The sequence below is a fragment of the Rhipicephalus sanguineus genome, chromosome 11 (genome assembly GCF_013339695.2).
Source record: "Rhipicephalus sanguineus isolate Rsan-2018 chromosome 11, BIME_Rsan_1.4, whole genome shotgun sequence".
Taxonomy (NCBI): Eukaryota; Metazoa; Arthropoda; class Arachnida; order Ixodida; family Ixodidae; genus Rhipicephalus; species Rhipicephalus sanguineus.
Genome location: NC_051186.1, coordinates 127,901,648 through 127,966,823, shown reverse-complemented (window position 1 = coordinate 127,966,823; position 65,176 = coordinate 127,901,648). Strand labels below are relative to the sequence as shown.

General features: G+C 47.6%; 2 protein-coding genes across 2 annotated transcripts; one reads left to right on the top strand and one right to left on the bottom strand.

The window, feature by feature from the left end:
* Positions 1-24,546: 24,546 nt before the first annotated feature.
* LOC119373529 (serpin B3) lies at positions 24,547-36,940 on the bottom strand. The gene is made up of 2 exons (XM_049411255.1): positions 36,917-36,940; positions 24,547-26,013 (listed from the first exon to the last, which is right to left on the bottom strand). Exons 1-2 carry the CDS (start codon positions 36,938-36,940, stop codon positions 24,868-24,870), a joined length of 1,170 nt encoding a protein of 389 aa, XP_049267212.1. The 3' UTR covers positions 24,547-24,867.
* A 16,199-nt stretch (positions 36,941-53,139) lies between these two features.
* LOC119375395 (leukocyte elastase inhibitor) lies at positions 53,140-54,317 on the top strand. Its single transcript, XM_037645575.1, has one exon. It carries the CDS (start codon positions 53,140-53,142, stop codon positions 54,286-54,288), a length of 1,149 nt encoding a protein of 382 aa, XP_037501503.1. The 3' UTR covers positions 54,289-54,317.
* The last annotated feature ends 10,859 nt before the right edge of the window (positions 54,318-65,176 follow it).

The window sequence follows — 65,176 nt, the reverse complement described above, 5'->3', positions numbered from 1 at the left end:
ATACTTTGAAATTGTATCGCGATACAATACAAGATACTCAGGCAAGAAGTATTGGAGATACAGATACAAGATACTGCCGCAATAATTGTATCCGATACGATGCTTGGCAATTGTATCTTAAGATACTTCGATACATTCTCAAATTTGTTATTATAGATCCATATAATGTAGCAGCAAACGCCTATACACGAAGATGTCTCCTTGAAAATTTCTGAACTGCGAACTACTTAGTTTCACTTGCATGAAATGTCTGTTAGCATCTCAAAAGTTGTCGCCTTCTTGCTCAAAGTACATTAGTTTCCTTCCAAAACAAGTTATTGGGGCTTGCTTTAGCTTCTTCACAGGACAACTCTTTATACACTTCGCTGACAGCGGTTCTTGCTTGTCATTTTTGTAATTGATGGGAGTCGCTGCTCAGCTTGCCGACCAGCTAGCGGGGTGCCATATATTCACAATAACGTCAATAGGAAGCCTTCGCACGACGGCGCAAATACCGGTGTGGAATTTTACCTTGTCCGTAAAAGACAGTTTGCGCAATACCGTATATTCGGACAGGTGTACAGCAGCAACAACGCTAATAGCGACTTTTTTTCTTCCTGGGAGGAGGGGTGGGGGAGTGGCACGGGGAACGCATGGTGTATACGGGGCTTGCGACCGTTCGCTAGCGGCCCGGCCGGCACGCAGGACCATCTGCGTTCCATTTGTTTTTATTTTCTAAATAAGTATGTTGGTGAGCTACACAGACATGACTGGTCTCAAACATTTCTTTCGTGAGGAACATGTGGTCACCATGTGCTGTAACATAACCGTGGAACAAAAACTCTATATTTTATTCCGCGTCCAGATTTCACTCGTTATGTACATCCTTATCGTTGTTTCTCGAATCCAGACTCCAAATCCCCTTCAGAAATGACCTATATATGAGGTATATGAAAGGCTTCCTTTGAAATGGCTACGTCATTTTGTTCAAACTCTCTCCGACCCCACCATGTTCACTGTCCCGGCCCTTGGAGCTAAATTTCGCGCCTGCGGCCCGCCGGCTATAAGCTGAGTTTGAGACCCCTGTTGTATACGTAGATGACGTAAAACTGCAAAGAATTTCCATGTTCTACTTAGCTGCTGGCGTAAGGGATTCTTTGTTGATATACTCAATAACGTGCAATCTTTTAGCAATTTTTCTTGAACAAGAGAACATGTGCAACACAAATGTCTCAGACGTATCGTATAGCTGCACAAATCATGGCAGAACACCGCCGCTATTCGCGCTATTGCCGCTTATAGCTCCCGTTACGTAGCAACTAGTAATAAGAAAAATATTTAAAAAGGCCTAAAACAGGAAAACAAATATAAGTAAAAAAGAGAGGTGGTTGTGTATCAAACATTCACATTGAATGAGTACAGAAACACGATACAGACGGCGCCCTTAACAGCTATGATCATGAAGTATCGTCAACTTACCTGTTCAGACCAGGCCCGTAGCCAGGAATCTTTTTTCGGGAAGGGGGGGGGGTACTTGCTGAAAACCTTGACTATTTGAGAAAAACACCTATTTTCATTATTTATTTTCGGTAAAACCACCGACTTCACCAAAATTTTGGGGAGGAGAGGTAGAGTACCGGGCCCCTAGCAACACCCCCCCCCCCCCCCCCCCCCCCGGCTAAGGGCCTGGTTGTGACAATAGAAAATTCAGTGCCTATGGAAAATTGCCTGAAACGGCTCGTTGGGCGCTCATGCGCAAAACGGAGCATTCAGTAAAACAACGTTTCTTGAATTCCCTTCCTAACATCTTTAAGATGGCTCCTAATGATTTTCATTATTATAATGCAAACTTAATTTCACTATTTTCTTAAGCGGTAAGCAGACTATTTTGTACTGCATACTCAAGGCACGCCCACATAATAATATATTTGTTTTCAAAATTGCCTTGGCAACGTGTAAATGTGTGAACAGTAGTAGAAATAAAGCAGACAGTCAGAAGAATAACGCAGCAATCCTTTTTTGGGAACGCGTTACAAAACAGATACTGCAGTGACCACACCGGAAAAACAGCGCAGAGACCTAGGTAATGTATGTGATGCAAAATGACAGCTAAGAAAGCACTTGCGCTAATAATCAAATTATGATTTCATAAATTGTTTGAATAAATGTAGATGGAAGTGAAAATACGGTACGCCAAGATATTTGCGGTTAGGTAAACGCTTGCTCTATTAGATCTAGCATCAGTACCTGTGGTGCTAGAGTTGTTATAATCTTATTTGCATATACGTTAATTCATTGCATACAAGTCAAACTTACATCCACGAGATCCTTCAAATCGCTGATATGTAAAATCCACGCGACGAAAAGCAACCCCATTGTTGCACGCATCACATTTCGTTACGGAGCAAGACGAAAGAGAATCTACAATAACGACACTGTAACAACATCAGAATTTGCGCGATAGACGCCGCACGCAGTGGAGTACGCGGCGCAGGACAGTGGTTATGAGAAACTGTAGCGGCATTGGCGCAACTAAAAAGAGAAAGAAATCGAGAAAATAAAAGGTACGTGGGCTGGGCGTAGACGTCCGCGTGCTTGTCTTCCTGATCTTCTACCCTCGCTGGACGACTCTGGCGTAAAAATAAAATAACGTCACTGCCCTTAGACTTATTCAGATCGCTTAGTGGCACCAGTACCAGCTTGAGAAGCGGAGTTTGGCCAGCGATTATTGTTTCGCACGGCTGTGTCGCGATAGAAGTATCTTGTATCTTAAGATGCACGATACATTATCGAATGTATCGGAAATACAGATACAGATACTCGTCTTTCGAGACGTATCGCGATACAGACACAAGATACCCATAGAGTATCTAAGATAGTATCTAAGATACATGTATCTTCGATACTGCCCAGCACTGGCGAATACCCAGCAAAACTATGCTTATGTTCCAACGGGATTTGCCCGTATGGAGAGATGGCCATATTTGTTCCGAAGCAGCTCTACGTAGCGGATGTCGGGCAGTGAAAGCACGTGATACTATTATTATTATTATTATTATTATTATTATTATTATTATTATTATTATTATTATTATTATTATTATTATTATTATTATTATTATTATTATTATTATTATTTTGAGATACAACTGGTGTGATGATTTCAAAGTTCCGTATGTTGCACGTCGACCACTGAGAGAAAAAAAAGCGTTTTATTGTACCGAGGTCTTCTACCAGATATGGAGAAGCGTGCAGAAATGTATATATCCCTAAAATCTTCAATGAACTACCGTAAGAGTGTTTTTCAGCTATATCAAAAAAGCAGTTGAAGAAATTATTCTCAGAGCTGTGAAATTACATTAGGAATGGTCTACCTCTATGTTATATATGCTCTTGTCCCCTCTATGTTCCATTTTTTTTTTTTACTGTCAGTAAACAAGCACTGGAGTCTATTATCCGTCTGTTCGTTGGCAAAAAAACAAAAAAGAAAGTTATTTTGTGGCCATGTAATCACATCGCCGTAACCGACTCTGGCGGGCCTAGTCACACAAGTCTTCGGAGACTTCGACAGGCCCGTTTCTTTGTTCTTTATATGGATGTGTACAATAAAGTATTATTATCACGGACGCATACCCACAACTTGAGTATGCGTCCGTGATATGGAATGGCATTGCTCAATCCAGCGGTAAACCCATTGAACGAGTCCAGAAAAAAATCACAGTTTCGCCGCAAGGGCGAAGCAATGAATGCGATAACAAGAAACTAATGCTATACGAAGTGAGGCTCGCCAATGGATACTCTCAGTTTGAACAGTGCTCCTGTTGCAAAGGCGGCCGAAGCAACGAAGGAAACTAGCGTGCTTCAAGTGTCGAGCTGTGACACTTGATAGTTCGCGCTCATCTTCTGTTTGTTCGTTTAGGGGCGTCGTTTAGCGGCGCTCCGTAACATGAGCGCGGACATCACGGTGAAAGCTTGAAACATCCCTCTTGCCCTCACCACGAGAAAACCGCGCGAGCAGACAGCGGAAGGCCAAGGTTCTCCTTGCGCAAATATAAGAAGAACCGAGCGAGCTCGCCGACGACTTTTAAATGCGCCCGCACCTAAAGTCACTGTTCCCTTTCCAGTGACTTTACGCCCGCCGCGTTCCTAGCGCCATCTCGCTGGTAATGAAGAAACGCTTCTAAGCGCCGGCCATCTCTGAGTCCGTCCAGCGGCAAAGGGTGTGTATATAACGCTCGCCGTTAGCTACGTGGAGGACCTGCGTTCCATGGCGTAGTGGTTAGCGCCGCTCGCTGCGGAGCAAGAGGTCCCTGGTTCGATTCCGCGCTTCGGAAGCATTTTTCTGAATTATTTTTCTTTGGCGCTTTTATATATATATATATATATATATATATATATATATATTATGTATATATATATATATATATATATATATATATATATATACTTATACATAAACGGTGCATGACGGCGACGGCAAAATCCAGCCGCGACTGTCCATATAATTGCTATCGCAATAAAATTCCTCAGCATATATAACCATCGCTTTGCTAAAAATGACTCTGGATCTCGTTCAAATACTGCTGAATCATTATCACTGCCATCACTTCACTGCCGACGAAATCGTTCTGATCTCTTATTTCTTTACAAGCTAGTCCACGGTATCATATCCTGCCCTGTACTTCTCAAAAAGCCGTAACCGGCATCCATCCATTCAAAGCGTCGTGGAACGCGAAGAGGAAGCTAGGGGCGTCGTATCTTCCCTCTAGCCTGGCCGCTAATTCTCACAGGGCGAGCGGGGAACGCGGTCGACAGCCAGGCGAGCATCGGACAGCTATTTTTAGGGCCACTTTGTCATGCGCGCGTATCGACGGCAGTTTTCAAATTGAAAGAACATTAGGAGCGTTGCGTCTGCAAGCGTCGACAACGGAGAATCAGACGCTCTTACATATTTCTTGCATATATACCTCATCAATGTGTATATGATTGTAAACCCAGGTGAAAATATGGCAACTGGAAACAACTGGCCCCAACTGGGACCAGTTCAACTGGTTTATGGTCAAATTCCCAGTTGGGACCCACTGGGGTCGATTTCCCAACTGGGACCCACTGGCAACTGGTCCCAACTGGGAATCTGACCATAAACCACTTGACCTGGTCCCAGTTGGCACCCACTGACAACTGGTCCCCACTGGGAATCCCGCCATAAACCACTTGATCTGGTCCCAGTTATTTCCAGTTGTCACTGGGTCGCAGCGGGGGCCAGTGGCTCTTACTGAGATCTCAATAAGAGCCAGTTGCCCGTTGCAAATGATGTCCCATTAGGAACTACTGTCTGAAGCTGCTCCCATTGAAAATTAAACCTGATGTGGCTATTTAATTTCTGGGGCTCCAGTGCAAGATGAAAAAAAAAACAACCTTGGATACTCCATCAAATATTTATTTTACAAACATTACACAGCACTCAATTTTTTTAGTGTTTGGCGGCAATCCTGAATTTTTTCCGTGAGATTCACGTACCCGTGACCAATGGGAGAGCGTTGCTGCAAAATAAGAGGTAACATATGTTACATGCATGTCTCAGAATAGCCATATCAATTTATTATACACAGCAGACCAGACTTCTAAAAATTCACACTACGAACACTATTCCAGAGATCATGCCGGATTTAATCCGTTTCTTTTTTTAAGTCGCTTACCTCAGCGCCAAAAACATAAGAACTACGGGCAGTAAGGGGATCGAAAGCACCTTTGTTTCCACTCGAATGTATGTATCTACAGATGCAACAGGTTCGGGAATATCCATTTGCAGTGCAAAATACGGGCCCCTTTGCGCTTTCTTTAAAAGTCGCGGACGGAGCTACAAATTTGCACGAGTATACTTTATAGTTATTTAGCATGCCGTTCAAAATACTATTGCACGACACTCGTTTTCTGTGATGCTCCAAAACAAATGGCAGAAAATTAGCAAGCACTCCGCACAAACCCCTAAGCAAACATATTACAGAGCAGTGCCGAAAGAACTTGTTTACAATGCGGTGTTCCATCGTCTGAAGACTCAAAACACTTTGCATTGCATTATATCAAGATGTTCTCTAGGATATTGAATAACTAGCACTCGAAGCATAAGTGATATATAGTTACCTTCAAACGGCTGCATCGCCGACAAGGCGCAGGCTTGCACAGCATTCCGCACACAATAGATCCACATATCCGTGTTGTCACAGGAAAAAACACTTGTCCGGCGTTCACCCATAAAGACTTCTAGAGATGAAACTGTCGGACACTAATAGGACAAAATCTAAATTACGCACGCCATGACTGCACGTTCCTTTTGAAAAACAGCACAACTAAGCACCGCTTCCACGGACCACCACCACAGAACACTTCCACCACTCGGGTCGGCAGCTAGCCCTCGTACACAGGTACACATGTGGTGTACGAAACTAGTATGGCTGTGTTTCTAAATTTTCTGCCTTTATTATCGAGCTTCTTTCTTCCAATAAATAGTGCGGAATTGGCATGAAATAATTCTTTTCAGTTTATTTTATGTGTAATCTTTATGTTTCATTACTTTACTGCTTCATTTGTTTGAGAGTATGAGATACGAAACTGATGTGACGGCTGTCGAGGCATTTGGGGAGAGAGCAGAGAGAGTGTGGCGTTCGTTTGTGTCGGCAGCATCGTAGACTCGTAGAAGCATGTCGGCGGCAGTCTCGCAAGTGGTAGCTCTCGGCTCTCTTCGCTTTTTTTTTTTTGTCGTACGTACGGAAGTAATCGCTGTGCTGCACACAAGCCAATCGAGCAGGCATGCTCTCAGTGAGACAACGGCAGCATAAACACCCCGACGTCAATCGGGCCCGCTTCGCCTGCGGGTATCCGCGATGGACGTAATAAGATTGACAACAGCTGATGACAGCAGTACTGATGCTAAAGAAAGTGTACGTTTGAGTGCACTGTGTTGCGCATTTGCTCAACGGAATAATCGACGATAATACACGATTTTAAAAAATACATATCAGGTCAGGTAAGACTGTTTATATTATTGTAATGGGGTACAAAGCGAAGAGGAGGATGACGTCTAAACAAGAAAAGATAATTCATTCGCAAACCATGAGACGCTATTTTCTTATTCTCTCATCGTCCTATCATCTGTGTTCATAACGGCCTCTTACATTACTTGGCCAGTGATCAGGTACCCTTCTGTGTGTATGACACAAAAAACTCTTAGATAAAACCCATTCGCTCAAGTCCAGCAATGCTACGTCGTATACATTCGAGTTCAATTTTTTTTTTCGTTGACTGTGAAGAATCGTACAACCAGAGTAACTGCCCAGGTGAAAATGTGTAACTGGGAATCCAACTGGTTTCAGCTGGTGTTAACTGGGATCAAATGGTCCCAGTTGCGGGCCAACTGGCCCCAGTTGGAAACCAACTGGTCCCAGTTGCTTCCAGTTGCAACTGGTTCCAGTTAGCAGCTGGTCCCAGTTACAACTCAACTGGTTCCAGTTGATTCCAACTGCAACTGGTTCCAGTTAGCAGCTGGTCCCAGTTACAACTCAACTGGCCACCAACGGGAACCATGACCAGTTGAACTGGAGGCAGCTGGTCCCAGTTGGAAGCCATATCCAGTTATATTGGAAGCAAATGGTCCCAATTGGGCGTTAACTCGAAGTGCAACCAGTTATTCTGATTGTACGATTCTTCACAGTGAACGAAAAAAAAATTGAACTCGAATGTATACGACGTAGCATTGCTGGACTTGAGCGAATGGGTTTTATCCAAGAGTTTTTTGTGTCATACTCACAGAAGGGTACCTGATCACTGGCCTAGTATTGTAAGAGGCCGTTATGAACACAGATTATAGGACGATGAGAGAATAAGAAAATAGCGTCTCATGGTTTGCGAATGAATTATCTTTTCTTGTTTAGACGTCATCCTCCTTTTCGCGTTGTTTTAACCCCATTACAACAATATAAACAGTCTTACCTGACCTGATATGTATTTTTTAAAATCGTGTATTATCGTCGATTATTCGTTGTGCAAATGCGCAACACAGTGCACTCAAACGTACGCAATCTTTTTACGTCCATCGCGGATACCCGCAGGCGAAGCGGGCCCGATTGACGTCGGGGTATTAATAGTGCCGTTGTCTCACTGAGAGCATGCCTGCTCGATTGGCTTGTGTGCAGCACAGCGATTACTTCCGTACGTACGACAAAGAAAAATCGAGCAGAGCCGAGAGCTACCACTTGCGAGACTGCCGCCGACATGCTGCTACGATGCTGCCGCCACAAACGCACGCCACTCTCTCTCTGCTCTCTCCCCAACAGCCTCGACAGCCGTCACATCAGTTTCGTATCTCATACGCTCAAACAAATGAAGCAGTAAAGTAATGAAACAAAGATTACACATAAAATAAACTGAAAAGAATTATTTCATGCCAATTCCGCACTATTTAATGGAAGAAACAAGCTCGATAATAAAGGCAGAAAATTTAGCAACACAGCCATGCTAGTTTCGTACACCACATGTGTACGAGGGCTAGCTGCCGAGTGGTGAAAGTGTTCTGTGGTGGTGGTTCGTGGAAGCGGTGCTTAGTTGTGCTGTTTTTCAAAAGGAACGTGCAGTCATGGCGTGCGTAATTTAGATTTTGTCGAATTAGTGTCCGACAGTTTCATCTCTGGAAGTCTTTATGGGTGAACGCCGGACAAGTGTTGTTTTTCCTGTGACAACACGGATATGTGGATCCATTGTGTGCGGAATGCTGTGCAAGCCTGCGCCTTGTCGGCGATGCAGCCGTTTGAAGGTAACTATATATCACTTATGCCTCGAGTGCTAGTTGTTCAATATCCTAGAGAACATCTAGATATAATGCAATGCAAAGTATTTTGAGTGTTCAGACGATGGAACGCCGCATTGTAAACAAGTTCTTTCGGCACTGCTCTGTAATATGTTTGCTTAGGGGTTTGTGCGGAGTGCTTGCTAATTTTCAGCCATTTGTTTTGGAGCATCACAGAAAACGTGTGCCGTGCAATAGTATTTTGAACGGCATGCTAAATAACTATGAAGTATACTTGTGCAAATTTGTAGCTCCGTCCGCGACTTTTAAAGAAAGCGCAAAGCGTATTTTGCACTGCAAATGGATATTCCCGAACCTGTTGCATCTGATAGGTACATACATTCGAGTGGAAACAAAGATGCTTTCGATCGCCTTACTGCCCGTAGTTCTTGTGTTTTTGCCGCTGAGGTAAGCGACTTAAAAAATATCGAATTACATCCGGCATGATCTCTGGAATAGTGTTCGTACTGTGAATTTTTAGAAGGCTGGTCTGCTGTGTATATTAAATTGATATGGCTATTCTGAGACATGCATCTAACATATGTTACCTCTTATTTTGCAGCAACGCTCTCCCATTGGTCACGGGTACGTGAATCTCACGGAAAAAATTAAGGATTGCCGCCAAACACTAAAAAATTTGAGTGCTGTGTCATGTTTGTAAAATAAACATTTGATGGAGTATCCAAGGTTGTTTTTTTTTTTATCTTGCACTGTAGCCCCAGGAATTAAATAGCCACTTCAGGTTTAATTTTTAATGGGACTAGCTTCAGACAGTAGTTCCTAATGGGACACCATTTGCAACGGGCAACTGGCTCTTATTGAGATCTCAGTAAGAGCCACTGGCCCCCACTGGGACCCACTGCCAACTGGTCCCAATTGCAACTGGAAATAACTGGGACCAGATCAAGTGGTTTATGGCAGGATTCCCAGTGGGGACCAGTTGTCAGTGGGTGCCAACTGGGACCAGGTCAAGTGGTTTATGGTCAAATTCCCAGTTGGGACCAGTTGCCAGTGGGTCCCAGTTGGGAATTCGGTCCCAATGGGTCCCAACTGGGAATTTGACCATAAACCAGTTGAACTGGTCCCAGTTGGGGCCAGTTGTTTCCAGTTGCAATATTTTCACCTGGGTGGTCGCACTTCGAGTTAGCGTACAATTGGGACCATTTGCTTCCAATATAACTGGATATAGTTTCCAACTGGGACCAGCTGCCTCCAGTTCAACTGGTCATGGTTCCCGTTGGTGGCCAGTTGAGTTGTAACTGGGACCAGCTGCTAACTGGAACCAGTTGCAATTGGAATCAACTGGAACCAGTTGAGTTGTAACTGGGACCAGCTGCTAAATGGAACCAGTTGCAACTGGAATCAACTGGGACCAGTTGGTTTCCAACTGGGGCCAGTTGGCCCGCAACTGGGACCATTTGATCCCAGTTAACACCAGTTGAAACCAGTTGGATTCCCACTTACGCATTTTCACCTGGGAATTGTGTATAGTTAGTCAAAATTGTAAATTAATAAAACACTGTGTATATATGTACATATAACAACCTGTGCCACGTGTTCATATGATGGTAGAGGACTTGTACGGGAGATTCACGGGTTTTCCCAATCTTCTTCGAGCCAGCTCCTCAATCATCATTCACTTCGTGGATGTGGCGTGATCTTTTTCTGCTTCATGGCTCTCTCCGCTGAAGTACGGCAGCAATGAGCTGAAAAGGTTACGTGGATACAGGTGGCTCGTCATTGCAAGTAGTCGAAGCACGGCAAGACAACGGCTTACGCACGCTCTTTGCTTCGAGCTGCGAATCCGTCGAGTGACCCTTGTGCCAGCCAAAGGGGAAACTATTCGTTATGCAATATTGGTATGGCGTGCCTAGTACAAATCATGCACAAACAGGTGGAAATTCTGTTATCAATCGGGCCAGCTGCACAGACAACGCTACACAAACGCGCGGCTTCGCGCCGCAGCGACCGCATAGACGTTCTAGCTGTTCTCTGGCGTGGTGGCGTCCGGACGTTGTTGGATACATTGTGCGTTGCGTACGGCTGTATAAATCGAGCGAAAAGGTACTCTGGGATGAAGTTTCAGTTGTAAGCAGAACATTTCGAGCTCGATGAAAACTTCTCTATATGCCGGAACATATGCTGACAGCCCGCAATCTGTCTCTAATTTCACATCTGACGGTCATTCTTTTTTTCTAACCGGTTTCGTAAGGGCTCAAATGTTCGAAGCACGTCGGGGCAGGCTGTTTGACGGGAAGTCTGGAAGCCAAAAGACGGCGATCGCATATGTTAGAGGCACTTTTCGCCAAATTGTTTTGACCGGACTAGGCTGCGACCTGGGAGTTCTTCGACTAGCTGTGCTTGACGCATTTGCAAAACACTTGCAAAACCCAGTGATACACATTCTTGTGCTTGTTGATACCACTGGTGCGGAGCGCGAATAGGAAAATAACGCACCGCTTGCTATTCATTGAAATTATATAAATAGGCGAGATTTCGTTATCGGTTGCCCTGTTCGTGCTATAAAAGGGTAGCTCGCAACTACGAGGTTAAGTAATGTCATTTGGGCAATATACAAGGACCTGTTTTTTCTTACACTCGTGCATTTTTTCGTTATATTTGTATTTGCTTTATGCAGTGCAGCGAGTAAAACCAGCAGGTCTGAACTGTGCAGTGTTCTTTCCAGCTGCAAATAAAGCGACCTAACCGATCGCCCAGGGGTACTCCGGCCGTTAGATGCGTTCAAATTGAAAAAAGTTGTGGAAGATGTGACAGTTGCATCACCTATACGGCAGCATTACGAAGAAATGCTTCACCTTTTCCAAAAAGAGATAAAACAGCTCAAGATGAAATTCTGCAGCAGAAAAATTGCACGCTAACCAAAAAGAGCGAGGCTCGATCCTCAAGCGATAATAAAAGAGATCAAGGATCAAAAGCTCATGATCATGTCTGAGTAGGGCAGGGCGATGTTCACTGCAGCCTTCCCCCATACATACAGCAACCCCTGGGCACGAAAAGACCAGAAAGGCACGTATTCCATCTGAACTGCGGGCGTTTGCGTTAACGCTGCACTTCTATTCTCCGTCAGTTTACGAGTATGTACGCACGAAGTTTAATCGCGCACTGTCAGCAGAGCGCTCTATACGAGAACGGTGTACAGAATTCCATCAAAGGAAATGCTGGCTTCACAAATGAGTCACTGTCTCGAAAGAGCTAGCCCAATGCCGCACAAAAACTCTACTGTACTTTGATTGTTGATGACAAATGAGAAAACATATGTTGAGATTGTGGGCGACTAAACGGTTAGATATGCGGACTTTGGGACTGGAATACATGATGACAGACTATGCTCGTTGGCTTAAGCTTATGACTTATGCCACTTGGGCGTTTTTAATTGATTCATTGACAGGGTAAGAGAGAGCGGCCGCGAGCCTACGAAATAGTATCGAAAAAGCTGTATCTATTGAAATAGTCTGCAAGCTGAATGCCCTTGAAGCACGTCCATGCAAAGCCAAAACTATTCTTTTTTGAGATTTTGAGCTTGTCTTGAGAAAAGAGATGGCTTTCAAGCCTTGACGAATATATATCCTTCTCGATGAGCATATCGAATGTGGTGCTTTGGACCCACATTTATATTCCGCTCAAAGAAAGTGGCCGAACTCTATATATGCATAAGACTCCGTCACATGACGAACGAAATAAACAGGAAAATGAATGCCGAGAAGTGAGGTCTGCTCTTACGAGAATAACAACAGTGATACAGGCCCTTTGGCCTTTGGTGTGCATGCTTGCAAGAAAAACGCCAAAAGAAACAGAATAAAACTGACCGCATTCTTATCTGCGACTTCGCTTCTTATTCTTGACAACTTCTCCCTTAATGTTCGCCATTATAACCATTAAAAACCACGGCGGAAAGACGAGGTCAGCGCGGCGGGCGCGCTTTGGCTCCTGTTTCTTGCCTATGGCAAGATGGCCGCCACGCGCGCGGCGCGGCTTCACTGCGGCCCATTGGTAAGTATAGGCGGCCTCCACTCCAGCAAGTTCTATTTAAACCTCCTTGCTTACTACCGTCAAATATAGCGAGCGTATCAGGATCTGGCAACGTTCGGTTTGTTCCATCAAGGCGGAACCCATGCGGTTATACGTTTCAATGCATGGGCTCTATAGACCAGAACACAGCGAATTCCATGCGCATCGCCATATTTGCATCGCGCGTCGCGCCATCTATCGCACACGCGACGAAACAACACGCGCGGGCTGCCACGCCAGCAGACGCTACACAGAGCAAACGTGAAACTTCCGAAACTCAGCCCGTCGGAGAGCGTGTTTCGCGTCTTTTCTAGCCTAGAGATTTTCGCTGATTTTATTGGAACATCAAGAACATCTTCCTCATGCAAGTCCACAATGTATACAGTACGTGCTGAGTGGGCTGCAGAAGCAACCTCGTCAGATACGTACGCTGTTGCATTTGTAAAAAAAACGTCCTCGCTGTAATACCTGTAGTACGCGTGAATCTCAATTGCAGTGCAGCTCGCGAAGGAGTGAAACGATGTTTTGTTGCCCCATATTACAAGTTGTGCACAACGTTTTGTGAAAGCTCATCATTTCAGCATGCATCGCGTAATAATTAGAGTACGCTTTACGGGTAGTTTCGCGGAACGTAATTTTTGTTTCACGGGCGCTCTTACAATAATGCGTCTTGCGCACAAAAGCGTGCTATCATAGAGTATAACCTGAAGTATCGTTCAGCGATCCCTTTTGGAACCTACCTGCGCTATTTTATTCGTGTAACGATGGCGCTTTACAAGCGAAACTGGGCTACCCTTAGTTAAGCCTGCGACGTAAAGGACACTGGCGCGAGTACAGTTTACTTACGTGCCAATATATGCATTATGTGCAGCTGGATGCCTCGTGTCCAAATAAATTTGGGGCACGAAATTCTGGCGAGCTGTTGAGGAGGACCGTGCCATTTATTACCCTTTGAAGACGAAATGTCGAAGGCGTGGATGCCATCAAGAGCACTAAAGCTTAATACTACGTTGAAAGTGGCAAAGCATGCTGATTGCTTGTGCTTGAAAGCACTACCTCGCACTAGATTTTCATCAAAGGAAACGCTCAAAGTTATGAAGTACACCCCCACACAAAGCTCACGCCTGCCTTCAACCCAGCTGCGTGTCACGCAAATTACGTTCGCAAAATGAAATAGGTGGACATCACACTGCAGAATACACGCTGTTGGTGTACTTACTCGCGCATTTTCACTCGGCTCCTAGTTTTTTTGCTTGAATCACAGTTATCCACTCGCAGCGAAGCTGAAAACACCGCACCGGCACTATTTCCGTGGCACGTCCCAGGTGAAAATGTGTAACTGGGAATCCAACTGGTTTCCACTGGTGTTAACTGGGATCAAATGGTCCCAGTTGCGGGCCAACTGGCCCCAGTTGGAAACCAACTGGTACCAGTTGATTCCAATTGCAACTGGTTCCAGTTAGCAGCTGGTCCCAGTTACAACTCAACTGGCCACCAACGGGAACCATGACCAGTTGAACTGGAGGCAGCTGGTCCCAGTTGGAAACCATATCCAGTTATATTGGAAGCAAATGGTCCCAATTGTACGCTAGCTCGAAGTGCGATCAGTTACTCTGGTTGTACGATCCTTCACAGTGAACGAAAACAAAATTGAACTCGAATGTATACGACGTAGCATTGCTGAACTTGAGGGAATGGGTTTTATCCAAGAGTTTTTTGCGTCATACTCACAGAAGGGTACCTGATCACTGGCCTAGTATTGTAGGGGGCCGTTATGAACACAGATGATAGGACGATGAGAGAATAAGAAAATAGCGTCTTATATGGTTTGCGAATGAATTATCTTATCTTGTTTAGACGTCATCCTCCTCTTTGCGTTGTTTTAACCCCATTACAATAATATAAACAGTCTTACCTGACCTGATATGTATTCTTTAAAATCGTGTATTATCGTCGATTATTCCGTTGCGCAAATGCGCAACACGGTGCACTCAAACGTACGCTTGCTTTAGTATCAGTACTGCTGTCATCAGCTGTTGTCAATCTTTTTACGTCCATCGCGGATACCCGCCGGCGAAGCGGGCTCGATTGACGTCGGGGTGTTAATACTGCCGTTGTCTCACTGAGAGCATGCCTGCTCGATTGGCTTGTGTGCAGCACAGCGATTACTTTTGTTTGTACGACAAAGAAAAATCGAGCAGAGCCGAGAGCTACCACTTGCGAGACTGCCGCCGACATGCTGCTACGATGCTGCCGCCACAAACGCACGCCACTCTCTCTCTGCTCTCTCCCCAACAGCCTCGACAGCCGTCACATCAGTTTCGTATCTCATACGCTCAAACAAATGAAGCAGTAAAGTAATGAAACAAAGATTACACATAAAATAAACTGAAAAGAATTATTTCATGCCAATTCCGCACTATTTATTGGAAGAAAGAAGCTCGATAATAAAGGCAGAAAATTTAGAAACACAGCCATACTAGTTTCGTACACCACATGTGTACGAGGGCTAGCTGCCGAGTGGTGGAAGTGTTTTGTGGTGGTGGTCCGTGGAAGCGGTGCTTAGTTGTGCTGTTTTTCAAAAGGAACGTGCAGTCATGGCGTGCGTAATTTAGATTTTGTCGAATTAGTGTCCGACAGTTTCATCTCTGGAAGTCTTTATGGGTGAACGCCGGACAAGTGTTGTTTTTCCTGTGACAACACGGATATGTGGATCCATTGTGTGCGGAATGCTGTGCAAGCCTGCGCCTTGTCGGCGATGCAGCCGTTTGAAGGTAACTATATATCACTTATGCCTCGAGTGCTAGTTGTTCAATATCCTAAAGAACATCTTGATATAATGCAATGCAAAGTGTTTTGTGTGTTCAGACGATGGAACGCCGCATTGTAAACAAGTTCTTTCGGCACTGCTCTGTAATATGTTTGCTTAGGGGTTTGTGCGGAGTGCTTGCTAATTTTCTGCCATTTGTTTTGGAGCATCACAGAAAACGAGTGCCGTGCAATAGTATTTTGAACGGCATGCTACATAACTATAAAGTATACTCGTGCAAATTTGCAGCTCCGTCCGCGACTTTTAAAGAAAGCGCAAAGAGGCCCGTATTTTTCACTGCAAATGGATATTCCTGAACCTGTTGCATCTGTAGGTACATACATACATTCGAGTGGAAACAAAGATGCTTTCGATTGCCTTACTGCCCGTAGTTCTTATGTTTTTGGCGCTGAGGTACGCGACTTAAAAAAAATCGGATTACATCCGGCATGATCTCTGGAATAGTGTCCGTAGTGTGAATTTTTAGAAGGCTGGTGTGCTGTGTATATTAAATTGATATGGCTATTCTGAGACATGCATGTAACATATGTCACCTCTTATTTTGCAGCAACGCTCTCCCATTGGTCACGGGTACGTGAATCTCACGGAAAAAATTCAGGATTGCCGCCAAACACTAAAAAATTTGAGTGCTGTGTAATGTTTGTAAAATAAACATTTGATGATTATCCAAGGTTGTTTTTTTTATCTTGCACTGGAGCCCCAGGAATTAAATAGCCACATCAGGTTTAATTTTGAATGGGACCAGCTTCAGACAGTAGTTCCTAATGGGACACCATTTGCAACGGGCAACTGGCTCTTACTGAGATCTCAGTAAGAGCCACTGGGCCCCGCTGGGACCCACTGCCAACTGGAAATAACTGGGACCAGATCAAGTGGTTTATGGCAGGATTCCCAGTGGGGACCATTTGTCAGTGGGTGCCAACTGGGACCACGTCAAGTGGTTTATGGTCAAATTCCCAGTTGGGACCAGTTGCCAGTGGGTCCCAGTTGGGAATTCGGTCCCAGTGGGTCCCAACTGGGAATTTGACCATAAACCAGTTGAACTGGTCCCAGTTGGGGCCAGTTGTTTCCAGTTGCAATATTTTCACCTGGGGTCGTAATTGTCGCAGACAACGCTATTATCCTCTTGTTGCGCAGCTTGTTTTGCATCCAAAGACGACGCAGTAGTGCCCAGACGAGCTCTTATACGCTGAAGCGGCGTGAACGGGTACTTTTTCGCACTTTAAAGCCTCAGAAATGCAGCTTGCCCTGTTTACTTGGTGCAGCCCGCGCACGCCTTGGCAGCCCCGGTCAGCCCGGCGCCTGGGTGCGAGACTATCCGCTCGGCTCGCCAGCAGCCTGGGTGCGAGACAGGCATGCTCTGGTGTATAGACCAGAACACAGCGAATTCCATACGCATCGCCATATTTGCATCGCGCGTCGCGCCATCTATCGCACACGAGACGAAACAACACGCGCGGGCTGCCACGCCAGCAGACGCTACACTGAGCAAACGTGAAACTCCTGAAACTCAGCCCGTCGGAGAACGTGTTTCGCGTCTTTTCTAGCCTGGACATTTGCGCTGATTTTATTGGAACATCAAGAACACCTTCCTCATGCAAGTCCACAATGTATACAGTACGTGCTGAGTGGGCTGCGGAAGCAACCTCGTCAGATACGTACGCTGTTACATTTGTAAAAAAACGTTGTCGCTGTAGTACGCGTGAATCGTAATTGCAATGCAGCTCGCGAAAGAGTGAAACGATGTTTTGTTGCCCCATATGACAAGTTGTACACAAAGTTTTGTGAAAGCTCATCATTTCAGCATGCATCGCGTAATAATTAGAGGACGCTCTACGGGTAGTTTCGCGGAACGTAATTTTTGTTTCACGGGCGCTCTTACAATAATGCGTCTTGCTCACAAAAGCGTGCTATCAGAGAGTATAACCTGAAGTATCGTTCAGCGATCCCTTTTGGAAGCTACCTGCGCTATTTTATTCTTGTAACGATGGTGCTTTACAAGCGAAACTGTGCTACTCTTAGTTAAGCCGGTTAGCTACGCCTGCGATGTAAAGGACACTGGCGCGAGTACTGTTTACTTACGTGCCAATATATGTATTATGTGCAGCTGGATGCCTCGTGTCCAAATAAATTTGGGGACATCAAACACTGAAATGGAAGCACGAAATTCTGGCCAGCTGTTGAGGAGCACCGTGCCATTTATTACCTTTTGAAGACGAAATGTCGAAGGCGTGGATGCCATCAAGAGCACTAAAGCTTAATACTACGTTGAAAGTGGCAAAGCATGCTGATTGCTTGTGCTTGAAAGCACTACCTAGCACTAGATTTTCGTCAAAGGAAACGTTCAAAGGTATGAAGTGCACCCCCACACAAAGCTGACGCCTGCCTTCAACCCAGCTGCGTGTCACGCAAATTAGGTTCGCAAAATGAAATAGGTGGGTATCACACTGCAGAATACACGCAGTTAGTGTACTTACTCGCGCATTTTCACTCGGCTCCTAGTTTTTTTGCTTGAATCAGCTATCCACTCGCGGCGAAGCTGAACACACCGCACCGGCACTATTTCCGTGGCGCGTCGTAATCGTCGCAGACAACGCTAATATCCCCTTGTTGCACAGCTTGTTTTGGCATCCAAAGACGACACAGTAGTGCCCAGACGAGCTCTTATACGCTGAAGCGGCGTGAACGGGCACTTTTTCGCACTTTAAAGCCTCAGAACTGCAGCTTGGCCTGCTTACTTGGTGTAGCCCGCGCGCGCCTTGGCAGCCCCGGTCAGCCCGGCGTCTGGGTGCAAGAGTATCCGCTCGGCTCGCCAGCAGCCTGGGTGCGAGACAGGCGTGCTCTGGTGTATATAAGGGAACCAGCGCTGGAGTTTCCGCGTAGAGTCACTGGAAAATTTCAGAGTACCGCAAAGGTAGGCTACGCGGGCAACATTGAGCGACGGCGGCCATTTCCCTTCCGGACCGTCCGGCGCGTTGGTAGTATTGGTAGCGTGTGTTAAGAAGTGACCGATCTTTTCGCCTCGATGCCGTGTTACGCTCGGCGTAACTGCAGTATGAGTGTGTGTGTTTCTTCAAAAGGATATCAGAAGTGATTTCGAGTCATCGACAGCCATGAATCGACTGCGCCGTAAGCGGTGTAGCTAATGAAACGTGCGGCGAATGTTGCCATGTGCTCGCGAACTCTCTTCGTGGCTTCATCGGTCTCTTTTCGTTTCACGGCCGGGTGTGTTCGCAAGGTCCGGAGCTGTAGACATAGTTGCATTAGCGTAATGACCGTGCGAGATGCCATTTACTTCGACACTTGGATATTGACTGTTTGCGCTAGCTTTGCAGTCGGTAATGCAGAACATTATCGAACATCGAGAACATTCAGCATTGCGTCCTTCGACTGATCGCTGACGCATACCTTACTTGCGCACCATGCTTGCTGTTCAGCTGGGTGTTATCTGTAATTGAAGTGGTATGTGTACGGTAACTGGAAGTTGTGCGTGAAGTATTTGTCTCGGTTCGGAACGCCAGCAGCCGAACGCATGGGCGAATCGGCGTGCGGTAGGTAAGGTGCATCTTATTTTGCGACTACGTTGTCATTTCCAAACAGATACGCAGAAAAAAAACGTCACTACTCAGTTGTTTCATTTCCTATTTTTTGTCTCCTTAATATTCCCAACGTTGCAGTGCATTTGCAAATATTTTGCTGTGTTCCGACAAAGATTTTTTTTTTTTGGCGTTGCCAGCGCGTAAACGGCTGGGGTTCGGTTTCTGCACTGCTTTTAATTTCAATTTTTTTTTTGTAATGCACTCTTGTTAAAACTTCCTCGGCGCAGTGTTTTTTGTTATTTTGATCAGAAATAGCACATCCGAAAATCTTTAACGCGCATGCTACTGCAACACAGTATGTATATAGATCTAGGGCTCGCATGAAATCGATTCCCTCAGTGCGTGAAAGGATAAGCCAATTTTTTTTTTTTTTTTTTTGCTGTGACCATTTCTTACCCACTAAACAGTATTGTAAGGGTACGCTCGGCGCAATGCAGCATTAGCAACATTCTTTTCTGAAAAAATAAAATACGCTTAATAACATTGCCTTATACCAAGTTTATCAACAGAGTCCCACGCTTCAGTTTTGCGCAGTGGCAAATGATCATGCGACAATTGCCTTCAAGGTATACAGTAAACAGTTATTATTTTAATACGATGATATCTGGGGTTTAACGTCCCAAAACGATATTATTTTAATAAGTCTTCGATTTCGCTCTCGTGCGTGACACGCTTATAACTCGAAATGCATGCACAATCTGTTCAACAGATCGAGATATAAACAGCCGAGCAAATAGAAAGCTACATAGTTTTCTATATCGCTGAACATAGCGAACCGAAAAGATCAAGTATCCTGTTGCATGGGAGCTTTTCCAGCAAAGTTTGTGTAGTTCACTGCAGAAAGGAGTGTTCTTCGAGGGGAGCGAATTCATTCCGCGGCCAACTATGCAGCCACGTATGTTTCCCACACGGAATGCAAAAATATGCGAAATTCCCGAAGTAGCTCACCAGCAACGTTCGGTTACTGGTTAGCTACTCTCTGGCATCTGCATGACGCGTTTAAAAAAGCGACGAAGTACTTCTAGGGACCGTGGTACTGCTAAATGTCCGGCCGCGCTCTGCATTCAACGCGCCTGCACCCAAAGCGCTTGGAAGGGATATGGCGGCGAGAGGTCACGTGATGCGAGTGAGCCAATCGAGTCGGCGGCGGCGCGCGGAAAACAGATGCGATACTCTGAAATTTTTCTAGTGACTATTTCCGCGGTGTGAGCAGTGCCGCCCTGGCGGTCAGAGCACGCATACTCCAGCCGCTCCCGCGGACGAGAGTGGCGACTGGTTGAGGCGATGCGGGCGCGTATCGCCGAAACAAAACAAAACTGCTAGCGGTACTGTTGCGCATTCAAGTGCCACAATACGTAGAAATGAGGGAGGACGTATCCTTCTATGTTTTTCCTTCTAAAACATGAGTAGGAACGGATGCGGCGTTGCGTCCCGGCAGTCAGGCGAGCACAGTATGTTCTGCTCTTGCTCTCCGATGTTGTGGCGTCGGGCTGGTTTCTAAACCGAACTGCGCGTCTGCTAGATTTATTCGATAGTGAGAACCACCAGTGAAAACCAGGGCCAACGAGCAGAATTTAATCGGTGTTTTGTCGTAAATAAAACATACATATTATGCAGCATGCGGCATATGTAACAATCTTTTCATCTGACCACCACCAAGCTCCTTCTGATGCCACCGCGGGCAGTGAATATGATACGATAGGCAATGAATGAAAAACTTTATTGGTGCAAAGAAATTCTCCCGGTGAAGGTGGAGCCCTCAGTCCAGGGTCCCTGTGGCCTTTGCCATCTTGCGAGCTCTGTCGATCAGCTTGAGCTGTTCTTCAGGCTTCGAGCAGGACAGCGCAGCCTCCCACTGTTCCGGTGTTGGTGTGTTGTTTATTGGCACAGCCTTTGAGTGTTGGCAGGCCCATGTAACGTGATAAAGTGTTGCATGTTCCCCGCATAGCGGGCATTTGTTGTCGTACGTAGTCGGATAGATTTTGTTAAGTAGACTGAGATTTGGGTGTGTACAGTAAAACCTCGGTGATACGAATCTCGCGGGGTTACCAAAAATATTCGTATCATCCGAAATTCGTATCACCAGAAAACATGAAAAATTAATATGCGACAAAAGAAAGTTGGCATACGTTTTGATTTAGTGTTTCTCAGGGCCGCAGCGACGTCATGAACAGCTCTGAATGATTGCCAGTAAAGTTTTAGACGTCGATGATCACACTTGTACTCGTAAATATACGGTGCTTGCGCGCGTGTGTAAATAATGAACTAGATGTGTTGTGCCCCGTGACCGCTAGTAGCCCCTTCCTAATCTTACTACGCTTTTTTGCATGACACCAAAGTACTGCGGCGAAAGTGACTTAAGAAGCGCCTTGCACACGAGAGATAGAGGCCAAGCTCCTTCGCCAAGAACGTGCGCTTCGTCTCTTGGGGTCTTCATCCACCATTAATGGGACTTCATGACGGAGCCGCACCCCAAGTTTCAGTCTTGTTTCATGGAACGTCTGATTGCGGGAACATGGCTTGCATCCACGTGGCAGGCACGTGTTAACACAGTCATAGGCGTGCGCAGGGGGGCGGGGGGCAAGGGGGCGAGAAGGGGGGGCGCAAAGTCAGCCCTATACATTGTAGGGGGGGGGGGGCGAGAAGAGGGGCGCAAAGGCAGCCGCATATATTGACATAGTAGGGAGGGGGGGGGGCGCTGCGACGAACCTTCGCCCCCCCTGAAGGGGAACCCTGCGCACGCTTATGACACAGTAGCTGCCTCGACACGCTGCTGCCTCGAGCGCAGGAACACGCGTCAACGTGTCGGAAAAAAGAGGCGCGACGTCAATGTCATCTGTAATCTAACCGCGAAGGCGCCTAAAGGTCTCTCAGATTCGCGCGCACTACCTCGGAGGCAACGACGCACCGTTCACTATTCGCACACCTCTAATACAGTCGGAAAGCTGCTTACGCTGACGGAATTGTTCGGGAAGCCGAAGATTAGCTTTAATTTCTTTTTTGCTGATGCGACCTTTAGCTTTTGCGACCTTTAGACCTTAGGCTTTTGCAAGCGTCTTTGGAAGCAAAATGCATCCTTAACACTATCTGTGAGTGAAGAAGCTCTGCAGTAGTGGTGGTCCGCCTCGGTGGTTCAGTGGTTACGGTGCTCGACTGCTGACCCGAAGATCGCGGTTTCGATCCTAGCCGCGGCAGTCGTCTTTCGATGGATGTGCTAGAGGACCGTGTACTACCTGTGCGATGTCAGTGCACGTTAAACTCCCGACGGTCTAAATTTCCGGAGGTAATACAACGGCGTGCTTCATAATCATATCGATCGTGGTTTTGGCACGTAAATACTCCAGATATTATTGCAGCAGTGGTGTGCTTGTGAACGGGACAACCGACACTTGCCACATCACAGTCCCGAAGTGCGCCAAGAAGGGCTCAAAAAGTGTCGAAACAGACCCGGTTCCTTTGCAGCTCAACTGAAAACTTGGTTTCGATGCCTCTAAACATACAGAAAAGCTCCCATGAAAAATTGTCGCGGTACGGGACTTGCCACAGCCGAAGCATTCCCCGAACAGCTCGGCGCGCTGCATCTCGGCATGTTGAGAATCCGCGCTGACACTTCGCGGTATCTACTCAAATACATATGCACGATCACTACAAAGAGCTCATGCCTTTTTGGAACGCGTAGAACCTCAAAATACGTGCGTGATTAATTCGCGATCACCAACAACGCAGCAAAAGCAGGCGGCTGAAGCAAGCGTCACCCTTCGTGCTGCATCTCAACCGACCTCAACTTTAATCTCAACGCTACGCCAGCGCTACCTCTCGCGACGGCGACAAAACCTGGTCGCCCTCTCGAAGCTAGGTTGCACACTGAAAGTAATCTAAAAACGTTGGATTTGGGTGCACGTTAAGGAACCTCAGGTGTTTCCGAAGCCCTTCACTATACACAGCGTCTCATAATCATATCGCGGTTTTAGGACGTAAAACATCAACAGTTATTATATTATTTACGTCCGTCGATTATTCGCTCAGCGATTTTCGGCGACATGGCCTACTTACCACTATAGCTTTAAGATTTCCAAAGTATATTGTAGCCGTTCCTAAGTTAATATAGAATGTGAATCATGTGCAGTCCAAGGGCCATAGTAAGCGGACTAAGCGGGTATGCACCACACGTGACTGAGGGAAATGCTTTCATGAAGTACGCGACAGCTATGTCACGTTATCAATGTCACAACTCCAAAATTGCTGGAACGTTCGAGCTTCTAAGCAGAAAGCGACGAAGGCGCTGCTGAAGTTTCTGCGCTCAACCGACCTTGCTAAACGACTATGGTGCTCCCGTGCTTGAGAGTGTGTGTGCGTTTTTTTTCTTTATTTTTTTACTTCATTTTTTCCTTCCTTACCTTTCTATCCCCCACTATTCCTTCCCCCAATGCAGGGTAGCAAACCGAAAAACTTCTGGTTCACCTCCCTGCCTTCCATTTAGCCTTTCTCTCTCTCTCTCTCCCTGTCACAAGATAATCGTGTTCGTCATGTGGTTCGTCATACACTCATGTACTCGTATGTCAATTTCGGTATGTGTCAAGTTAAAGAGACGACCCCGAGAGCGCCCAGGCGTAGGGGGCTAGATAGACAGATAGATGTAAATGCTCCAAGTGCCTTTGGTTCGCTAAGAAATGCTTCGCATGTAATGGAGGCAATGGACACAGGGCTTGACTGAGAGAAAAGATGAACGCTACGAAGTGGGGTCGCTGCTCGTGCCTCCACTTAGCCGTTGGGATAGGCAAACCTGCATTTAATCACCACCATTTCGCGCGATGGTGCCACCCGTGTTAGCGTTAATTTTCCTGGACGTACCTGCGTTCTCCGGCCAAAAAACGTGGGAACTAAATTTTTCTGCTTTCACGCGTATTGTATGAGGGGAACGGTTAGATATAATTCTTAATGATGGTCTTGTTCTCGAAGCTCCACACCTAGCCGCCCAAGTTTGACGCCAAGAGATGACTTGGAATGAAATTCTCGAGTTCACGAGTAAGTACAAAATATAAACCGAAACACCGAGGAATGAAATATTTCATTGAAATAAATCGCTCAGCGTCACACTCTGCTAATGAAATACTGCATCGTCTAGAAGCATTAAGAATAACGTGCAACCTGAACAATACCTGCGGAAGTTTGCATTTATTTCATTTAGACAATATATACAGCTCAATACTGCAGCAGTCTACAAGCACACAGCTTCAACATATACGATTGAGAAGGTATACCCACGCACAATGCAGCATCACCAATTATCGCTTCGGTTTGACTCATATATATCTTGTCTGTCCCGAAGGTTGCAGGTTCGGTCCCTGCTGGCGGCAAGTTGTCTTTTCGTGCGCTTTACTTTCTTCCCATCTATATCACAATTACTACAATACACTTAAAACAATACAATTAACGCCACCTATACTTTCCTTGCTTTCATTATCTGCTGGTTTTCATTAAGGTTGTGTGAAACAAAGAAAACAAGCCCTCAAGAATTCCCTTCCTTCATTCATTGTCTGTACATCGACTATTCGATCCACCTGAATGACAATGGGCTTCTGTGATCATCATTCCTTCGTTCCTAAAACGCGAACAGAACCCATAAAAAGTACGCAGTCCGGATCAAGGCTTCGTACGATGAACATGAAGGGCCGGTTTACTTTAAACTCGGGAGAAGCACAGCAGAGCACGTAGTCCACCGCTGTCGCAGCAGCAGCTTCCGTCCCTTCCTCGTTGACCTCCACGAAGGCCTTATGAAACACTTCTGAGGCCATCAGCTTCCCACTCGCGGTTATTCCCGTGAGATCGGCAGAGGGCTTAAACAGATCCTTCACTCCCAAGGAGCTCAGCGTCTTCCTGAGTGCCGCAGAATGTTCCAGCTTGAATTTTGGGAGGTACAAGTCGATGCCTCTGCGACGAGTGAGACTTTTCGAGAGCCGAAGCAAGTTCTCGGCGTTCAGCCTCTTCTCTAGCTTCGACAGTCCGTCGTAGCTGTCGGGCAGGATAACGATCATGGAGGCCTTGCCGCCCAGGTACGGTAACTCAAGAGCGTTCGCCTTGAGTTCATCGCTGTGTGACATCATGAAGTCGTCACTCCTGTGCATCATGTCCACGCTTCTCTTCTTCCTCGAGTCCAGGTGAAAGACCATACGGCGCGTGAACCTCTCGTCGAACTTCATGTCCCAGAGGCCCTTGAAGTACACGGCGTTGATCAGTACTAGACACGTCGTGTCGTCTAAGCTTCCTCCTGGCAACAGGTCCTTGATCTTCGATTCTGTGACGTCTTCGACCCAGGCGTTTATCTGGGCTCGGACCTTCTCGTGGTCGTTCTTGAAGTCTACTGCCTCAATGGTAGCGTCGTAAGAAGATCCTAGGAGGGATAGGTAGCCGTCCAAGACGGGAAACACCAGGTCCGAGTACATTCGGTTGGCTACTTTCAATTTGACGCCGGGTGAGAGACTGCCCAACTTGGAGAGAAGACTGGAGAAATGATCGTGAATATCTTCGCTATTGGCGTGCAGGACTCTGGCGAGCTGCTTAGCAGTGTTGCCTCGCGCCCCGGCCAGGGACATGTAGAGTGCCGCGAAAATGCTGAACGGTGAGAAGAAAATGTTTTCCTTGTGGCGCGTCTTCGCGACGAGCTCTTTGTACAGGTCGACGGAAAACTTGACGAGTGGCTCTTCGAGATGGTGGGCATCCATGTTGTCAGGAACCTGTAAAAAAATAAACGGGCATTTTTGCTTAAGGTGATTCTTATAAATGTACTCGTTCACGTATGAACATGTTGCTGAATTAGAGGCTGGGTCTGCGCTAGTTGGTATAATAACGTATTGAAACCGGTAAGCGCACCAAGACAAGGACAACGAAAACGATGCAAACGCTCTGTGTGTCTTTTCGTTGTTCTTGTCTTGGTGCGCTTATCTGTTTCAATATGAACATGTTACCTCGTAGTCGTAAGATTGTCAAAAAGATCGTTGACAGCATTGTGATAATATTGGCAATATATAATATATAGGGCTGCAGGTTCGACCCTTACCAGCACAATGGTCTTTCATTGCTTTCTATTTTTGTCGTATTTACTACACTACAGCTAAACACCCAAAATAATGGCCTCCCTGTGTTTCATTGGCTGTTATGTTATGTTAACTAGGTTGAGCACACACACACAGATATTATATATATATATATATATATATATATATATATATATATATATATATATATATATATATATATATATATATATATATATATATATATATATATATATATATATACATATATATATATATATATATATATATATATATATATATGTGTGTGTGACGTATAAAGGCAGTGATGTCTGGTAGAAGCCGAAGAAGAAGAGGTGGCGCGTGGATAGAATAAAAGTATGGCGTATGAGCCACAGCACGTCTCTCGTTCATAGCGTCACACAAGTCGACAGGATGGAGACCTGGCAGCCACTTCATCAGCTGCGCATCATCGACGAGCAGTAACAAGACGTCCTGACCACACATGGACTGACGAAGCAGGTCCTAGCAGCACACAACGACCATCACCATGGCAGCATCATCGACAGACCTTGCCATCCCACAGTACGCCGGATCAGCGGACGATGGAGCCGTAGAGGACTGGTTCAACCTCTTCGAACGCCACGCTACCGCTGCATCATGGACAGAACGGGACACGGTCAAAAACTTCAACGACTACGTCACCGGTGAGGCCTTCCGCTTTTACCTCACGCACATCTTCCAAAACAACGAATCTTGGAAAAAAATCAAGGAAGAAATGATCATTCGATTTAAAGACTACAATGAAGATTTGCTTATAACGCACCATCTGCGGACAATCGAACTCAGTCGTCCTTTTCACAAACAATCTTCATGCATTCGAACACCGAGCATGAATCGGCCACTCCCACAAGACAAAGCGAAGCATCAGCTGACTGAAAGTCACCCAAGACGTTTTCCCACAAGAACCGACCCTCCACAAGGCTTTCCTTCGGCACAAAAATCGGGATTTTCTACCTCTTCAAAGCAGTGTAGGACTCGAGGTGTTACTGACCCACCCTATGCACCTGATTCTTCGTTTAGCGTACGCGGCCCACCACCGAGTTTTCCATCACGCGGCTCTTCAGTTGGTCCTAGTGCTCACCGCCTGCCTCGTAAGGTCGCTGCGTTAATGATAAGCGAGCTGAAGCATCGGGAGAATATCCAACGACGTCAGGACGAGTCCAAGAGGTGCTTTTTACCGCAAGGTTCTATTTCGGTAGTTCCGCAGCCTTGCCAAAATTCGAAACTGGAACCTGATCAAGCCATGCCTGTTGCGGTAATTTCCAGTACTCAACTACCTGAATGTCGAAGCGTTACAGACTCAATATTCAGCACGAACTCCAACAACGAAAACGAAAGGCCACCCGTTACGTCTGATGACAGAAGGTCCCTTCAGGAGACTAGCTGTCAAGAACTTCGTATTAATACCAAAGTTTCCAATGCAACAGACCTTGCATGTTGCTGGGTACCAGAAGCGTCCGCAAATGACATCGCAGAGGCCCTTGAAGAGCGTGTCAGCAATTATGGCCCACTATCTTCACTGCCCGGCAAGCATCACAACAGCCCACAGCGCAACTGCTGCCTCCTGGACACCACATCACATTGCCAAGAAGATCAATGTCCTATTCCGAAAGGGCTGCCACCTCAGCAATTTCCGCAGAAACATCAGCAAGGCCAGCACAAGCGAATCGATCGACTTAAGCAACAAAAGGTACTCCGACAAGGACAACTACAACCATCGAAGCTTAAAGAAAGGCGTCTGAATGCAAGTCAACTGAATTTAAGAAAAATTCAAGACGCCTCGCTCAAGACAAAGAGGACATCAAATTCAAGACAACTTCGCCGAAAGGAACGTCGCCAGAGACGCCTTCAATGTCAGGTATCTAGACTGTGCCTACGAATGAACCACCTGAGACGGAACCACAGAAAACCACGGAAGTGCTCAGAAGCTATAACGCAAGAACACAGAAATCACCCTATCAGCCTTGATCATCGCACACGCAAACTGGAAGCAAAGTGTCCGTGCCAGCCACGGCACAGAATCCGACTCATGCGATATCCGACCATCTACTACAAGGGCTCTCAACCTTATTCGTTCCTCCCAAGAACCGTGTCATCATCAGTGTCCACGAGCCGGGCACGCTTATGTCATCCAATGTGGAACAGCCAGCCTCGCCCGCCAGAGCTGTGTTTAATATCACCGGACTGCTGGACTCGGTTTGAAAGTTTTAGTGGTTTTACGGAGCTCTCTTGTGACATGGAACTACTCCGCGTTTTGACATTTTAGCTTTAACACTCTGCGTGTTCATGTTTTGTTGTTAAACTCGCGCATTCTTTCGGGGGGAGGGGGAATCCTGTGACGTATAAAGGCAGTGATGTCTGGTAGAAGCCGAAGAAGAAGAGGTGGCGCGTGGATAGAATAAAAGTATGGCGTATGAGCCACAGCACGTCTCTCGTTCATAGCGTCACACACATATATATATATATATATATATATATATATATATATATATATATATATATATATATATATATATATATATATATATATATATATATATATATATATATATATATATATATATTATGGGTGTGCGAATATTCGAGTTTCGAATCCGAATCGAATAGTACCTAATCGAATAATTCGATTCGACTTTCGAATAGCTAGTATTCGAAGTTTCGAATAATTCGACAAGACGAATATCTAAAACGCGACAAAGGCCAATGGTGCAACTTGGTTAGGGTAGGGTGGCTAAAACTAACGCTAACGTCGTCGTTGGTTAAACGTTCACTGACATCCTGGTTCAAAAGCGAGCGCATGTTGATCCTAAAGGAGATTATGTCATTTCCGGACGTAGAAAAAAAATTCACAGCATATCCACGGGTGAATGATGAAAAGCTTGGGCGAAGCCCCTGAAGCAATCATGGTTACACCGTGAAATCTTCAGTGGTCTCGCCCAGCAGTAATCAAAGCGATAGCCCAGTACATCATCAAAGACGTGACAAACACTGTATATATTTATACAAAAAAAATTTATTAATCGTAAGTGTTAGCTAGACGTGGCTTCCGTTCCCCCTTCATTATGACGGCTTTATGGTCGGTGAAGTGATGGATCGATGATGGATCGTAGTGGGATGTTTGCTAAGACGAAGTAGTGGGCAGTTTGCAAAGATGGCTTCCGTTCCCCCTTCATTATAACGGCTTTATGGTCGGTGAAGTAATGGATCGGTGATGGATCGTAGTGGGATGTTTGCAAGGACAGAGTAGTGGGCAGTTTGCAAATGTGGTTACGCCGGACAACGGACACGTGACAAGGTTAGACTAAGAGGAGCTTCGCCCCTAAAACACATGAGAAAACTGTCCAGTCCTTCACAACTACGCTCCCGAAACGAAGGCACGGACTTCTTGCGTGGTTCGGTCGCATATGCCGCAAGCGCTGTAAAACAATCTGACTTTGGCCTGCGAAACCCTCGGTGATTGGCTTTGCACGTAAAAATTTGTTCACGCTGGACAGTCGCCACTGCCGCACCGCACCACTAGTTCAGAAACTCACTACCAGGTTAACCTCCCCGCCTCTTCCTTTTCATCTATTTCTTTCTCTCCCATCGTTCCGGCGCGCAGTTAAAACGCTGCTGTGAACGGGCGCCCGAAGACTTTTGGGCACGGAGAACCGATGGCGATGAAGCACAACATTACCGTTGTCAGATGAGCTTTATTAACTACCGTACCCCCCTCTGTAAGGAGGTTAGGAGTGGCGCTGCTGACTGGAATGGCGGCTCTTCTTTTAACATGTTTGCGCGCCCATAAAAGCTGAAACAAAAGCCACTCCTGAACAAGTGCGTAATGAAGCTGTCAGCCCACCCTAGGGTCCCTGATTTTTCCTCTGTCTTGCTGTAACTAGCGGTACACATTTTGTGTAAATATACTATTCGATATTCGATTCGATATTTTTGGCCACTATTCGGCACTATTCGATTCGAATTCGATTCGAGATTAAATTTCACTATTCGCACACCCCTAATATATATATATATATATATATATTGTATATATATTACGGCTTGTACGAGTTCAACGTGATGCCGTTTGGCCTTTGCAACGCCCCCGCCACCTTCGAGCGTCTTATGGACAACACTCTTCGCGGTCTCAAGTGGAACACGTGCCTTTGTTATCTGGACGACGTCGTAGTTTTTTCAAAGGACTTCGACACCCATCTTCTGCGCCTCGCAAGTGTCCTGGAATGCCTCACACAGGCTGGCCTACAACTCAATTTGAAGAAGTGTCACTTCGCCGCCAGGAAGCTCACCATCTTGGGACATGTTGTCAGCAAGGACGGCATTCTACCCGACCCTGCAAAGCTCCGCGCTGTCGCCGAGTTTCCCAAGCCGTCGACCCTGAAAGAACTCCGGAGCTTCATAGGCCTCTGCTCATATTTTCGGCGATTCGTTCGTGATTTCGCATCCATAATGGCCCCTTTAACACGCCTACTTGCTGACAGCCAAGGTGTCATGGCATGGTCTTCCGCTTGCGACGCCGCATTCGCGAAATTACGTCATCTATTGACATCGCCACCGATTCTACGTCACTTTGACCCAGACGCCCCTACCGAAATCCACACGGACGCCAGTGGAGTCGGCCTTGGCGCTATTCTTGCTCAACGCAAGTCTGGCTTCGACGAGTACGTTGTTTCCTACGCAAGTCGCACTCTCACCAGAGCTGAAGAAAATTATTCGGTCACGGAGAAAGAATGTCTAGCCATCGTTTGGGCAATTACAAAATTTAGACCTTACGTATATGGCCGCCCATTTGATGTCGTGACTGATCACCATGCCCTCTGCTGGTTATCTTCACTGAAAGATCCACCTGGTCGTCTAGCGCGATGGGCATTACGTCTCCAAGAATACGACATCCGCGTCGTCTACAGGTCAGGCCGTAGACATTCAGATGCCGACGCTCTTTCTCGCTCTCCCCTTCCCCATGACTGTGGCAATCTGTGTTTCCAGCTACGATTCTGCGGCCCTTACACACGCTGACATGCCTTCTGAGCAGCGTCAGGACCCTTGGATAGTCTCTTTAATGGAGTTCCTATCTAAGCCGTCACCACGTACCGCCACTCGCTCGCTGCGGCGCACAGCTCGACATTTCACCATCCGCGATGGGCTCCTATACCGCCGCAACTATCTGTCTGATGGTCGCAAGTGGTTGTTGGTGATTCCTCGCCATCTCCGTGCCGACATCTGTGCCTCCTTTCATGCGGATCCCCAATGCGGACACGCTGGTGTAATCAAAACCTATGCACGCCTCCGGCTGCGGTACTACTGGCGTGGCATGTACCGCTTCGTCCGCCAATACGTGCGTTCATGCTCCAAGTGTCGGCGCCGGAAGAGCCCCCCACGTATAGTCACTGGACCGCTCCAGCCGTTGCCTTGTCCCTCCCGGCCGTTTGATCGCATCGGAATTGATTTGTACGGCACCGTTCCGTACACACCAGACGGGAACCGCTGGGTGATCGTCGCTATCGATCATCTGACACGCTATGCTGAGACTGCCGCGCTGCCAGAGGCCACATCACGTGAAGTCGGCTTATTCATACTTCACCAACTTGTTCTTCGCCACGGCGCGCCTCGCGAGCTACTCAGCGACCGCGGACGCACGTTCCTCTCTGATGCCGTACAAGCCCTCCTCCGTGAATGCAACGTTGTGCACCGGACAACCAGCGCCTACCATCCACAAACCAACGGAATGACTGAGCGCTTTAACCGCACACTAGGCGACATGCTGTCCATGTACGTCTCCGCTGACCACACCAACTGGGACCGCATACTACCCTTTGTTACGTACGCTTACAATAGCGCCACTCAGTCTACGACAGGATTTTCTCCCTTCTTTCTCCTTTACGGCCGCGAACCTTCCTCATTTATGGACACCATTCTTCTGTACCGCCCGGACGCTTCAGAGTCTACAACTCTATCTGAAGTCGCCACCTACGCCGAGGAATGCAGGCAGCTCGCACGTTCCTTAACAGCACAAGACCAAGCACGCCAAAAGGACCGCCATGACGCAAACCTGCCTCCCCAGTCATATTCGCCTGGAACATTGGTGTGGCTTCGCGTTCCCTCCTCTGCTCCTGGCCTTTCCACAAAGCTACTGCAGAAGTATGAAGGCCCCTACCGCGTCTTAAGTCAAGCCTCTCCCGTCAACTATGTTGTCGAGCCCGTTCAACCATCCGCAGACCGGCGTCGCCGTGGCCGCGAGATTGTTCACGTCGACCGACTGAAGCCGCACTACGACCCACCAGTCGTCCCTGTTCCTTAAGTCGCCAGGATGGCTCCTTTTCTGCGGGGGAGTGATTTGTAGAATGGATAGGGCGCAAACAGGGGCGCCAGTGAAAAGACGAAGACGAGGACGGTTGTTGGTGCTCGTGCTCGCTCCGTTTCGGACTGCTGGTCGCTGAACCTGTGCTATTTATTTATTAAACGCATCCCGGACTCAACGCTAAACGCGTACCATCAATATATATATATATATATATATATATATATATATATATATATATATATATATATATATATATATATATATATATATATATATATATATATACGCCGTTTTTATTCACAGAAATTGCACATCGCGGCTTTTCTGCCTCCTTCCCCGGTGCGGCCTAACATGCCCGATAAAGCTATTCCTAAAACCTACGTACATCATTGCCTTCTCTAAAGAAATTCCTCTATATAAAGACATCTCCTTTCAGCACAAAAAGAGAATGCGATCAGTATTTGTCCATTTCGAATGTCACACTTACACCGCTTTTGAGTAATTTATGGCTTTGTCTTGCCAGGCGGAGGGCTATGACAGCTCAGACTCGCAAAGCTGGCACAGCTGTTCCGTTGAATGCGAACGATGCCTTCACACTTAGCATGACTTCGCAGCTGGCAAAACGTCAGAAGGTCGTAAAATGTCCGTCTGAAACACACTCAACATGTCAATCGTCCGTGCGAGTGCCATTTCTGCTTACGAGAGCAAAGCTGCAAGTATACACTACGGCCTTCTATTATCGTACGTGAATTACTGTTAGCTTGTCTGAGCGACAACGTCGAAAATCAACATGCAAAAGCAATACTTCAAAAGAAAACTGTCCGCTAAATTGAAAGCGTTCATCGACTTTGAGCCACAGATGATATATTTCTTAGAGATAACAGCGCGTTGACAGGTTATATGAATACAGATTAGAAAAAATCTACTTCTCATCCGAAAGTGTTCAAAATTATTCAAGACACTTGCTAAACTGGAACCCTGAACAAAGACAAATCACACACGAAGTCCTAAGGTATGGAAGGTGCTTTGGTCCCGAAACAATTACCGCCTATATGCTTTTAACCCACAATATACCGACCATACTCAACCGGTATAAACACACATCCGCATGAAATAAAAAAATCTGTGCCAGTACTTTTCATCCTTATATAAACTCATTACCTCGCATTCAACTGGGAAATGTCAAAGCCGCATTTTATGTATATTTATGATGTATGTTGAATGTTATATATACAGCCTTTCCATATCAATGCTATACATATAAATCACTTTGTGAAACGCGTCATGTGTATGCTGTTGTCATCTTAGGAACCCTGGGCCATCGTCAAGCTTCTGTGTGAGCTATTTGCCCAAGTGTCCCTCCAGGTTGTTTTTCTGGTAATCAAAATTGAATGAACGAGATGAATGAGTAATGCAGAGCAGTCAAACCAAGTGTGCGGTTTCTTCACTGACAGGTGGGTATGGCTTCCGGTCACTGTGCGGACATAAAATGGAAATGTTGTCACCTTTCTACTTTAAAAAAGACAAGCAGGTTATTTTACTTATTAAGCAGGTTGTTGTACGATATCTCTTCAGCACTGCACAAACCACGCTACAATGCCAGAATACATTGAATAGTACATCATTAAAATACTACGTGTGATTCTAGAGGCTGGAACCACTTCCCTGCTTATGTTCTCAGGTTCTCAGCGCTAGCTTACATGACAGAGTGAGTAAGCGCGACTTGGCAGGGACGTAGAAAGAAAACAGACAAGGGCACAACGCTACTTTCAACTGAGAAAAAAGAAACATGGCTGATTTCTCCTTCGTAGGAATCGGTATAACACGAAAGTGAAACGTGTCTTCACAGAAGTAGTGCTTATTGTGTAGTGATATATGAGAGCTTGTACAATGTCTAATCGTGTTTGGCAGCTATAGCACCGTTTGACGTGGATGCATCCATGTTGATGCCTAGTGGGGTGTTTTCATTATACTAAGGAAAATTATAAGAAGACAAGCTTAAATATGCTATGAAGGGGACTCGAAAAGCATCGTAACAGAAGTACTTGGTTTCTCTTATGAGCGTCCCCACGAGCCGTTTTATGCTATTTTCCACAGGCGCCGAGCTTTCTATTGTGTGACCTTGACATCTAAGCTGACAATACACCATGCTCAATTGTCATAGCTTTCAGGGATGCCGCCTGTATAATGTTTATATTTACACAGGGTGTTTCACTAACTATAAGCAAATATTTACAGAAAAGTGGTTAACATCTACTGAGTGAAACAAACGAACTATGGTTTGCAGTCATGTAGCGCTTGTTAGGGTACTATTTATAACACGCTTAATTGATGAAGTAACAAAGATCAACTTAGCAACAATTTTAATATTTTAATATTCACTTTAGTGCCAAGTGTGTTTCGGAAAAAGTCTGCCCCATGCATTGCCTTAATAGGGGGAGGGGCGCTGCGATGACCCTTCGCCCCCCCTGCCCCCCCCCCTGATAGGGAACTCTGCACACGCCTATGAGTACAATACGTCTGAGACGTTTCTGGCCGGCACAAGTTCTCTCGAAGAAGACATGTTAAAATACTGCCTGTTAGTGAATATGTCGCTGCCTGTTACTGCCTGTTAGTTTTATGTCCTGTATGTATTCACGATGCGTCAAAAAAATATATATTGCTACCAGCATAGTTGCTGCTATACACCTGTCGTGTGGTCTGGTGTTGCGAAAACGGTAATACGTTTACGGACAAGGTACGACTGCACAAGAATATTCGCGCCTATCACGCGGAGGCTTCTCATTGACGTTCTTGTAAGTAGATGGCAGCCCGTTAGATAGTCGGCAAGTAGGGCAGCGATACCCATCAATTCCAAAAGCGACAAGCGAAAACCAGCGATAGCGCTGCGTATAAAGAGCTGTCATGTTAAGCAGCCAAAGTAGTACCAATAAGTTGTTTAGGAATGAAACTAATATACATTGAGCTAGAAAGACAGAACTTTTGTGTTACGAACAGACAATTCATTAAAATTAAACGAAGTTGGTCGCAGCTAAGAAATTTTCACGACAATGTTCTTGTACATAGGCGTTTGCTGCTTCATTATACAACTCTATTGTAACAAATTTGCAAATGTACGTTAAGGTACAATTGGGAAGTATCGTATCGTATACAATTATTCCGGTTGTATCTTGTATCTGTATTTGAAGTATTTCTTGCCCGAGTATCTTATAGCGTATCACGATACAATTTCAAAGTATCTTTGCCCAGCCCTGCCCTACACGTAGTTATGTTGGTTACGTTCTTTGCCTTTGGCTTCGTGCTGCGTGTGACGACTCGTTGTCGGAGTAGTGCAGCTTCCACATGCACCAAACGGCACACCGTGCCGTTTCTCTCCTTAATTGACGACGCTTTGAAATAGTGCATACCGAGTACCAGTGTATATTATGTGCCTGTTGACGTCATCATTGCGCGGGATTTACGATACGCTGTGTCCAGGTATATGCTAACAACTTCAGCTACTTCAACGGTTAAATCATGATCATAGGCGTTAGTCGTCGCGATAGAGATGTGCCACTAGGCGTCAACGTGGGTGCATCCACGTCAAACGGGGCTATAACTGCCAAACAACACTAGACATTGTAAATATCTCATGTATCACTACACAATACGCACTACTTCTGTGAAGACACGTTTCACTTTCGTGACGGAGGTATCAGCCATGTTTCTTTTTTTTTTTTGCCCTGTCTTGATCATTCCCTGCGCACGTGTTGGATTCAGCGATATGAACCTGAATGTCAAGTTTTTGTTTCTGTTGTCTCCGCTCGATATGTATATATTTATCGGTATCCAATGGGAGAACACACTTACGAAAAAGAAGTTTTGTGCATTCGGCGCCAGGTGATCGAAATTTCCGGAGCACTCCCCTACGGCGTGCCTCATAATCATATGGTGGTTCAACTTCTGAAGACGTATTTATTTTATAATTGAAGTTTCCACTATCCGAACTCGTATGCAATCCTCGGGCCGAATTCACAGAATATCTCTTTCGTAAGTGTGGTTTCCCATCGGTCGGCACACTTGACTAATAATATGTCCCGCGTCGTGATTGGCTGAAATGTTCTCTTACGATTTTTTAGTGTAAGACGTCTTCGTGAATACGGGCCCTCGTGAATACCACTATGAAACACGATATCGTTCATTAAATTCTGCGCAATAGAAACTGCATACGCTAGAGGAACGTTGAAGCACGTAAGTACCCACCGGCAGTGCTTTGAGCCTCAACATGTTTGTATTCAGTGTCATAATAAAAGGATGTGACATGGAGAGAAAAGCGCACCTGACAGTGCTTCCAGTGATGATGCTGAAGCGTCGTCGCTCGCGCAACCCGCTTGAGGTTTGGAAAGCGTGAAAGCTTTTCTTAGCGACGTCTGATATACCACTGCGCGCCGGGTGGGCGTTTCCAAAACTGCGGCGAGTGCGCTTGCAAAATACGCCGGTGACGCAGTTTACGAGCACACTACCTCTCCATGAGTGGTTAGAAATATCACTGTGCAGCTCGAGCTTTACGTTGCCGTTTATCCCAGTGAAAGTTACGTATACGTCACCTTTGACCAATGCCGTCAGTAACCGCTCCAAGTTAATCCAAACGCTGAGCTGACACTGCCTCGAAAGATTGCATGGTTATTCTGAGGGCGAATGGTTTCGTTTGCGGTGTTTATGGCATGCAGGGAGTGATGACCGCTACGCTGGCGCCACCCGGTGGGGGCAAGAAGTACTCGAGGCCGGTTCCGTTACTCGAGGCTGGTTCCGTAGACTCCCCGTCGCCGAAAGTCGCTAGGATCGATTTGTTTCCCTGTCTGTCCGCAGCTCCTTCCCGGAGGCTCCTTTAGCGAAAATTTTCGAAACGGCGCGCGTTTGATGATCCAAAAGAGGCCCTCGCTCGCTTCGCTCTTTCCATCGCTATGCTCATCGGCTCGTCCCTCTTCCTGGCCAAGTGCTCCTCCTCACAAGAAGGAAGAGCGTCGAACGCGCGTACCTGCGAGCAGACAAACAGGTTCTTTTTGTAGATGACATGACTAGACGCGAATGTTGACGTTACGTCCAATGCTGGGGATGACCGAAAGGCCCGGAGAGGAGAAGGGGTTGTTTCTTGGAATTTGTGGCATGCCCGCGGATCGCAGCGCTGCCGCGTTTGGCATTGTTGACCGTGACGGCATTCTGAAATTGATGCGCGCGTTTACTTGAAATGTTCAAACATTATCGGAGGTGGTTTAGGGGCTGCTTACGGACTACGTATCTGCCTTATTAAACGTTCTCTTGAGTTACGTTGCTTATCGATGACAATTATTGAAGTCTCGCCAGCTTACAGCACCGCGGCAATTTAACAGCGTGCTAATACACGAGTCTGCTAATATATGGTAGGACGCTGTGACTCAATTTCAGTTTCAATACGGCGCTGAAAGGAACATGATCCCTTGATGCGATCCGAAGGCGATCCGAGCCTGATGCGATCCGAGCCGATGCGATCCGATGCGATCCGATGCGATCCGATGCGATCCGAGCCTGATGCGATCCGAAGGCGAACGCCATCGTCTTCTTCGTTTTCTTCTCGGACGATTGCATTGATCCCCCACTCCGAAACCCTTCGGCAGCAAACGCGGTTTCGCTCTGCTTCCGGGATCAGAGGCGTTGCCATCTATCTGAATCTCACATAGTTTTGCAGTGCCTCCGGGATCCGCCCATCCTTTGACCAAGCGACGATGTCATGTGCTAACGTCATCCTGTTCTCCATCATAGTTATGTCAAAAATTTTGGCGATGTCTAATGCCATGATGACGTCATCACATGATTTTTTGCATCACTTCGTGTTCAACACCGACGGTCACTTTTCGCGTTTGATGAGGCTGCTCGTGTCACATTATATATATATATATATATATATATATATATATATATATATATATATATATATATATATATATATATATATATATATATATATATTCTCACTTCCCAACGCAGAGCTTGCCAAAATAAATAAGCCAATCATATTTCCTTTCAGCTTAGAACATTAGTAAGTCTAAGGTAAAAGTTGATAAAAACCAAATCGAGGCGTAACCAGGCATAACAAGTAAGCGAAGTCAACCAACGTGGCTATCACGCTTGCCAAGAGTGCTATAAGTGGCATGTGTAGAATTTGCGCTCGACATTTAATAAGTTAGCGCTACGTTCGGGAATGTGCCGGCGACAACGGTCGTGAAACCGCCGCCGTTCGCAATGCGCCTATAACGGCCGACAATACCAGATCGCAGGAAGCCTCGAGCTCACTCGTTCCCGCCGCCGCCCCGGCAGCGGGAGCCGCGTGGGTCCTTCTCCATCGGCGCCGCCGTCACTGGGAAGCGGCCTTCAAAAGCTCGGAGCTGAAAGAACCGCTCTGGGCTGTCCGGTAGGCCGAGGATGGCGCCCGAGTCCAGGGGATCCGAGCTGCCACCTGAGGTCACCAAGACCAAACTTCAGGCCCATTCTGTACAATAAAGTCTATTTCTTCTTCTACGTTTGTCTCATTTGGGAAAGTAGTCATAGAATAGTAGTCATAGAATAGTACATGATATACCATAAATCGTCCACCTTTAATTCTAAGCAATCTGCTTTGTCACGAACTTCAACGTGATGGAACAGCTTACTGCTGTCTCATAGTAGGGTCGAAGTGGTATAGATGTTCTCTGGCGGGGGGCTTATGCACCCTAAATCGTTAACAATTTGTTCCAAGCACAGTAGCAAATGTAAATGTACCCATGTACAGACGTATGTTGAGCCTGTGACATTTTGTACATAGCGTAAATAAACTTTTTTCTAAACAGTAGGCGTTCGTTTTCATGAGAAAAAAGCGAAGGGGTGGGGGGCATGTTAGCCACCTGGTCATAGCAGACGCCTTGTACGTTTTCTGGCAGCGACGCTGTTTAGCGGAAGCATGCCACGAGCCTCAACAAGTCGTCTACCCTGCACTCTAGCAAGTCCGCCTAATAGTGTGGAATTACCTCGAACAGCAGCTGCGGAGAGGAAGTTTTTCTTCGACGACGGCACATGCGTTTCTTCAAAGGGACCCTGCAACGTTCTTTCAGCACGGTAAGAAAACGCTGCCTATTTGTAGGGGAGGCTCCTGAGAACATGTGAGCCGAACGTTATAGCGCAGCGCGCGGCCTGGGATTTACAATTAACTATCCAAGTCAGCTTGAAATCGGTGCCTCTTCTCTCAACGAATGATACCATAAACCCAAAGCCGATGGTCATTGGCCGATTTGAGCGTCGTGATCTGCATGGTTATCGAGGCTCCGCGGGATGGCGCCACGTGCCCGCTCGCTAGCTCGCGAACACACTGAAAGGCTCAAAGTAAGCCGCGCGTTCTAAGAAAAAAAAAGAAAGCGCTAACGGTCATGACGCGCGCTTCTTGCCCGCTTGTTACCCCTCCCCCTGCCTAGCTTTCAGTACGCAGATAGGAAAGGAGAGAGAAGGAGCTTAAAGCGTACGACAAATGCCTGTAACTCCGCTCGTACTTGACGGATTCGAAAAATGTTTGCAGCAGTCGGTTCGTGAGGCAATACAAACTTTTTTAATATATCCATTTCATTATTACTCGGAAAAGTGTTGCAGGGTCCCTTTAAATTATTGAAGGGACAGCGGAAGTCTCCAGTAGTCCCGTATTTACTGATCACGCACTTTTGTATCGGTGTGCACGTGACAGCCTGCGATATGTGGACAATCTGTTTATTAAGGCGAAAGCCTTAGATGCCGCATCAAACGCGAAAATTGACTGGCTGTGGCGTCCAGACGGATGATGCAAGAACACGCCATGCGATGACCTCATCATCCCAATATATTTCTCCAAAATGTGTGACGTCATCATGACGTCATCACATCATATTGTCGCTTGGTCAAAGGTGGGTCGATCTTGGAGGCACTGAAAAACCACCTGAGGTGCAGGAACATTGTAATGCCACCGATCCCGGAGGTAGGGCAACACAACGTTAATTGCATACAGCCTTCCGGGGAGGAAAGGGGCAAGGGTGGAGGGGGGGTCAACACATTCGACTGAAAAGAATAAGAAGATGGCTTTCGTCTTTGAGCAATCTTAAACGAATGCACACGGGACTTCGTGTCTTCTGTTTCTTTATATTTGTGTACTCCTGAATATACAGCGATAAATCTGTGTTAGGGTCTATCTGTCAAACGAATATACTAGTTTTCGTCATTTTGTTTCTTTGCTTGTTCTTGACTCTATGCACAAGTTACATCGTGGCTATCAGCGCGACTACCGCGGACAAAGAAAAGAAGGGGACACGCGACACGCAGACAAGGGAATACGATAACGCAGACAAAACCACATATAGCATAGCCAACTGTAGCATGCGCACGCTCGCGCGAAAGAGAAGTCTTCTTCCTCTTGTTCTTCGAGCGTCTTGATGATGATAATAACGCAGGCAAAACCACATATAGCATAACCAACCGTAGCCTGTGGCGCTCGCTCCACTCCGGCGCGTGCTCTAGTTTGATAGGAAACCGCTAGAGGGCCACAACTGCGCGCTTCCTCTCTCTTTCGACAGTCGTGAGTCAGTTCGCTTCGATACCAATAACATGAACGAAGAAGACAAGGCGGCGGATCGGAGGGCTCGCAAGGCAGCAGCACGCGGGCTCGCCACCAAGACCCTGCGGTGAGAGCTCGCGAAGCCGCAGAGAGACGTCAGCGGCGTGCGGACCTCGAGATACAAGTCCGCGAAGTAGAAGCAGCGCGGAAGCGGTGGCAAGAGAACCTCGAAGAGGTACGGACGCGATATGCAGCTGCCAAGCGCCGAAAGCGGTCGCTACCGGAAGTTGGTGGCGCCGACGCGCGGTTCAAGCGCGATTTCCTCGACCACACGTTCGGCCACAGCTGCAAGGTCTGCGACCGCTTGTGGTTCGACAACAACCTGACCACAGTCACTACTATAACAACGTGTCACGTCTTTATATGACAGTAGAGGAATTTTACGTAGCATTCACGGTTTACCCAATTATCTCCGAGCCAGCTCCTCAATCATCATTCGCTTCGTGGATATGGCGTGCATTTTTTGTAACCACACACTGTAAGCGTGCACTCTCACTGACGTCACGTCAGTTTCGTGAACTTATGGGAGGACATGATAAGTCTTCTTCTTGGGAGCACACATCAAAAAGTTAAGAGGGCATAAATACCATCGTAAGTATAGCGTAACGAGAGAGGACAACAGAGAGGAACAGACGAACACAGGCGCAAACTAACAACTGATTTTATTGAAGGAAGATCACAACAACCAATGGAGATAATGAAGCAGTACTTATCAAAGAAGGCGCGAAAGAAATTGCATTTCTGCATTGTACAGCGCAATCGATGAGGCGCTTACACACTCCTCACCAGCTTTCTTGATAAAATATGCTTCTTACGTTTCAAGAGCTGTTTTTTGCTTACTTCAATCCGTCTGTTCTTTTCTAGTGTCTGTATAGTTGCGCTACTTACAGTGGTATTTATGTCGAAACTCCAACTCGCCCAACATTTAACTCTTTTAAGGGGGCGTCAGGGTATCCGGTTCCCCTTCTGGTGCCCATGGTTGACATCATCTTGTACGGACAATTCTAATCTGAGATCTTTTTGTGAAAACAGGCCTTGAGCAGCAATGAAGATATTTGCTGAAGATTAGTAGCGATACGAAAAAATTTTAAGGTAAATTTGATTGGTATATTGAACCACTGCATTCCTAATGAGACGTACGGTTTGTTTTCTTTGTGCCCGACTTTGGTAACTAACACAGAGCGAAAATTACAATGATAATAAGAATACACAAAGTACACCGTGCATTTGGCTGATGTGTACTTATCCAACATTGTGCTGGCTTCGTCTAACTTAAAGCTTACGCGAAGGCTCTCAAGAGTAGAGCCGCTGGTGGCTTTGCTTGGATCTTAATTAGAGTACAGCGCCAGCCTCAGTTAAACCTCGGTGTTACTATGCGTCCATGCCTGCTCAGATATAAGGAAAGTTCCATCTCACAGCTGCCCTCCATTCACAGACACTTCCCATTCAAAAGCCTTAACGACGCGCATTTCTTTGCCGGCTGAAATGCTTGCCTTGAGCTATGACCGCTTTTGTTATCTCTGATTTGCCTGGAAAGATGGTGAAGCATATTTTGTAAGCGTTTTCTATTTTGTGTAAACGCTGAACCGTATCTCATAAAACAATCGCGATCATTATTAATTTCTTATCCCTCTCCCCTAGCGCGTTTGTTTGTTTCGTTCTTTGTTTTCTTCAAGTCGTTGGAGATGATTACTCCTGATGTCTGTGTGCCTTCGGTCTTACAGCTGTTACGGCGCCACACAGCGCAAAACGCATTATAGAATTCCTCTCTGTAGTCATACGTGCTGTAACGCTACAACGATCCTACTCAGTAGTGACGTGTCCTGAGTGGTTTCACTGCGTGCCGCCACTTTTGCTTGACCTGAAATCTTCAAAACACCAAATCATTGCAGGTTCGTATGCTGTTGCATGGAAACTTATTCTTTCGTTTACATTTCCTTGCTCTAATTTCGTCGACAAAAGATGTGATGCTAATTTGTTCCAAAACTAACGGCAGTCTCGATATGGGAGAAATCGCAGTCATGAAAGTGCTTCAACTTTTTTTAGGACACAAATATTTGCAATGAGTAATGAGTGAACTACACCGAAAGTCTGCATCGTGCTTGTGTGTAGGCGGTGTCCAAGTGAGAACTTTCGAACTCACCAAGTGCAACACTGTGTCTACATATATTTTTTCTTTCTTGAATTTTATTTTTATTTAACAACCAAGCAGAAAGGGGTAGCCGTAGCCAAGAAATGGCGGCAACTCCTTCATTTATGCTTTGTTTCAATAAAAGAAAGCTAGTGCCTATTTTTTTTAAATAACGTGCGATCATGGACCAATGGAACGCGAGCGAGAAGTTGCAAAGTGTAATAGGTTACGTAAGTAATAAAATAACTCACAGGATCCATTATGCAATCGCTGAGACGACTCGAAGGCGAAATCCATCTGCTGCTTCTTCCCAGATATATCACATAAAACCTTTGTAGTCATTTCTTGTTTCGCCGATTATTCGTGCAAACATTTCCCGCTTCTGATAATAATCTGACCACCAAGGTGCATACAAGGCAACGCATCTCACTTCCATTAGCTTGAGGACGCGGGTTCGATCCCCCAGCGACCTCATTCCGATGGGGCTGAAATGCAAGAATGCCCGTGTACTTAGATATAGATTCATGTTAAAGAACCTTAGGCAGTAAAAAAATTGGGGGACGCTTAAGCTTCGCCTTTAAGAGTTGAACGCGATAGCGATATTCTGTTCCTAGTGCGCAGTTCGAACACTACGAGTGTTTAAGAGAATGCGCGCACTAAGGTGTGTGCCTTATGTAATGGGTAGCATGCTTTAAACCAGGAGCAATTATGCGCGAGAAACTTTTTCGAAGTTGCGATGCACCCACTACGTGGTCTTAAGGGAATACGCGCAGTAATGTGTGTGCCTTTTGTAATGGGTGGCTGTCTTTAAACCACCAGGTCGTTATCATATTGACGTGGTGTGACGCCCGATGGCAATGTACGCTTGTACCACGCAATATTACTCCATATTACATCTCGTATTGTGACACCTGTATACAGGACGCGTATTTTTGGGAAGCATGAAAATTATTTTCAATGCAGCTCCAAGCAGAGGCGTGGCTGTGTGGTAGAACACCTGCTTGCCACGCAGACGGCCTGGGTTCGATTCGCACTCGGACCCAACATTTTTATTACTTATTTTATTTGCAGCTTTTTCGATTGTTTGGTCACGGACAAGATGATGATTTTTCGCTCACAACCAACGGCCCCGACGCCGACGGCGGAATTTCTGCGATACGAGCTCTTTAACGCTATCGCGTTAAAATAATTCGTACTTCCCGACAACGACGTGCCTCATAGTCGTAGTATGGTTCTGGCACAAAAAATCTCGTAAATTATTATTCAATATTGACAGCAATGCGGCTCGAGAGGTAGAATCTAAGAAAAAAAAAAAGTCTTCTGACTTTTTTTTTTGTGACTCCCAGCATGCCACGTCAGGCACGTAGCCAGGAATCTTTTTCGGGGGGCGGGGCAAGGCCTAATTGTTCGAAAGAAAGGTCTTCCGTGATGGCAAAAAGACAAAAAGGAGTTGCCCAGGAATATCGAAGGCTGGACGAATTCCGGGAGGGGGGGGGGGAGCCTTGCCTACGTGCCTGTGCCACGTATATGGCTGTCTTTAAAAAGACACGTCAGCTATCTTAGGAGGCCAATGTGCTCTCGTCGGAGAGTCGTGGAACGCAAACGAGAGTTAACGTGTCTCCTTAAATAGAGTCGTATACGTTACAAGTAAGGACTCACCAAAAATAGTAACAGACAGACAGACAATGAACTTTATTTGATCCTGAGGAGCTTTCGCGGGGCGCCTATCGGGGACCCGCTGAAACCGCTGGCTGCGTCCAAGTAACACATACTCTTTTAGATGCGGAGCATCTTATGGCAGAGTTCAAACCGGTGGTGGTGGTGGTGGGGGGGGGGGGGGGAGGTGCGGCGTGACCACCCTTACTGCGCATGCGCAAACCCTCTCCACACACCTCCTCTCCGCTCCCCGTCTCCCCTACCCCTCTACTTCTCCCCACCCTCTCCCCATCCCCCTCTCCCGCTTTCCCCTTTCCCTCTCCGCTCCCCCTCTGAAACGCGGGCTCGACATGCCGAAACGCTGCTTCGCATAGAGCACTGCACGGGCCGATTTTTCCGGCCCGGGCCCGGCCCGGCCAGAAAACGCCATGCTCCTGCCCGCCCGAGCCCGGCCCGGTATTCTTAAATGTGGCCCGTACCCGGCCCGGGTCGGAAAGGTTTGGGCCCGGCCCGGCCCGGCCCGACCCGACCCGTTTCAGCTAGTTATGCCTTGAGCATAAAGGAGGCAATGTCTAACCTTCGGTTATTGTGAAGATACCTGCCGCACACAAGATATTTTCTGGAGATTGTTTTGGGAACTTCTTTCAGTGTCACGACTTTCACTGGTACTGTGTATACTTTCGGTTAATTACGCCCGTAACACTCTTGCGAAATAATTGCAGGGCAATATAAAATATAATTGGAGTCATAGCTGACTGTTTCATGTACGCACGCAGTGCTAACCACGCAATCTTATTTTTGCATTTCAAAGAACGACTACAAAATATACCTCCATAAACTGAAAAAAAAAAACATGGCAGACATCTTTAGTTTAAGTTTTACATCAATTGCATACGAGCTAGGGCTGTTGAGTAAAAGTAGCAAGTCTGCAAACTTCATCTATTGCACAATGCAATGAAAAAAAGAAAAAAACGTGCTCTAGCTGCTTCTGGTAGGAATACACCAGGCTGCGCAGCGTTACATAAATTAAAGCTGTCGTGCTGACTCCTCGGCAGGCAACTGCACCCAACGTACACAACGTTTTCGTGTTCAAAACAAGAACGTTCTTTGTCCCACCCTTCTTCCCCGAGTCACCGCCACCGCAGTGCCATCGATCTGTCAAAGCGAGGCACACCCGTTAGAGAGCGAGCCACCGTCCTCGCTGTTCCCTGAAGATGGCTGTCTCGTCGTCTTCGTGTGACCGCCTTCGATCTTTGAAAATGTTACGCCTTAAAGCGAGACCGGACTAATGGCTTCCAAAACAACTGTCTATTAGAGCGCCGAAGTGAACCAGCCGGCAGCCTCTTTAGCGATCCCCGTCGACGTGACGTGTCGGGTGTCCGGAGCGTGATTATACAGATACGTATGAGACCCGGGCCTAATACGGGCCTGGCTCAGGCCCGAGCCCGACCCGAGCCCGTAGATCACGGGCCCGAGCCCGGCCCGGGCCCGATCCAACAATCCCTTACCCGGCCCGGCCCGGGCTTTCGGGCCGGCCCGGGCCCGCATCGCCTCATGGTCCCCTTTAGCAGGAGATGGTGTGATCCTTTTTTATTTTTCTTAGAGTGTGCAGAATTGTACTTAACGGCGCCATGACACCCAATTTTCGATCATAATCTGTGTTGTGTGGGTTAATTAATCCTTGCGCGTTTACGAACAAGCTGGCGAAATTTTAGCGTATTTGGTGGAGCACTTAATTTATAATTGGCTATTTTTATAAACACGCAAGGGGCCTGAGAGTCGGGCAACACTAGCGCACTCGCGAGCCTTGACGTAACAAGCAGGGGCGTAGCCAGAAATTTCTTTCGGGGGGGTTCAACCATACTTTATGTGTGTTCGTGCGTGCGTTTGTATGTGCGCGTGTATATATACGCAAGCAAAACTGAAAAATTTCGGGGGGGGGGGGGGGTTGAACCCCCCCAATCCCCCCTCCCCTGGCTACGCCCCTGGTAACAAGCAGCTTGCTGTGCAAGCGTCGGCATTCCGGCTAACGATATTGTTCCATGGTCAGCTGCGCGTGAAATCGAGATATTCTAGCTTTTTTTCAGCTTGGCAATAAAACTGGATGATTTGCAATGGCTGAAATTTTGGTAGAAGGCGACGGCTCCGCTCCATGCAGCACATGAAGTCACGGACGCCATGGCAAAATGGCAGTCGCCGATGGCGGGCGGGTGTTATAGCCGGCGACTTCAAGGGCTTGTTATGCAATGAAATATTCTTTTGCAGTCTACTTTACATATATGTAGAGGCCAGGCCCATAGCCAGGTTTATTTTTTTTTTGTGGGTCACTCTATACATGCCACTTTTTATTATTATCTGGGGTTTAACGTCCCAAAACCACCATATGATTATGAGAGACGCCGTAGTGGAGGGCTCCGGAAATTTCGACCTCCTGGGGTTCTTTAACGTGCACCTAAATCTAAGTACACGGGCGTCGAACATTTTCGCCTCCATCGAAAATGCAGCCGCCGCGGACGGGATTCGATCCCGCGACCTTCGGGTCGGCAGTCGAGCGCCATAACCACTAGACCACCGTGGTGGGGCTCTATACATGCCACGGATGACTTCAGGAAAAAGCGCGGTTGCCTGGTCCACAGCCAGCAAAAAATCACCCCATATCCACAAAGTGAATGATGATTGAGGAGCTGGCTGGGAGATAATCGGATAAACCGTGAATGTTCCGTACAATTCTTCTACTGTCATATAAAGACGTGACACATTGTTATAGTAGCGATTGTGGGGAGGTTGTTGTCGAACCACAAGCGGTCGCAGACTTTGCAGCTGTGGCCGAACGTGTGGTCGAGGAAATCGCGCTTGAAGCGCGCGTCGGCGCCACCAACTTCCGGTAGCGACCGCTTTCGGCGCTTGGCAGCTGCATATCGCACCCGTACCTCTTCGAGGTTCTCTTGCCACCGCTTCCGCGCTGCTTCGGCCTCGCGGACTTGTATCTCGAGGTCCGCACGACGCTGACGCCTCTCTGCGGCCTCGCGAGCTCTCACCGCAGGGTCTTGGCGGCGAGCCCGCATGCTGCTGCCTTGCGAGCCCTCCGATCCGCCACCTTGTCTTCTTCGTTCATGTTATTGGTATCGAAGCGAACTCAGGGGGAGGTTACTCCATATACCTCCCATAGGACGTCTTAATTCATGACGTCAGCACTGGCAGCGCCAAACGTCCCTTCAGTTACTATCCTGGCGGCTGGGATTCAGAAGCTCAAACTGCAGAATGGCGGCGCACACGGTATGCGCACACTTTTTATTATTATCTGGGGTTTAACGTCCCAAAACCACCATATGATTATGAGAGACGCCGTAGTGGAGGGCTCCGGAAATTTCGACCTCCTGGGGTTCTTTAACGTGCACCTAAATCTAAGTACACGGGCGTCGAACATTTTCGCCTCCATCGAAAATGCAGCCGCCGCGGACGGGATTCGATCCCGCGACCTTCGGGTCGGCAGTCGAGCGCCATAACCACTAGACCACCGTGGTGGGGCTCTATACATGCCACGGATGACTTCAGGAAAAAGCGCGGTTGCCTGGTCCACAGCCAGCAAAAAATCACCCCATATCCACAAAGTGAATGATGATTGAGGAGCTGGCTGGGAGATAATCGGATAAACCGTGAATGTTCCGTACAATTCTTCTACTGTCATATAAAGACGTGACACATTGTTATAGTAGCGATTGTGGGGAGGTTGTTGTCGAACCACAAGCGGTCGCAGACTTTGCAGCTGTGGCCGAACGTGTGGTCGAGGAAATCGCGCTTGAAGCGCGCGTCGGCGCCACCAACTTCCGGTAGCGACCGCTTTCGGCGCTTGGCAGCTGCATATCGCACCCGTACCTCTTCGAGGTTCTCTTGCCACCGCTTCCGCGCTGCTTCGGCCTCGCGGACTTGTATCTCGAGGTCCGCACGACGCTGACGCCTCTCTGCGGCCTCGCGAGCTCTCACCGCAGGGTCTTGGCGGCGAGCCCGCATGCTGCTGCCTTGCGAGCCCTCCGATCCGCCACCTTGTCTTCTTCGTTCATGTTATTGGTATCGAAGCGAACTCAGGGGGAGGTTACTCCATATACCTCCCATAGGACGTCTTAATTCATGACGTCAGCACTGGCAGCGCCAAACGTCCCTTCAGTTACTATCCTGGCGGCTGGGATTCAGAAGCTCAAACTGCAGAATGGCGGCGCACACGGTATGCGTCGTCATGGCAACACCAGCCGCGCCTCGCACCTCCTCTCCTAGCTCTCTCGCAAGCGCCGTTTTTTTATTCTTTTTGTTTTGTTTGCGTGCGCGTGCTGCGCAGCCTCCTCCCCCACTTTTTTTTCATGAACCCGCTCGCCCGCCCGCTCGCGCGTGCTGCGCCGGCGTTTTTTTTTTTCTTTTTTTGCATCCGCTTGCGCGTGCTGCGCCGCGCGTTCGTTGCGCGTTTGAATGTACGCAATTTGCAACCAAGCATTCTGAACACACTGCAGTCGTGCAGCATGTGCCAGAACGCAAAAGAATGAATTGCACTCACAACACAAAATATCTTTGGTGTCGTTTTATTGTCCTCGTTTCCGAAAATCAACATTTTCATCAAATGTGGTGCGACAGAGGTTCAGGAGATTAACAGAAGTGATGAACAGGAGATTCACATAGACGTGTTCATGACCACTAAACAACACAAAAGGTATCGGCAAAGTTAAGAACTTAAAGAAGAGTGGAATAAAAAAACAGCATAACATTAGGGCACATAATAAAAAAACAATTTTTATACTGACAAAAGTGCAGAAGAGCTTCTGATATATGCGCACGATATTGCACAAAATTATCATAACTAACAAAATTGAACATTCACTGCAATGCAAAAACAATGAAATCAGTTGAATACCTAAAAATAGAATAATCATGTAAAGATCATTTTAAAGATGTGAAAACGAACTCCACGTATACCACAACTAATATTGGCCGCACTTTATTGACTACATTTCCAAAAACGTTGATTTTCATAAAACTAGTGATGATAAATGCGAATAAAATGAACAGATGGTATCGGAGGATTCATGGCATCTCTTCTTGAAATGCGCCGATTCTGCAATTCTTCAGCTTTTCTCTGGGCGCACCAATCAGCTGTTTGGCGTTCCGGAGTATTTTAAAAACGCTTCCGCCCTGAAGAAAAGGAACAAGTTCCAATCAGATGAAGAGCGCCGTCGACTCATGCAAAAGTGAATTCGTTTGTTCGTCTCAGAGCAACACAATTTTTTATACATTTACCTACAGCCTTAGAAACGCGGCTATAGGCGATGGCGAGTAATTAACCGGAGATAAATGCAAAGCACACCTTCAAGCACGCGGTTCAGTGAGAGTTGTAAGCCTGTAACTATATAGTTACGTCGCATGGGCTTCATGTCCGCTGCTTGTTCGTATAACGATTTAAACGCAGCATCGTGCCCTTTTCGAATCAGTCATTTTTGAAAACAATAACTGTAGCCCCACTGCAGAGAACAGCTACTCGGTATGGACGTCAATTCAAACTGACACAATGAAAGCCGCAACTCAAAGGGCACGCTCACCTGTTGTTCTTTTGGGGGCCGGCACATATATTCCGGGACGTGTTCTGGAAGTATTCGAACAACAAAGCACTATGCACGAACATCCCGAGTCGTAAAACATCGCGTCGCACAAGCACACAGCGAGCGCGCACCGTCAAACGGACGAGCGACGACGGCTAACGCACGCCTTACCAACGCCAGACACGAAACTTTCCAACGGATTTCAAAGTCGGCGGCGCCAGCAAGGCGGCGGAAAGCGCGCCTCCCGGAGGAGAGGGAGTTGATCCCGCCAGAGAGGGGGTTGAGGAGAGTTGGGAGAAAAGAGACGGAACGCAGATTTTAACTCTGATCCCACTCCATAGATGGCGGGTCAATTTGCCATACCAGTCACGTGGGTTTCTTTCACTAGCCTGGCGAACTGACTCACGACTATCGAAAGAGAGAGGAAGCGCGCAGTTGTGGCCCTCTAGCGGTCTCCTATCAAACAAGAGCACGCGCCGGAGTGGAGCGAGCGCCGCAGGCTACGGTTGGTTATGCTATATGTGGTTTTGCCTGCGTTATTATCATCATCAAGGCGCTCGAAGAACAAGAGGAAGCAAACTTCTCTTTCGCGCGAGCTGCGCCTGTAGCGGGCGCCTCTGGAACTAAGGTTACGGTACGGGACTTCACCCCAGCTTAACAACCTGGCGAGCCAGTTCCTAAAAGAGTGGTTTTACGCACTGGAGCTTTTGAAGACGACGATCATTTTGCACTGAAAGCCCGTGGCAACCTGGAGGAGAGTTCACGGACTGCCGATGGCCCTTCCACAAGACAAGGGGCTGATCAACGCTTGGCAACATGTCCCTGCTATCAACGCATGAGAGGTTCTGCTGGCTATGTATGCCAGGCTAACCTGGCCGTGCTCTATGGCGTATTGGCAGACGTTTTATAACGAAGCTCTATACGGCTAGGTAAAACTAAATTTCGTCCATCCTGCCTATACGCAAGAACTCCGCGCGCGCATGTGTCACAGAAATTTGGCAAGCACCACCACTCACCACTGGTCCACTAAAAATGATCAAGGCGTCCGCGGGCAAAAAAAAAGGCGTATGTGCCGCTGAAACTAGGCAAAACCCACACTGGCTCACTAAAAGTGAAGAAGGGAATACACGGGCACGCATTAAGATTTCTGGACAGAAGTAACCAATAATTGAGAAAGACTTGAATGAGCCTTCGGGACTAAGCCAGTGATAAATACCGCGGGGCAGCACATTTCAGCTTCGCTGGTTAACCATTTCTAAGGAGTGCTTGATTTTCCTTTCTTTTTTTAAGGCAGAAATCTTAGATACCTCATCAAACGCGAAAACTGACCGTCGGCCTCGGCGTCAACACAAGTGATGCAAAAATGATCAAGTGATAACGTCGCCATATGACGTCATCATGACAACTCAGATCGCTAGAGCTAGTAGCGTCATCATGACGTCACTATGACATCACATAACGTGACGTCTTGCGATGACACCATCACATGGCATTGTCGCTTGGTCAAAGGTGGGCAGTGCAAAACTATGTTAGGCGCAGAAAGATCTTTTTCGGCATGGCCTTGATCGGTTGTTAATCACTTGTCGTTTGATGCTTGGCATCCTGCGGTGAACCAATTTTTTTAGATGTGTGCGCGCCCTGTGCTCCACCGCCTTGATAATTCCACGCACCTACTACAATTTCATAATCATCATCATTTCAGAAAATGTCGTTAGCGACACAGGAAGACACCCAATATGCAGTGCCTCGCGAAAGTTAACTCTTCTTCATCTAAACTTGTACATAACCTACTGCACAAACACTTTAGAATAGATTCTTCAACGTACATCACCTTCTATAAGTCCCGGGTATCACATTGTAAACATAATAAAACCCCAGTTTGATACTTTTGCAAAATTGACACATTTAGATATTCCTGTTTCCCTACCGCGGTTGGGGAGTGGAACCACCTTGACTCAATAATAGCCAAAATTGAAACACCATCAGCCTTTTGTGATGCGATAGAAAATAATAAGCACTACTAACTACTAAACAAGTTCGATGTTCATATAAAATGGTTCATACGTGGCCCCGCCATGGTGTTCTAGTGGTTATGGCGCTCGACTGCTGCCCCGAAGGTCGCGGGATCGAATCCCCGCCGCAGCGGCTGCATCTTCGATACAGGCGAAAATGTTTGAGGCCCGTGTACATAGATTTAGGTCACGTTAAAAAACCCTAGGTGGTCGAAATTTCCGAAGCCCTCCACTGCGGCGTCTATCATATTCACTGCGTGGTTTTGGGATGTAAAACCCCAACCATTATATTATTATGAATTTCGCATGTTGTGTAACAATATGCCCACCTGCTATGGTCTCGATGGAGAAAATTAATAGTAAATACAGCCATTGGTTATACAGTCGCTGTCCTTATCCTCAGATTTCCTTTTTTTGTATACAAATTTTTTATCACCTTTTTTTTCAGAGCCACTGAAGCCATGTCACCGATAGGTCCTTGCTTGCTGCGGTTCGCCATAAGCATGTACATGCAACTTCGGGCCGAACACGGGCACAGGAACATTCTCTGTTCCCCGCTTAGCACCGGCACCGCCCTCTCGATGACCATGTATGGATCCGGCGGGAACACCTCGAAGCAACTATTCTCCGCCCTGCACCTCAAACGCTGCGGCAGCGGGGTGGACAAGCACTTCTCGAATCTCCTGGACGAAGTGTCCAAGTACTCCCCGAACGCGTTGTTACTCACGGCGAACCGAATGTACGTCGATCGTACATTCAAGATACGCGATACGTATCGCTTGCTTCTGCAGAGTTTGTTCGAGTCTTCCATCGAACTGGCGGACTTCACGGACAACGCAGAGGGGGTCAGGTCCGAGATCAACTCTTGGGTCTCCAAACGAACCGAGTCCAAGGTGAGGCACCTGCTTCCCCACGGTAGCGTAGAAAACGGCACACAGTTGGTGCTCATCAACGCGCTATACTTTAAGGCCTTCTGGCAAATGCCCTTCAAGGAGTCAAATTTGAAGAAGCCATTTTCCGTGAACTCCCAGAGGGTAGTGGACGTGGTCATGATGCACCGGCATGGAAAGTTCAGGTTCGCCTACGCCGACGATCTGTCGTCCGTCGCCGTGGAGCTGCCATACAAGGGAGGACAGTGTTCGATGGTCATCTTCCTCCCGTTTGAAGTGGAAGGCCTGCGGTCCGTCGAGGAACGCTTGTCGGAGGATGCGCTTCACTCGGTGGTCTCGCAGCTCTCTCCGGGTTACGTGGCACTGACTGTGCCCAAGTTTAAGCTCGACCTTCGGCCGAATCTCAAGCGCACCCTCCAAAGTCTCGGCGTCACGGATCTGTTCGAGCCGGGCGTCGCAAATCTTTCCGGTATGGTGGAGAGCGGCGAGCTCTGGCTGTCGGATATCTTCCACGAGGTGCACCTTCGAGTGGACGAGGAAGGAACCGAGGGGGCCGCCGCCACTGCTGAGGTCGCAGCGGCCGGCGGTAGCTGGCACCCGCCTGATCAGAGTGCCATCACGTACATCAACGTGGATCATCCGTTCCTGTTTGTAGTCAGGGACAACGTCCAGGACGTGATATTGTTCATAGGATCGCTTGTAGATCCGACGGTAAGGTAAGCTTGGCATCCCTTTCGTGTATACGGCAAACCCTGAAACTCATTAAACTCCAATGATTTCACCTGCACCTATCAATCGTTCTTTAGCCCGTTGTTGTGCCCTTTTGTTTCATTTCTTTGATCATTTATGGTAGGTGTTTCAAACACGTTCCCGCGGGCCGCATGCGGCCCGGCCCGTGTATGACTATCTTCGTGCCACACTTCTTTTTTCTTGATAATTATGCTCACGAGCTACACAGACGTCGCTGGTCTCAAGAATATTTTTCGTGGGGCGCCCCAAGCGGTCACTATACATGTGGTAAAACATAACTTAACCAGTATTAATGAGAACTAACAGACAATAATGCCAAGGAAAGTATGGGGGATGCTTTTTTTAGTAATAAATGTAAGGTAATTGTGAAGAAAGAAAAGTGGACGAAAAGATAGCTTGCCGTGGGCAGGGACCGAACCTGCGACCTTCGAATAACGCGTCCGATGCTCTACCAACTGAGCTACCGCGGCGGCCATCCCCCCGTCCACTTTATAGGGTATATGTGTGCATTTAAACGTGGGAGCGTCAGTCAGCGCCGCCAGTAGCCATGACGGCGAGTGTGGAACACTCTTTTTCTGCCTTGTTGGCGTCACGTAGCACGTGAACTTATTACGAGCTGGCAGCTGACCAATAATCCCTCGCATACTACCTGAAAGCATCAAGTCTGCCAGAACGAGACCCTCGCTATGAATGAAGGAAAGAAGTGTTAATTTCAAGGGCTCGTTTTCTTTGTTATACACAATATTAATGAGAACTAACAGACAATAATGCCAAGGAAAGTATAGGGGATGTTTTTTTAGTAATAAATGTAAGGTAATTGTGAAGAAAGAAAAGTGGACGAAAAGATAGCTTGCCGCGGGCAGGGACCGAACCTGCGACCTTCGAATAACGCGTCCGATGCTCTACCAACTGAGCTACCGCGGCGGCCATCCCCCCGTCCACTTTATAGGGTATATGTGTGCATTTAAACGTGGGAGCGTCAGTCAGCGCCGCCAGTAGCCATGACGGCGAGTGTGGAACACTCTTTTTCTGCCTTGTTGGCGTCACGTAGCACGTGAACTTATTACGAGCTGGCAGCTGACCAATAATCCCTCGCATACTACCTGAAAGCATCAAGTCTGCCAGAACGAGACCCTCGCTATGAATGAAGGAAAGAAGTGTTAATTTCAAGGGCTCGTTTTCTTTGTTATACACAATATTGTGACGGAGGCGAGATGTGGATTTAATAGATATTATGCCAGTGAATCGGCAGCCAATACAATATGGCTGATGAGGACCACGCGCAAGCGCTTCACGTTTTCTCGTCTTCTTTATCTTCGGAGAGACCATGTCGCACCGTAACATCACTCTCCCGCGGCGGAAGCGCCGTCGCGGCGCTTGTTATGGCGACGAAGAGCTAGCAGAGCAATACGGTTTCAGTCGGGAAACGTGCACAACATCCGTCTGGAGTGAGGAGGTCAAAGAGGCTGTGCCCAGGGGTGCGATCTCATAGTTCACGTCGCTGAGTTGGCGGAGTACTTTATAGGGGCCATTGTAACGGCAGAGAAGCTTCTCTGATAAGCCGACCTGGGCGGCATGGTGACCAGAGGAGTACCAGAGATCCCGGTGTGAAGTGAACGCTTCGATGTCGGCTATCGTAACGATCTTTTTGGTGTTCTTGCGACGAAGCCAGTCGGTCACGGGCGAGCTGACGAGCTGCATGGGCTCGAACAAGGACGTCGCCGGCGTATGCAGTAGACAAGGGTCTGGATGGAGGAAGCAGAGTGTCGAATGGTAACGCTGGATGTCGGCCATATAGCAAATAAAACGGGGAATAACCAGCTGTGTCATGTCGCGAAGAGTTATAAGCAAAGGTGACAAATCGGAGAGCGTTGTCCCAGTCGCGGTGATCTGAAGAAACGTACATGGAGAGCATCTGAGTAAGCGTGCGGTTGAGACGCTCGGTCAATCCGTTCGTCTGTGGATGATAAGCTGTCGTGAGCTTGTGCTGTGTGGAGCAGGCACGGAGGATGTCATGCACGACACGTGACAGGAAGTACCGCCCTCGATCAGTAAGTAGCTTCCGAGGGGCGCCATGATGTAGAATGACGTCGTACAACAGAAAATCAGCGACGTCGGTGGCGCAACTTGTAGGTAGTGCTCGAGTGATGGCAAAGCGTGTGGCGTAATCGGTGGCGACAGCAACCCATTTATTGCCCGAGGTAGACGTGGGAAAAGGGCCTAGTAGGTCAAGTCCAACACGGAAGAATGGCCCCGTAGGTATGTCAGTGGGGTGTAGGTGGCCAGGAGGCAGCACAGAGGGGCGCTTTCGGCGTTGGCAGTGGTCACAAGAAGCGACGTAGCGAACCACAGTGCGGTACATGCCGGGCCAGAAAAAGCGACGTCGCACGCGGTCGTATGTACGAGAGACACCAAGGTGGCCGGCTGTCGGTACATCGTGGAGTTGTTGCAGAACACCATCGCGTAGATGGCGAGGTAGCACAAGAAGTAGTTCCGGGCCATCGGCGCTGAAGCTACGACGGTACAAAATGTTGTCGTGCAGTTCGAACAGGCGAACAGAAGGGTCTGGTGATGGGGACGTTGGACGGTCGATGATGGCCAGTAACGATGGGTCCCGTCGCTGTTCGGTGGCGATGTCAACCAAAGCGCGGATGGAGAGCACGCAGGGGTCCGAGTCAAGGTCAGTTAGGTCGGGTGCTTCAACCGGATGACGGGACAAACAGTCTGCGTCTGTGTGCAGTCGCCCCGACTTGTAATGAACCACAAACGAATATTCCTGGAGACGGAGTGCCCAGCGACCGAGACGTCCCGACGGGTCCTTCAGTGATGAGAGCCAGCAGAGAGCGTGATGGTCCGTGACCACGGAAAAAGTTCGGCCATACAGGTAGGGCCTGAATTTGGTCACGGCCCACACTAAAGCCAGGCATTCACGCTCAGTGATGGAGAACTTCCGTTCGGCGGGCGAAAGACGGCTGGCGTAAGCAATTACTCTATCCTTGCCGGGCTGTCGTTGGCCGAGGACCGCCCCGATTCCATGGCCACTGGCATCGGTCCGAAGCTCTGTATGCGACGTAGGGTCGAACCCCGCACCTCCACCAAATGTGACGGAGGCGAGATGTGGATTTAATAGATATTCATGCCAGTGAATCGGCAGCCAATACAATATGGCTGATGAGGACCACGCGCAAGCGCTTCACGTTTTCTCGTCTTCTTTATCTTCGGAGAGCCCATGTCGCACCGTAACAATATTAATGAGAACTAACAGACAATAATGCCAAGGAAAGTATAGGGGATCTTTTTTTTTAGTAATAAATGTAAGGTAATTGTGAAGAAAGAAAAGTGGACGAAAAGATAGCTTGCCGCGGGCAGGGACCGAACCTGCGACCTTCGAATAACGCGTCCGATGCTCTACCAACTGAGCTACCGCGGCGGCCATCCCCCCGTCCACTTTATAGGGTATATGTGTGCATTTAAACGTGGGAGCGTCAGTCAGCGCCGCCAGTAGCCATGACGGCGAGTGTGGAACACTCTTTTTCTGCCTTGTTGGCGTCACGTAGCACGTGAACTTATTACGAGCTGGCAGCTGACCAATAATCCCTCGCATACTACCTGAAAGCATCAAGTCTGCCAGAACGAGACCCTCGCTATGAATGAAGGAAAGAAGTGTTAACTTCAAGGGCTCGTTTTCTTTGTTATACACAATATTAATGAGAACTAACAGACAATAATGCCAAGGAAAGTATAGGGGATGTTTTTTATAGTAATAAATGTAAGGTAATTGTGAAGAAAGAAAAGTGGACGAAAAGATAGCTTGCCGCGGGCAGGGACCGAACCTGCGACCTTCGAATAACGCGACCGATGCTCTACCAACTGAGCTACCGCGGCGGCCATCCCCCCGTCCACTTTATAGGGTATATGTGTGCATTTAAACGTGGGAGCGTCAGTCAGCGCCGCCAGTAGCCATGACGGCGAGTGTGGAACACTCTTTTTCTGCCTTGTTGGCGTCACGTAGCACGTGAACTTATTACGAGCTGGCAGCTGACCAATAATCCCTCGCATACTACCTGAAAGCATCAAGTCTGCCAGAACGAGACCCTCGCTATGAATGAAGGAAAGAAGTGTTAATTTCAAGGGCTCGTTTTCTTTGTTATACACAATATTAATGAGAACTAACAGACAATAATGCCAAGGAAAGTATAGGGGATGTTTTTTTTAGTAATAAATGTAAGGTAATTGTGAAGAAAGAAAAGTGGACGAAAAGATAGCTTGCCGCGGGCAGGGACCGAACCTGCGACCTTCGAATAACGCGTCCGATGCTCTACCAACTGAGCTACCGCGGCGGCCATCCCCCCGTCCACTTTATAGGGTATATGTGTGCATTTAAACGTGGGAGCGTCAGTCAGCGCCGCCAGTAGCCATGACGGCGAGTGTGGAACACTCTTTTTCTGCCTTGTTGGCGTCACGTAGCACGTGAACTTATTACGAGCTGGCAGCTGACCAATAATCCCTCGCATACTACCTGAAAGCATCAAGTCTGCCAGAACGAGACCCTCGCTATGAATGAAGGAAAGAAGTGTTAATTTCAAGGGCTCGTTTTCTTTGTTATACACAATATTGTGACGGAGGCGAGATGTGGATTTAATAGATATTTATGCCAGTGAATCGGCAGCCAATACAATATGGCTGATGAGGACCACGCGCAAGCGCTTCACGTTTTCTCGTCTTCTTTATCTTCGGAGAGCCCATGTCGCACCGTAACATCACTCTCCCGCGGCGGAAGCGCCGTCGCGGCGCTTGTTATGGCGACGAAGAGCTAGCAGAGCAATACGGTTTCAGTCGGGAAACGTGCACAACATCCGTCTGGAGTGAGGAGGTCAAAGAGGCTGTGCCCAGGGGTGCGATCTCATAGTTCACGTCGCTGAGTTGGCGGAGTACTTTATAGGGGCCATTGTAACGGCAGAGAAGCTTCTCTGATAAGCCGACCTGGGCGGCATGGTGACCAGAGGAGTACCAGAGATCCCGGTGTGAAGTGAACGCTTCGATGTCGGCTATCGTAACGATCTTTTTGGTGTTCTTGCGACGAAGCCAGTCGGTCACGGGCGAGCTGACGAGCTGCATGGGCTCGAACAAGGACGTCGCCGGCGTATGCAGTAGACAAAGGTCTGGATGGAGGAAGCAGAGTGTCGAATGGTAACGCTGGATGTCGGCCATATAGCAAATAAAACGGGGAATAACCAGCTGTGTCATGTCGTGAAGAGTTATAAGCAAAGGTGACAAATGGGAGAGCGTTGTCCCAGTCGCGGTGATCTGAAGAAACGTACATGGAGAGCATCTGAGTAAGCGTGCGGTTGAGACGCTCGGTCAGTCCGTTCGTCTGTGGATGATAAGCTGTCGTGAGCTTGTGCTGTGTGGAGCAGGCACGGAGGATGTCATCCACGACACGTGACAGGAAGTACCGCCCTCGATCAGTAAGTAGCTTCCCAGGGGCGCCATGATGTAGAATGACGTCGTACAACAGAAAATCAGCGACGTCGGTGGCGCAACTTGTAGGTAGTGCTCGAGTGATGGCAAAGCGTGTGGCGTAATCGGTGGCGACAGCAACCCATTTATTGCACGAGGTAGACGTGGGAAAAGGGCCTAGTAGGTCAAGTCCAACACGGAAGAATGGCTCCGTAGGTATGTCAGTGGGGTGTAGGTGGCCAGGAGGCAGCACAGAGGGGCGCTTTCGGCGTTGGCAGTGGTCACAAGAAGCGACGTAGCGAATCACAGTGCGGTACATGCCGGGCCAGAAAAAGCGACGTCGCACGCGGTCGTATGTACGAGAGACACCAAGGTGGCCGGCTGTCGGTACATCGTGGAGTTGTTGCAGAACACCATCGCGTAGATGGCGAGGTAGCACAAGAAGTAGTTCCGGGCCATTGGCGCTGAAGCTACGACGGTACAAAATGTTGTCGTGCAGTTCGAACAGGCGAACAGAAGGGTCTGGTGATGGGGACGTTAGACGGTCGATGATGGCCAGTAACGATGGGTCCCGTCACTGTTCGGTGGCGATGTCAACCAAAGCGCGGATGGAGAGCACGCAGGGGTCCGAGTCAAGGTCAGTGAGGTCGGGTGCTTCAACCGGATGACGGGACAAACAGTCTGCGTCTGTGTGCAGTCGCCCCGACTTGTAATGAACCACAAACGAATACTCCTGGAGACGGAGTGCCCAGCGACCGAGACGTCCCGACGGGTCCTTCAGTGATGAGAGCCAGCAGAGAGCGTGATGGTCCGTGACCACGGAAAAAGTTCGGCCATACAGGTACGGCCTGAATTTGGTCACGGCCCACACTAAAGCCAGGCATTCACGCTCAGTGATGGAGAACTTCCGTTCGGCGGGCGAAAGAAGACGGCTGGCGTAAGCAATTACTCTATCCTTGCCGTGCTGTCGTTGGCCGAGGACCGCCCCGATTCCATGGCCACTGGCATCGGTCCGAAGCTCCGTATGCGACGCAGGGTCGAACCCCGCACCTCCACCAAATGTGACGGAGGCGAGATGTGGATTTAATGGATATTTATGCCAGTGAATCGGCAGCCAATACAATATGGCTGATGAGGACCACGCTCAAGCGCTTCACGTTTTCTCGTCTTCTTTATCTTCGGAGAGCCCATGTCGCACCGTAACAATATTAATGAGAACTAACAGACAATAATGCCATGGAAAGTATAGGGGATGTTTTTTTTAGTAATAAATGTAAGGTAATTGTGAAGAAAGAAAAGTGGACGAAAAGATAGCTTGCCGCGGGCAGGGACCGAACCTGCGACCTTCGAATAACGCGTCCGATGCTCTACCAACTGAGCTACCGCGGTGGCCATCCCCCCGTCCACTTTATAGGGTATATGTGTGCACTTAAACGTGGGAGCGTTAGTCAGCGCCGCCAGTAGCCATGACGGCGAGTGTGGAACACTCTTTTTCTGCCTGTTGGCGTCACGTAGCACGTGAACTTACTACGAGCTGGCAACTGAGCAATAATCCCTCGCATACTACCTGAAAGCATCAAGTCTGCCAGAACGAGACCCTCGCTATGAATGAAGGAAAGAAGTGTTAATTTCAAGGGCTAATTTCAACATCCCCTATGCTTTCCTTGGCATTATGGTCTGTTAGTTCTCATTAATATTGTGTATAACAAAGAAAACGAGCCCTTGAAATTAACACTTCTTTCCTGCATAACTTAACCAGGGAGCACAAACGCTATATTTCAGAATCGGCATCCACAGTTCAGTATTCTGGAGACCAGTATCGATCGTTTCTCGAATCCTGACGTCGCATGCCCTTCAGAAATTAGTCATATATGAGATACTTTAAAATGGGAACGTTAGCGAACATTGTGTTCAGCCGTCCCCTCCCTCTCCCCCCACCCTCAACGCTCCAGCCTTCTTCATTGTCTCGGCCCTTGCGGAAGGCTACATTTCATGAATGCGGCCCGCTAGCTGAGGGGAGTTTCAGGCCTCTAATTTTCGGTATGAGCACTTCGCTGCAGCAATAAAGGACAAGGCGGCTGGCGTCCAATGGAAAGGGAATCAACAGCGTGTCAATACAATGGGAACAAAAGAAAGGGCATAGGTTGAAAAACTGAGGCAGCTTCTTCTCACTAGTGGTGCCAAGCCTGCAGGAAGTGCGGAGCTGGGCAGCCTTCTTTGTTTCTCTTCGGTTTCCTCTTTCAGTCCTCCTCTCTTGGTTTCTTTTTCTCCTTTCTAGTTTTTTCTCTCTTTTTTTCTCTCTTTATTTCAATTTATTCGTATTTTTCTTCCTATTATCCCCTTTCTTTCTCCTTCTTTATATCTCTCGCTTGCTTCCTCTTTTTTTCTATTTTTATACATGGTTTTTCCTGTGTTACGCCAAGCGATGACAGCACGTACGCGACAGCGCAGGCTCCTAAAGTGCTCCGCACTTGATATCAACATCAAGGTCCTCGGAGAACAAAAGGAAGAAGACTTCTCCTAGGCGCGAGCGCTTGCTCAATATGCTACAGATGCCTACGCTATATGGGGTTTTACGAGCGTTACGCCAAGCTACATGAGACGACAACAGCATACGACAAAATACGACTTCCCGGCCCTCTAAAGTGCTCCACACTTAAAACAACATTATTCAATTTACAAAAAGCTAAACAACTCCTACACCTCTAATCGCAATGAAGCAAATGTGGGGACAATAACGAAAACAAAAAAATTGGAGAACGCTTGAGCTTCGCCTTCAAGAGTAGAACGCGATAGCGTAATCGGGCCCCGTGCACATCGCCTTCTCAATTGCTAGCCTGGCTTCGGTTCTCCGTGCATGCCTTAAGCATGCCGTAAAAAAATCGAATGACTGTGCGCGTAACATTGGTCGTTTCAAAGTGTTCTAGCATGCCTACTGCAAGTAAAGCTGCTAAGGGCCCACTACGCCATAATTATTCATTTTCATAATCAGCGAAGTTGCCCACTACGCGTCCGTAAGGCAACACGCGATCCTACGCAGCTGTTCACTTTGTTGACGCTTTTGCTGCTGATCATGATTAAAGATGTCTGAGCGTGTTGTAATGGGTGGGCCTTTTAAACACCCACTCTTTGCGCAATTCACATGTTTCGACGCCTGGCGCGATTCTTCCACGCAATATTACATGCGTTAACGAGACTCCTTCCAGTACATGACATTCATATAGTGTTTTTTTCCGAAGCAGCTTCAAGAAATATCTTCGCCCTGTGGTAGAACACCTGCTTGCCACGCAAACAGCCTGGGTTCGATTCACACTCAAACCCGGATAATTTTATTATTTATTTTATTTGGATCATTCGCGATTTTTCGATCACGCACAAGATGATGATTTTTCGCTCACAACCAACGAAGCCGTCACCGACGCCGATGACGACGCCTGAATTTCTGCGAAACGAGCTCTTTAACGCTACCGCGTTAAAACAAAACCCGGTTGCAATTTGTTTAGACAGAGAACTAGGGTAAACTTCTAGTGTCATTGTTACGTGTAAACCTTAACATTGATAATACACGTTTCACAGTACCGACCTAGCATCGATAGGACATGGAGCTGCGTCCTGCCAGGCAGCATACCATGCATAGGCTGTTCATTCTACGTGACGTCACGCGGTGAGAGAATTTTATTACATTGACATCAGGAAAGGGGACAAGATAGAGTGAGGAGGAAAAGGAGCGACCATTAGTGGCGTAGCCTGGAGGTGGCACACCAGGAACGTGCCCCCCCCCCCCTGCCCCTGATTTTTTTTTCTGCCGTAGGGCGCAGAGCACAAAATGACACTTGACCACCACTTGCCTCCACAGAACGTACTTCAGATCAAGGACGTGACCCCCCCCCTCCCCGCCGCCCCCGAAACAAATTTCCGCCTACGCCACAAGCAAGAAGGGTTGCGTCTATAGAATAAACAAGTCGTACTGTAGTTTCCTTCAAGTATCGAGTCTAGTACAGTAGCCTGTGCATAGTGGACTATAAACCTCGTAGCATTACTTTTCGTGTTCTGAATGATCCAGTTTCTATGCGCGCACTTACGTAGTCTCTTTCTGATAAAACTTTTGCTTAAAAGCGTGAAAGGTGGTTAATTCTGTCTCTCCCCTTCTGTAGTCGCGGATAAAACTTAAGAAGACAGGAGAGGTCCCATGCATATGACCGAAGAGCGCCAGCCGATTGCCTCCGCGACTAAAGAAACAGTCCCGCTCATCTTGGCGCTCATGTACCAACCGTCCAGTTTATGCCATTTGTCGAGAGCGCGCGCTCATTGGTGTATGCATGTGTGCATCTGTCTTTAAGGTGACAATGCCGCTGCCTCCTAAAGTTGCTCACTATTATTTCTGGGCTAGTCGCCATAAATCGAAGGTAATGATGATTATTGCTGAAGAATAAATTGCAGTTACATTCGCGATACCGCAGCAACAGCGGGTACTTTATGCCACAGGTTCCTCGCCCTCCCTAATACAATCACGTCGAAATAACACGGCCTTGCTATAATTTATTCGCCTGCACGGTGCCTTTCTCAGCGTTCTGAGTACGATAGATGCATCGCAGTATAGCTATAGCCTTTGCTTTACCTCGAAGTGTTGTGACGCGCTGTCACAAATTAGCGTGTTATAAAGCGCGCGCGCGGCCGCTTTCTAGCAGCTGCGAGACAGAACGACGCGAGTCGCGCGCCGAAGAAGCGCGAACGACGAAAAAACAAGCATCAAAAGACGCCGGCGCGCCGCATCCTCCTCACCCAATCGAGCCAGGCGCAGACAACGCGATCAAACGCCCAGCAATGCCTGGAAACATCTAGAAGGAAAGGGTGACGCATCGCCGATCATGCCGCCGCGGTTCGAACATCCGAGAAAGCTCTCGCCCTTTCTCTAGCCTCAGCTGTACTGCACGCTGAAGAACTCTCCCGACGCTTCTAGAAATCGGGGGAGAAGGGATAAAAGCGTGCGACGACGATTCAGACAGTCAGTCGGGGAGTCGAGAAGTCAGCGAAGGAGTGAGCGAGTCAGTCGGCCCGGTGATGGTGAAGTTGTGCGAAGTGTGGCTCCGCTAGCCAAAGAAGACGTGTTTATGATGATGTGCGGTCGGCCGATCGTCGATTTGGAAGAATCCGATGACGACACCGTGCGAGCCGTGACAAGTCACGACGACGGTTGAGCTACGACGATCAACGCTGGAGCTGGCGTGAGTGTTTCCTTGAAGAGAAGCATTCGATTACCGTCCAAGTATTGTGGACTGGATACGCCATTATCTATTCAGGACTTTAACTGTCGTTGAATAGTTGTAATGCATGCGATTGCATTCGTAGCGTGTGATCTGTTTGTTTAGCTCCCGTTGTGTAAACACCATCTGAATTA

Bases quoted from the DNA above. Each gene is read 5' to 3' on its own strand.
- LOC119373529 (XM_049411255.1), bottom strand. From the start codon at position 36,940: ATGTTGAGGCTCAAAGCACTGCCG. The intron at 26,014-36,916 runs GTGGGTACTTAC...ATTTTTTTACAG, and splicing joins TGAGGCTCAAAGCACTGCCG to GTTCCTGACAACATGGATGC.
- LOC119375395 (XM_037645575.1), top strand. From the start codon at position 53,140: ATGTCACCGATAGGTCCTTGCTTGCTGCGGTTCGCCATAAGCATGTAC.